Source organism: Canis lupus, chromosome 31 (assembly GCF_011100685.1).
Source record: "Canis lupus familiaris isolate Mischka breed German Shepherd chromosome 31, alternate assembly UU_Cfam_GSD_1.0, whole genome shotgun sequence".
NCBI classification, from domain to species: Eukaryota; Metazoa; Chordata; class Mammalia; order Carnivora; family Canidae; genus Canis; species Canis lupus.
This window is the reverse complement of record NC_049252.1, coordinates 5,977,793-6,049,881: the sequence shown is the minus strand read 5'-3', so window position 1 is coordinate 6,049,881 and position 72,089 is coordinate 5,977,793. Positions and strand designations below refer to the sequence as shown.

The 72,089-nt window shown below is 36.3% G+C and overlaps 1 long non-coding RNA gene across 1 annotated transcript; it reads left to right on the top strand.

The window, feature by feature from the left end:
• The first annotated feature begins 28,490 nt into the window (after positions 1–28,490).
• LOC119867004 lies at positions 28,491–45,548 on the top strand. Its single transcript, XR_005381950.1, has 3 exons — positions 28,491–28,640; positions 42,220–42,300; positions 45,413–45,548. It is a non-coding gene; the product is annotated as an uncharacterized LOC119867004 (long non-coding RNA).
• The last annotated feature ends 26,541 nt before the right edge of the window (positions 45,549–72,089 follow it).

Below are 72,089 nucleotides of genomic sequence, written 5' to 3'. Positions count from 1 at the left end.
GTTAAAATATGATTTTAAAACTCAGAGAGAGCAGTTGAATAAAAACCTCACCAAGTCCTTCAGCTTTATCTTAAAATGTAATAAGCAAAAAAGTTCACCTATTTATGATCGTACCTAAAAGGCCAATTATTCAATGAAAAACCAATAATTAAAAGACCAATCATAGCAATACATAGTAACTATTTTAAGACTACCTTCATTTACTAGAAATACAGAATTATATCTTAGACCAATGTAAGTTTTTCATTAGAATGGAGACCAGGCCGCCACTATCTAATGGTTCAAATAGAAGATATACCATATTGTGGAAGGCTGGCTGGCTGCCTCCCTTGACAAAGGCTTCCAGGGTCTCTATTTGCCTGAATCTTAAATGCAGACATTAGTAGGTAGACATCATCTATTCGTGGAAACCTAAATATTTACTAGTGCTGCCATGTTGCTTTGGTTGTAAACTTGAAATCAACTGAAATTTCTCTGCCATGATCCGTCAAACATCAACTTTTTTCTGACTCAAATAGATTTCGTTTATTGGAATCAGTTTGGGCAGTAACACACTTTGATTCTATTAATTAGCTGCCTTGCCTCAGCAGAAAACTGAGTTTCTAGTTTTTTGCTTTAGAGATCAAAGCCTCAGACAAAAGACGATGTTATGTTATTGAAATAGTAGCAAAGAGATGGATAAGGCTCGAGCTGCAAAGAACAGTTTCAAAAAAGTGGTTCTGTGCAATCTTTGGTCAGTAAATAACGTCTGTACAAATAGTTACTTATGAAACTTGTATTATTTTGTTTTTTTTTTTTGAAGTTATTTTCAGGATTGATCTAGAGCTTAGAAAAATGACAAGTGAATCTGGTTTTGAATCTGTCAGTTTTTATTCACACTGTAGATCAGATCAGACCTTCCATCTTTCAACTGGAGTTTGACAGTCCCTTCTTTTTCCATCACTTTCTGTACTTCAATGTTGCTTTCCTCTCATGGACCTTCCACTGTGTAGACAGATTTTTAAAAATAGAGTTTATTTACCTATTTTTAGAGAGATAGGGAGTGCAAGAGCACAAGCAGGGGAAGGGCAGAGGCAGAGCAGAGGGAGAGGGAGAATCTCAAGCAGACACCCCCTGAACGTGGAGCCCAACCTCGGGCTCCATCTCACAACCCTGAGGTCATGACCTGAGCTGAAACCAAGAGTCCAACCCCTTAACCAACTGAGCCATGCCAGCATCCTGACAGGTTATCTTTTAATGAAAATCTGTTAACATTTCTTCAGTGTCGAAATAAATAGTTGGTCTCCTATTTCCTCAAGGAGTACTTATCATTTTAAAAAAAATGTCTTAATGTACATATTCATAGGGAAGACAAACTAGCTTGGGAACAATTAGCTTCAGTCTCATTAGCTATTTGCTCTGCTGGTTTTCTTCCCACTCACTCAAAAAAGCGTGTTAAAATGCAAGGGTCTAAAAGGGAAAGTAGAAGGGTAAGCTTTTTTTTTTTTTTTTGAAGAATAATTTGTGACTTTAATTCATTGTTATTATTAACCAATACTGATATAATAGGATGTCAATACACTAAAGTTTAAAAATCAATTGGACTCTAGGATAAGTTCAAATTCCTCAATTTGGTATCCATAGTTCTGGTCAAACTAATTATCTGCTCCTTCCTCAGTCATATCTGTTTCTGACGGGGAAATAATACAAATTACACTGGAGAGGAAAATTTTCTGGGAGGAGGAACATATAAGAATAGGAGAGGCCACTTGGGTGCCTGGGTGGCTCAGCAGTTGAGTGTCTGCCTTCGGCTCAGGGTGTGATCCCAGTCCCAGGTTCAAGTGCCACATCGGGCTCCGTGCAAGGAACCTGCTTCTCCCTCTGCCTCTCTCTGTCTCTCTCTGTGTCTCTCATGAATAAACAAATAAAGTCTTAAAAAAAAAAAGAATAGGAGAGGCTAGAGGCCTGGAGAACAATAACCTCACAGTTTAGCTAAGGTTAGTTCTATCCATGAATCTTCCATACATTTTCAGGAATCTCTTTAACAGGCATTGTTATATTATTGGCAGCCATTCAGTTTATAATTCTGGTAAAAGAATAGAATTTGAAATATGGATCTAGGACATAGTTGCTAAACTTCTTAGGAACTAAGATTAGAACTTCATAATTTAAATTTCATGGTCATGTACATTTTTTACTAACATGTTAACTTTTAGAGTGGCAGAGAGTCACAAGTAACTAGATTTCAGTTATTAAGATTACATTTGAATACCTTATATATTTTAAATAAAATATTAATAATTCTATTCCTATGAGATTTACAAAAATAAGATTAATTATTGCATCTGGAGGTAGAGTAATTTATCAGATCTGATAGTTGGTGAATTCCTGTCTCTAAGATCAATTTGTCTTTTAATGTTCTGTTCTAAACTGAATGAGTGAAAATTTCCCTTTTGATATCAGAAAACACTCCTCTTAGCTAAGGACTCAGTGAAACTAAAATATCCCATGTGCAAATTTCTAAGTTATAAAAAGAAAAAGTCCATATTCTTAAATTCCACATATATCTTTTTAATACAAATTTTCCTTTTTAGGTTTAATTTTCTTTTTAAGCCCTCACTTCACAATTAGATTTTACTGTGAGTCTACTTTTTTATGAAGTTTTCCATCTTCCTAACTAAATTATGTTTTCTTTAGAGAAAGAAATATGTATTCTATCTCTTTGTGTTCCAAATATATAGTGCAGTGCTTTGGGGATACTAAGGCAAATTTGGTTGAGAGGAAACTAATTTTGAGAGGAAAATTTGTGAGATTTTTTTTTTCAATGTGACTCAACATCATTATCAGCAAATGTTTGGATGTAAGAACTATCCTGTATATGGGGTGTTTTGTGGCACTTTCCCTCAAAGCATTTACAGTCTGTTTATAGAGACAAGCTGCATAGCTGCGTACCCAAAGCTCATTCATTATATGTTTTCATTAAAGCATGGGGACAGGACCCATGGGAAGAGCTGCCCTGGGATTGTGAGGAGCAATTGATTATCATTTTAAGGCTCATTCACAAAAGAATATAGACATTAAGAGCTGGAAAAATTCCAAAAAAGGATGTGACCAACCTAAATAGTATTATCAAGGAAATTCTTAGATATCTGGGTGGAATTAAATAATATTCCTTGCAATTTTAACATTTTGAACTCATTTAATTCTCTGAGATAGTGCTTCCCTTGGCACATGTATATGTGAACATATCACCAATACTAGTTTGAGAATAAGACTGCCCCTTTATTTCTTCATTGCACAACCATACTTTCTAATAAGAAGTCATGCTCATTTTGTTATGTGAAGTTTTAAAGTTACAAAGAGCTCCAATTAGGGATATGGGAGTATTGCAGTCAAATTTACTGCTACCTTTGCTTTGGCAGTTAAAAAGTCCAAAGGCCAGCAATTGGAGAAAAATAGTGGTAAAGGCCTTCATTTATAAAATTTAATGAAAAGTAAATTATTTCTATGGAAATGGGCAATATTTCAAGAGTCTTGCATTGTCCTGGATAAGCCCTATAATTGAGACAAGAACAAAAGCCTCTGATTTCCAATTTTGGTTTCATTAAATTCCAAGATAAAACGAGTTCTGAGAGCTCTCTCATTCAAGGTATATCACCTGGACTCCAGCTCCCATTCTATTTGACTTCAAAGCCCATATTCTTTTCCAGTTTACCATTTTAAAATTAACCTGTCATTTATGCATGCATGCACATGTACACACACATACACTTACACAGACATGTGCACACACAAGTGTGAGAGAGGCTTAGTTTTTCTAACAGGTTTGGGAAACTTTTTAAGCACAAAGTATTTCTCTTAGTTGATTAATACCATGTTAAGAATTACATATCGAGGATTCCTATCTTAATTGTTCCTGTCGTGTCTTTGGATTTCTGTAGTCAGAAATAATATTTGTTCATTTATTCATCACTCATACATTCTGCGAGGTGCTGATGATGAATGAGGAAGTCTCTGTGTCTAGCAAGTGGGAATTGGGAAAAATAAATGTATAAACAAATATATGCTACAAGTAATTAAGATGAAAGTAGTTTCTAGATTCAGTGAAGAGATAAAGGAAAGTGGACGATCATTAGATGTGGGTTATAGTAAACTGGAGTCTCTATTTTGTGTGTTGGCTGTACAGATAAGACAGTCTTGTTACAAGGTCCTTTTCACAACCATGGTTTAGGTTTACAAAGGTCTTGGATGGTGTCCAGCACAGACCTGTCAAATGGTAAATTTAGTTTTTTCTCTTGTGCCTTTCTTTAGTCTATACATAATTCTGTCATAGATCTTGAAACATTTTGGTCTTTCTTATTTGTTTAAATGTTCTAACTTAACTAGAATAGTAGTATCTCCTAAAGCTAGAGTTTTTATTCTCTGTGTAGGTAAAGCCTAACACAGAATCAGACTTTAAATAAGGCATCCAATGAACTTTTGTAGAGTAAATGAAATAAATCTCTTCATAAAACACATAGGTATTCATGTATATATATAAATCTTTTCAAAAAATACATTGATCATATTTGTACACATATAATGTATATGTACACATATGCATACAAACATACAAATCTATATGTATGTATGTCTATTTATATGTGTGTATATAATACAAAAGTATATAATAGGGAGAAAATTACATAATTAAACAAAATTTAATCTGAATTATTCCCTAAAAGTGATAATTATAAGATAGATCAGGGACTAATAAATTCACTTCATATATTAAGAAACTAATGCTCAGAGAGATTATTAGGACAAGTTCAGATATAGGACACAGGCTATAGGACCTAGCCAGACCTAGGACACAGGCTTACTGATTCCCAATCAATGTCCTTCCATTTTACCATACTAGTAAGTGCATTAACACAGGAAATAAGAATAATGGCACCTATTTTTTTTCCTTTCACCCAAGGTTCTCAGTATGCCTTGCTAATTGTATATACAGTTAGAGAAAAGAAAGCTCATATACCATCAGAATTTTGTCTAATTCATTCTGCAGCCAATGGCTGAGCCCAAAATACAGCTCTTCCTTCATTTTGATCAAAAGATCATATTGGCTGTGCCAACCTATTAGTGTCTAGAGAAGCTGTGAGTTAAATTTTTGTGCTTCAAAGGATAAAAAGCATCATTTCTGTTTTGAGATGTTATTAAAAAAAATCTGCTTGTAGGAGGTTCATTCAGCACACACTTCTAACATACTTTTAAATCCATCTTAAAATAGAAGTCTGTCTAGTTCCTCTGGATCTCTTATAAATTGCTAATGCCAATACTAAGAATATATTATTTAGTTGGAACTTTTAAAAGCAGTACAGTTTATAAGTTAAGAATTATTGTTATACAAGACCTCATTTAGGTTAATGTAATGTTTAAGCACTTATATTTTCCACCCTCATATTAGTCTTGAGAGGTAGTATCTATAAACGATACTTGGTGTTCTATAGCCATTCTTTAATTTAGTCCTTTAGAGGAGGTGATGATTGCAATCAAGTATTTATAGATAACATTTCTGGCAATAAGTGTATACATGATAAAGTAATAATGTATCTAATTAGAAATAACAATTATAAGTCTAAAATTATAATTGTCAGAAAATTATGGGGAAAAGTTTTACTTCCTTAAAAGTTTATGCAACATGTATATTTAAATAAATTTAAAATTTTGCCCTTTGAGTCTTTGACTCAAATCATCTATCATATCTGAATTAATTCAACTGTTACTTTTTCATTGTATAGATCCTTTGGGGTAGGCAGACATGAGATAGATTTTCTCTTTTCAGAAATTATCATTAGTGATCAAACACTTAATTGAATCACCAAGTAGTCTAATTTGGTTATAATGGCAAAAATAATGAGGTGGTTTTCTGGTTCAAATATTGACACTATTATGTTGTCTCAACTATTAAACTGTGATACTTTTGGGGAGTCTCCTGTTGGTAAATTGGGATTTACTGATCAAACTTCAATAACTTGTGGTAACTTTCAGCACTAATTGCCCCCGTGATGCAATCCTTTATCCTCTATGGAGAGCATCCATCTCAATGGCAACCCCTACTTTGGAATATTTTTGCAATGTGAGCACAATTGGCTAATCAATTTAAAGACCTTAATTATCAAGTACCTTAATATAATGGCATTGTGTTAATTGTGAGAATACAAAAATAAACATCATATGCCATGTTCTCAAGGGACTTAATATCAGAATAGAACATGTCTTTAGTTCAACTATTGTATAAGAAAGTTCATGGCAAATAAATTGAAGGTCATGTAAATATAAGACTAGCAATGCATAAAAAATATCAGATGTAGGATTGAGAGCCACTATAATGTATTAATTTTGAATATTGCCTCTGTCTATACTGCATTAGTTTACATCTCAACTTGTTAAAAGTTGAGTGACTTTGGGCAAATTACTAGAACTTTCTATCAGGTATATAATATATATTACTTATATATATTACTTATAGTGATATAACTAGTGATGATAATAACATATATGTACTTCAAAGTCTTCTTATCAGAATTAAGTAAGTTAATATATGTAACAGTGACTGGAACATAGAAATGGTGTATGAGCATCCACTATTGTAGTAGTAGTAGTAGCATGGTAAAGAATAAGATCACAATGTATGTGAAGTGCTTAGCAGAGTGCATGTTTCATAGTTATTAATTGGAATTTTTAGCTTATCATCATCATTATGATACGTGGTGGGTTGCTATGCTATGTTTCGAGGAAAGTAAAACCAAACCATACTGAAAACACACACACACACACACACACACACACACACACACAAGCAATCCTTCCAACTACAACCCTCTGAAATAGGTACTACCGCCATCCCAATTTTACAGATGATGAATCTGTGACAAAGAAAGGTCACTGACTGTGATCAAGGTCACACAGCTGGAAAGGATTAAACAAGGAAAAAAGCCATTATGGTCTCAGAGGCCACATCATTACTTACTATAGAGTTGGTGTATAGTTGTACAGAGTATCACTCATAAAACTCTAATAAGCCTTAGGTGTAACTTCTCAAAATGGATTACAATTGTTTGCTTTTGTTTGTTTTAATAGATGAAAACAATTAGCCTATATTTAAATATGTGATCTTTGCCTTATTACCATGCTTCTCTAACTCCAGTCTTAATGAATAGTAAAGCTGAATATAAAGTATTGTCATTTATCCTTCTTCATTAGTCACAATGATTGTTAGTCTTTTTAAAAATTTCTTTAAATTTTTTTTCAAAAATAAAAAAGTTATTTATTTATTTATTTATTTATTTATTTATTTATTTATTTATTTATTTTTAAATAAACTTGGGACACCTAGGTGGCTGTCAGTTAAGTGTTGGACTCTTGATTTCAGCTCAGGTCATGATCTCAGGGTCGTGGGGTCAAGCCCCACTCCATGCTCAGTGGGGAATCCGCTTTAGAGTCTCTCTCCCTCTGCCCCTCCCCCTACTCTCTTTCTCAAAAAATAAATAAATCTTTTTAAAAAACTCTATTAAGACAACTTACATATAACAACATTTATCAATTTTGAGTGATCTGATGAGTTTTGAAAAATGAATGTACATACTGAAAAATATAGTCATATATCATAAATAGAATATTTTTATTACCTCAATAATTTAACTCAGCCTCTTATCACTAAATTATCCCTGTGATCTCTTGCTTCTGATGACTACTGATAGGCTTTGTCTCTATAGTTTCTTTCCTTTTCTAGAATTTCATATAATTATGCTTTCACTTGGCATAATGCTTTAGCTATTTATGTTGTGTGCATCAGTAGTTTATTTATACAAAAGTATACAATAATTTATTTATCCATTCACATGTTGATGGACTTTTGGGCTGTTTCCAATATTTGGCTATTATGAATAAAGCTGCTTTGAACTTTTGTGTACCAGTTTAATCTCTCTCTCCTTTTTATTCTAAAGTTCATAACTTATTTTGAAAGTTATGGTTAATTTAAAATTTTACCATTACTGTGAGGTTGTGATTTTTGGTTGATTTATTTCCAATGTTGCCTTCTCTGAATTACAACTTTATTTTAGGTTCAAGTATTTGACTTCATGAACAATTACATTAACACTTTTTATTCTTGATACTTTATGTTGGTACTACTATATTTGTTACAGGCATGTGATCACTGTCTTTTGTTTTTTAATTATTGCATGTTCAACTATTTAAGCCTCTCTCATAAATCCTGTTTTAGTTCTGTCATATAAGATAGCTAGGACTGAGCTAGTCAGTCTCTCTAGATTCCTAGTGGTGATAATTCAGATCTTGTTTGATAGATGTATAAGCTATGCCTTAAGGCCAATGGTCCTGTGTCAGAAAGAAAGAGGACAAATTAGTAAATGAATAAATTATCCTTCTGTTTATAATTGAATTCCATAATCTAATTTTGTTTAAACAAAGCCTTACGCCTTTATCATGAGCATAGCATATTAAAGTGATGACTGATCTTTGGCTCCTCCCGTGACCTGTAAGACCTGTAAGACATGAGATTCTAAAATATTTAGATACTTAGATACAGTTTTATTTATTGCTCACTATAATGGCTGATAATCAAAGCATAACCCTTTTAAATAAACAATTCATTTTTAGAATTAAAGAACATGCAGAAGAATAATTTTTGAGTTTTCTAATTATTGTTCTCTCCTACAGATAATGAGAGTTAAACATTTTCTGTCAGCTATGATTTGTAGGCACAATATTCATTGTATCCTGATTCCTGTGTACTTTACTATAGTCTCTCTACCTTTCTCAAATAGGACATTTCCTGAAGATAGCATTAATAATCATTCTTATTCAGAAACAATAAAAGGGAAAATACCCTGGATTTTATTACTGAGAAATCTTGACCACACTGGTGATTTTTAAAAACATTTTTTAAAAGATTTTATTTATTTATTCACGAGAGACATGGAGACAGAGAGGCAGAGACATAGGCAGAGGGAGAAGCAGGCTTCTTGTGGGGAGCCTGATGTAGGACTCAATCCTGGGACTCCAGGATCATGTCCTGAGCTGAAGGCAGACACTCAACTGCTGGGCCACTCAGGAGCCCCTCTTTTTTTTTTTTAAGATTTTATTTATTTATGAGAGAGAGAGAGAGGTAGATTTTTAAAAACATTTAACATTCTGGTGATAATTAAGGATTTTCTTTCTGTACAATCACATCTCTCTTAGCATTTCTCTTTATGTAACTATATTTGGTATTTTAAGCTAAAAATACAACACAGTTCATCCATATTATGTCATCATTTATTATTAAATGATTCAAATTTTAACTGCACTTTTAACATCGGAAACCAAACATATACTGCAGAAATCTAAGGTCATCTATAAAGTTCAGGAGGCTTTCTGGAATGGTAAAATTAATATAAACTTTAAGGGAAATGTCAATTTTATTCTAAGCAATCACAGTAAAAAATGAAATACTTTAAAGATGCACATTTTGAAAATTGAAAGAAGAAGAAAACAAGATACCACTTTTTGGTGTGATGTTGACATTGGAATAGTCCTAAGAAGTTGGTTGTATGTTAAAGTTTTTCCTTCTTTCTTCTTCTTTTTTTAATTAAAAAAGAATAGATAATATTATAATATTTAAAACCACTTGCTTCTCCCACAACTAAATAGTCAATTAATCCTTGATAAAACAGGAAAGATTACCCAATGGGAAAAAAGAATAGCTCTTCAACAAATGGCTTTGGGAAAACTGGACAGCTATATACAAGAGAATGAACCTGGACCACTTTTCTTACACCATATACAAAAATAAATTCAAAATGGATGAAAGACCTAAATGTGAGATAGGAAACCACTAAGATTAGAGGAAAACACAGGCAGTGATCTCTTTGACATTGGCCATAGCAACTTCTTTCTAGATATGTCTCCTGAGGCCAGGCAAACAAAAGCACAAACTATTGGGACTACATCAAAATAAAAAGCTTTTGCACAGCAAAGGAAACAGTGAACAAAACAGAAAGACAACCTACGGAATGGGAGAAGATACTTGCAAATGACATATCTGATAAAGAGTTAGTGTTCAAAATATACAAAGAATTTATAAAACTCAACACTCAAAAAATGAATAATCTAATTAAAAATGGGCAGAAGACATGAGTAGATATTTTTTCCAAAGAAGACATACAGATGGCCAACAGAAATATGTAAAGATGCTCAACATCACTTACCATCAGGGAACTGCAAGTCAAAATTACAATGAGATATCACCTCACACTTGTCAGAATGGCTAAAATGCACAACACAAGAAACAACAGGTGCTGGCGAGGATGTGGAGAAATGGGAAACCTCTTGCCCTGTTGATGGGAATGCAAACCAGTGGAGTGAAAATACAACTACCCTAGGATCCAGCAGTTGCACTACTAGGTATTTACCCTAAGAATACAAAAATATGGATTAAAAGGGATACATGCACCCAGATGTTTATGGCAGTATTATTTACAATAGCCAAGCTATGGAAACAGCCTGTGTTCATCATATGCCAAATGGATAAAGAAGAGGTGGTATATATAATGGAATCTTACTCAGACATAAAAATGAATGAAATCTTGCCATTTCCAATGACTTGGATATAGATAGAGAGTATTACTCTAAGTGGAATAAGTCAGGGCAAGAAAAAAGCATGTGATTTCACTCATATGTGGAATTCAAAAAAACAAAACAGAGGAGCACAGGGGGAAACAAAAGAGAGTGGAAGGCAACCAGAAAGGAGGTGGGGGAGGGTTAAATAGGTGATGGGGATTAAGGAGGGCACTTGTGATGAGCACCAGGTGTTGTATGGAAGCGCTGAATCACTATATTGTACACCTGAAACTAATATCACACCGTGTGTTAACTAATGGGAATTTATATAAAAACTTAAAAAAAAAATGAAACAAAACACCAGTTGCTTCATTTCGGAATCTTTTGTGTATCATGGCTGAGCAAGAGATAGTTTTCTTGAATGCAATAAAATGTGACTTAGTATTGTAAGTGTGGTCTTTAAAACAAGGTGATCTCGTAGAGCAAAAAGTGTTTTAGGTAGACAAGACTTACCTGAAAACATTTAAATTGATGAATAAAGCCAAATTTAGGTACCAAGTTCATTAAAAAAAGAAAAGAAAAAAGAAACAAAACAAACATTCCAATTTCCATAGGCAGTTTGTGGTTTGGGGGATAATTGCTTAGAGCATGTAACGTATAGTTTAGCTTCTTATTAAAAAGTAAAGAATCAGGCGCACCTGGCGGCTCAGTCCATTAAATGTCTGCTTTCAACTCAGGTCATGATCTCGGGGTCCTGGGATGGAGCCAGCCCCGCGTGGGGCTCCCTGCTCCTCCCTCTGCCTCTCCCCTGCTTGTGCGCGCTCCCTCTCTCTCTGTCTCTCTCTCTCAAGTTAAGAAATAGAATCTTAAAAAAAGAGAGACAGTAAAGAATTGAATGTTTTATGGCAGAGAGTTTAGAAGAGCAAATGAATTTGGCATTGACTTTGCTGGCACTTGGGAGGTTTTCCATTTCATGGTTCCTGACTTACCTCAACTATTCATTTTTTGTTTGCTTTTCAATTTTTTTTTCTCTACATTCCTTTGGATCCAGTGACTATCTTCCCATACACCTAAATTATTTAGCATGTGCTTTTGGGATAGTTGATATAGGTGTAAGGTACACAGAGGTAGACGTGGAAAAGGCACTCGAGAGTGACGGGGACCTTGGAGAAGAGCGAGAATGCGTGGGAGCAGGTTGGCAGTTAAGTCCACGTTCCCAGGTTTGACATTATGCTGCATCCTTATGAGCAACTGGGGACAATCCATTAGCCTCTTTCACGGTTCACTCTTTTCATCAGTCCACAGGAAAAAGACGGGGCCTGGAGAAATATCCTTGAGAGGGCTGCTTCGCGGTCTCATTACGAGAATGAGATCAGATATGGTGCGATGGTACATTGTGACTCGATATGCACTATTTGGGCACTAGTGGGTGTCAGAAAACTAGTGCTACGAATTTTGGGATTCCTGATAAATATTCCAAGATGTCTAATGGCTTCTCTGCAACATAAACATTGACTGGAAAACAATTCTTATGAAACCGCAGGTACTATTTGGATGACTCAGTTTTAACAAAGTATCAGTTATTTTCATTATAATTTCCCAAATATGAGTTGATTGCAGGGTGAAGAGACCTACTTTTCCTCCTAGAGCCTGATAAGAAACTCTCAACGTTCCTGATTCTTCACTGAGTAATCACACGTCTTTCTTTTCCTTTCATAAAGCATATCTGAGCAGAGAGCAATCTGGAAACAAACCCTGTTTGACCAAAATAGTGCAAAACAACAAATACAAAAATAAGTGTGAAGTTTTATTTAGGATGAGACAACAAATGAAAACAAATCAGATCCCTCTCTTCTCAGATCTTTTTAGACTATTTATTAGAAATGCTTTATGATTGCAGCTTGACTTCCCCTCCTCAGCTGAATCTTTATAATTCCCAGCAGCTCCTAATAGCTGTAGAAACCTGTGCAAGGAAGGGACCCTGACTGTGGGGGGGGGGGGGGGGAAACAAATTGCATTTGTTGTTTCTCTTCACTAAGTTTATCAGGGCAACCTACACAACTCTTGAAAAAGCACACTAAGTCTCTCTTCCAAGGATTATCACCTCGATCAATCCCCTTCAGTGTAACTGCTAAGTGCTATCAGGCAAGGGCCCTCAGAAAATCCCTCTTATAGGTAGTTTTCTAGGAATTTAAATAAAACTTCCCAGAGGTTAGATCTGGAGGTTACTTTGAATGACCATCTGTTTGTACCTCATCGGTGATTTTTACTTGTTTTGTTTTCCTATTGCCCTCTCCCTCAAAGCAGGGTATCCCTCATTTTCTGAGTATCTTTGTTTCACTGCATAAAGCAGTACTTGGTACTTGGCTGCACACCACCCGGGGAACTTTTAAAGCTACACAAATGGGGTAGGGTATTATTATTTATTATTATTATTATTATTATTATTTAATTATCTGGGGTGATTTTACTATATAAGTTGAGAACCATTGTCTAAGATCCCCACACTCTGTATTTTTTAAAATTTTTACTGGTATTTGTTTTTAAGGGAACAGAATGGCTGAAAATGCTGAGGTGAATATGAATATGACCCCACTAATTTGTACTCTTTTTTTGTTGAAAAATAAAAGGGCTGCTGAACTATTTTCACAGTCTTGAAGATAATTGACAACTTACTGAGTAATTCTTAAAACCAGTTTGGATATTGTATATGTCCTCTTAACCATTGGAAAGATGCAGAATCTGGTCTCTGAATATATTACCTTTTCTAATTTTATTCAAACTAGATGACTGGATTTATCAAGCCAGAAGTTTTTTGTCTGTTGCTTCGTTTTGTAAAGATTTCTTAAAATTGTATCTTTGATAATTCTCCTATTTGGGGAGAGTCAGTGCCTAGAAGATGAGGCAGGCTGAATGGGAAAGTTGGTGTGTGGTCCTGAATCTAAAATCCAAGGCAAATACTAGCCCACCTGGAGGATGGAAACTGGCTTTTGTGATCTATAGAGTCTGGAGGGGAAATGAGTATACGGAATTACCTTCTGGCACAAACCTGGTATTACAGTGAAAGGACCAAGATAAAGAGATATCTTGGTAGGTGGTCCCAATAGCCCTTAAAGACCTGAGATGTGATGCTGAACTCTGTTTTTATCAGACTTGTTTCTGTGAGTGGATTTGTAGGCTAGAGGGCCAGAGGGCATGCTCCTCCCTAGGGGGAGGCAATGAGTTCTATAGGATCTTCTACAGGAGCTGAAACTGAAGTAAAGGGTTACATCTTTTCATGAGTAATGTGATCAGTTTAGGATGTTGTGACCAACGTTGTAAAGAATGAAATTGAGTAGAATTGGTAGGAAATGTGTGGGTACCTGTAGCTTCCCAGAACTTAAACAGATGAACCTAAAGTCAATTTATACATGATGTTTCTTTCCAGTTAAGTGTAGTTAAGAGAGAAGGGACATATAATGAAAGGAATTCTGATAATATTTGGTACCTTTAGTTTTAGAATATCTCAGCAAAACCTAAGAATTGTCGGTAGAGTAGTGGAAGACTAGGAAATTATTTCAAGGGTTTCATCTGGGGGTAAGGGAGAAAATGGGAGAAATACAGTATTTTAAAACTTTCCCATGGAGAGTACTGTGGAAGTTGGCGGATGAAAATAGAGTGTTTTGGGAAAGAACAAAGTATATCTTTTTGGGAAAATGAATTTTCCTATTTTGAAATGTTAGTGAAGTGTGAAGTCTTGGTGAGTCAAGAGTGAGCAGGAAGAGTGAAAGATAGCCAGTAATGGAAGGAGAAGCATGATAGAACTTGCATAGTCCCAACAGGAAAAGGAATGATAAGTGGCGACTTGGTCAAACTAGAAAAAGTTAAACAGGAGGTAAAAGCCATGTATAATAAATAATAAACCCGAACTAAAATGAAAAAGTAAAATTGTTTAAGGGTCCCTGGATGGCTTAGTCAGTTGAGTGACTGACTCTTGGTTTTGATCTTGGATCATGATCTTGGGGATATGGGTGGAATCCAGAGTCTGGCTCCACGCTCAGCAGGGAGTCTGCTTAAGATTATTTCCCTCTGCCCAGGCATGCGTGTGCTCTCTCTCTTAAAATAAATAAGTACTTAAAAAAACAAAATTATTTAAATCATTATATAACAAATGTAATATTTGTTACAAATTATCACAAATTGTAATAAATCCAATACTTCTATTGAAAGAAATATCGAGGATAGACTTTAAAAAAAAAATCCCAAATCTCAGTCAAACACAGCTTATAAAAATCATTATGCCAATGTAAAATGTATATCTGGCTATGTGTCATGTAAAATAAGTTGAAAGCCACTGTTTTAGAAAGTTGTATATTTCTAACCTGAGAGTTACCCGCTTGGGTAGTTTGTTCGTTGACTCATTTATTCTTACATTTGCCCAACAAATACATATTAAATTGTCAACATTCTCCAAGAATGGGGAAAAGTGTTTGAGTTACAAGAAAAAAAAAGAAAAATGTGGTCTCTCATTTTAGGGAACTTATGTTCTAATGGAAAAAATCAATAACAAAGAAGTTTAGGAAGCCAAAAATAATTTTATATTATGATACAGGTTGTATGGGAAAGAGTCAGTGTGCTTGCTGTATAATAAATGGAGGTGACATAATACAGGTCTGATCAGAGAAGGTGACTGTGTGAGTGATATTTAGTTGAGTTCACTTCAACTTCTGTTAGACACAAGATTCAGAATTTTTACATTGATATTTTATAGCGTGTTTCCTATTTCTTAGTCATGAATTTAATAAAATTTATAAAGAGAGTTATTTCATTTCCTTCTATAAAATGAGGGTCTAATCTTTTCAGGCTCATAATAGGCTCATCCACTTAATTATAATATTTGGAATTAAATCAGACTTTTTATTTGCCTTTAAGTTTAAAATACATCTGACTGAAAGTAAATTGAAGGAAAAGAACCTCTAAAAAATTCTCTCTAAACCAGTCTTCTAAAAATAACATCAAAAAAAATCAAGTAATTAGCTAAATAGGCTTCATATTCAAAGAGAAATTACCAATTAACCTTCCTCTGGCCCCCTATCAAGCAAGACAGCTAGAGTTGAAAAGTGAGGAATTCCTACAGAGGGAGGATCTGATCCATTTTGAGGGATGCCCTTGCTGGAGGCAATACTTACTTGAAAGAAAATCCCAGTCATTGATTCCACTTAAGTTTAGGAACCTCTTAAGGGCTGAAAGAGAGAGTTCTGTTTGCTGAGAGTAAAACAAATAATCACAAGGAAGAGGGTTGGTTGACAAAGTCTGCCCAGAGCCAGATCAGTTTTATGTCAGTGGGTTTAGGTTTGGCACTGGATATAACCACGAAGATTGTATTTTATTTTGGGCTCAACATTAGTGAGATGTAATATGCAAACATTTTCTAAGCTGCATAACCTTAATTTGCTGATAAGAGAGGATGTACTATTTGTGTTAGAATCAGAAGCCTTTCAGGAATTCAGATACTGTGTGCCAGCCATGCTACTGGTTCCCCTTGGTAGGGTATGCTGTCTTTTGTCACCTACAGAAACAGCTCATGTTAAGAAATCCTTATGTGAAAAGAAAGAAAAGAAAGAAAGAAAGAAAGAAAGAAAGAAAGAAAGAAAGAAAGAAAGAAAGAAAGAAAGAAAAAAGCTGGTGTTCGCATTTCATCGCTCTCTTAACAATGTATTTATCCCTCTATTTCTGTATTTAATGAAGAGATTTAAAACTGTTTACTTATAAATGTTTTTCTCTAGATTATGAACTCTTTGAGAGATTTTGTTTATTGTTGTAATATCTAACAATGTCTGACCTATTTAGAAAGCAAAATTGAGAATGCAACTTTATTTAAAATATATAAACCCACTCCAGCTTGGTCTTTTGCCCCCACCTCTCTGACAAAAGTACTTATATTTTTCGGTAACCTCCATGATGCTAAGTCCAGTGGTCAATACTTTACCTCTTGGCAGTGTTTGGTATCATTGACTATTTCTTCCTCCTGAAAACATTTTCTTTGTTTGGCTTCTAGGACAACATATACCTTTGCCTTCTTTCCTCAAGCACCGGAATGACTCAGAGCTGAGTTCTAGGATTCCTTTCTCCTCACCACTTGCACAGGATCTCATCTGTGTCCTACAGGCTTCCACGTTCACTCTGGAGCCTTTACCTTGAATACCATGCCACTTAGGCAGTAGCTTTTATGTAGTAACTTAATTGGCATCTCAATTTACTCTATTGAACATCAAAGTCTGATTTTTTTCCCTCAAGCCTGTTTCTCTGCAAATCTTTCCCACCTTAATAAATGACAACCCTATTATTCAGGGGCCCAGACCCCAAATCTTAAGAGTCCTTCTTTGTCCTCTAGACCACATATTTCATTGACTAGAAAATTCTTTGTCTCTACCTTCAACATCTATTCAGAAACCGACTGTTTCTCATCATTTCCATCACAACTTCCCAAGTCAGTGTAATCTCTCATTTGGATTATCAGTAAAATGTCCTGGCTACCCTGCTTCTGCACTTGGCTTCCTGTTATCTTTCTTCATGTGCTGGCAGGCATGATTCTGTTAACTAAATCCTGTTTATGTCACTTCTCTGACCAAGCTCTCCCCTAGCTTTCCATGTCACAGTAAAAGTGGACCTGCTTAAAATAGCTCCTGACTCTGTGACCTAAAACCCAACTTTCTCTTTGACCTTATAAATACTTCTTTTTACCAAATGTCCTCTTCAGTAAAGAGTAGTATCACTTCCAAAGGCTCCTCCAACCGGCCAAACATACTTTTTGCTTCTGCCTGGGATGTTCCCCAGCCCAAAGAGCAGCCTCAGGGCTTGTTACTTAGTTTCCTCTGGTCTTTACTTCCAGGTCACTTTATCAGTTAGGACTTTCTTGAGAGTCCTGTTTAAAAAAAAAAAAAAAAAAAAAAAAAAAGTAGTAACCATTCCTTCTTTCTTGCTTTATCTCTACTACTTTTCTCAGTAGTACTTTTCATATTCTATAAATTTTACATGTTTTATTCTTATTATTTGTGTTTCTCTGCTAGAGTGTAAACTCCATGGGGAAAGGATTCTTTCTTTCTTTCTTTCTTTCTTTCTTTCTTTCTTTCTTTCTTTCTTTCTTTCTTTCTTTCTTTCTTTCTTTCTTTCTTTCTTTCTTTCTTTCTTTCTTTCTTTCTTTCTTTCTTCTTTCTTTCTTTCTTCTTTCTTTTATACCTGTTTTCTACATTATTTCTTCAGCACATGGAGAATGTTTCATGTGCAATGCAGGCATTCAATGAATGGTCACTGAATGAGTATATTTAGGTGTTGCAACATTTTATTTATTTAAATTACTAAAAACTTTGTTTTGTCTATCAATATACTATGTAACTCTAGCCTGTAGAGTAGTCAAGTTCATCATTGATGATGAGTAGGATAATTAATATCATTAATTGAAATGCTGGAATCCCAGGAATGACAGGGAGAAAAATGAGTCAGAATTTAGATGAATCTTTTTCCTTAGAGTGTGGCAGAGGCTAGCAAAACCAGCTCAAGTAGGCCCAAGAGGCTGACATTGGCTCTCTAAGCATAGGGTCCAGTGAGTGTAATATTCCAAGTTTTAATTCTCAAAGATATTGACCCTTGCAGTTGATGCAAGGAGGCAGAGGGAGCATTGCTAACATGAATCAGGAGTTAGGTGGGACTCTGATTTGTGGGGGAAGAAGGATAGAATTTAGCATACTGTAGTGTTTTCACCTTCCCAGTGGTCCATAAGGATACCGAGGCTTCCTGAGGAAGATTGGCAAGAGCTAGTCATGGTACCATGGGTTGAGCTTTAGAGTGGTGTGCTTAAGAACCAAGAAGGGAGATGGATTAGAACAAAAGAGAGAGGGCTTAGTGCTATCCTGTTTTATAGTCTGGGACCACAGAGGATAAAGTGAGCAGAAGGGGTTAGAAGTGCCAGAAAAACTCTGAGGATATGAAGTTGATCATTTGTGCTCTGGAATTTAGGTCACACTGATAAGAAAAATGGGAAAAAATATATCGAAGTCCTGATATCCAGTCAAGGCCATTTACCCCTGTGCCAGGGAACAAGGCTTCATTCTAAGTCTCACCAGATGAAATGGGAGTTTGGAAGAGGAAATAACCCAGGTAAATTTGACTTATTTCCATTGTAATTAACCTGGTAGTACCAAAATACTTATCAAGCATTTCCTCTATACCATATGCAGTATATTCATTTTCACTTAATCTTTACAATATTATTACCATTTAATTGGCATCCAGATTTAATAGATAGCTGTCAATCTTATTCCCAAGGTCATGATGTGGAAGTGCATGAGTTTGAAATTTGAATTCAAAGATTAAATTACAAAGTTTGTGCTCCTTTCAGTATTTCTAAGTTGTCCTCAATCCTAGTTATGCATCAGAATCTCCTGGGTAGCTTTAAAAAATAACATATCCAGACATTATCCCCAGATATCCTTTTGTAATTTGTCTAGTAAGGGGCCCAGGTGTGAGTATGTTTCTTATTTTGGTAATCCTCCCCCATAATTCAAAGGTATAGCTGGGATTAAGGACTATTTTTTTTCTTTTTAAAAGATATTAATTAATTAATTTAGAGACTGCACATATGCATGATGGTGGGGGGCAGAGGGAGAGGGAGAGAGAGAATCTCAAGCAGACTTCATGCTCAGCATAAAGTGTGTTGCAGGGCTCATCTCACAGTCCTGAGATCATGACTGGAACCAAAATCAAGAGTTGGTCATTTAACAGTCTGAGCCACCCAAGTACCTGAGGACTAGTGTTGTGTGCGTGGTCAGAGGAAGGATAAAATTTAGTATACTGTAATAGTTTTAAAATGTGGTCTAGGATCAATAGCATCAGTCTCATCTGATGACATATTAAAAATGTAAAAACACTGAATTAGAAGCTTTAGGGGAGGGGCTCAACAATCTGTGTTTTAAGAATGTATGTTAAAATTTGAGAACAGTTGGCATAGAGATTAAGGGTCGTGGGTTTGAGCCCAAGAACAGCTAGGTTATTAGTGGCTTTCAACATTTAACAGCTATGCACATTAAATCAAGTAACTTAATATCTCTAGGTCTCAATTTCTGCAGATGTAAAAATAAAAAGATAATGTTATTTATTCCTCTGACATGTAACAGGATATTTATGTAGGTCACCTGGCCCATACAATTGTTCAATAAATAGTAACTAATACTAAGGAGTAATTATTTCAGAAAGAGTAATGTGTCAGAAACTGATCCTATAAATGGAAGATTAAATGAGTCCATCTTTAAAGATATGGGGAAGACAGTGATGAGAATATAAAGCAGGTAATCGAGAGTTGCATGAGTGCATTATGCCTTAAAAGATTCTCAATCAGTAATATTGAAAAATGGACAAAAATGTCCAGCTTACTGAAGACCTAAAGAGTTGTCTTTTTTAACAGGACTGAAAATACCCGTTATGCATAATGTTGGATATGCGATGGTTATATAATAGTCACTAACATTTCCAATTTTTTCATGTGGTTAGATAGAGATATTGCTGATTTGCTTTTAGTTTTACTTGTTTAAATACTCTGAATGTTTAGATAATAGATTTAGTCACGCAAAGTACTGATGACAAATGGGTTAGATTTGAACTTTGGGCTTAAATACACTTCCTTTTTTGAGCCAAAGCTTATTTCCTCCCTAGTCTCTCTTAGAGACCCAGAGTCCAAAAGCAAGTACCTTATCAGAAAGAAATCATGTACTGAAAAAATGAAAGAATTCCTGATATCTTAAATTAGATCTACCTGTTTACTTCTGAATTTTTTTAAAAGATTTTATTTATTTAGGGGATCCCTGGGTGGCGCAGCAGGTTTGGTGCCTGCCTTTGGCCCAGGGCGCGATCCTGGAGACCCGGGATCGAATCCCACGTCTGGCTCCCGGTGCATGGAGCCTGCTTCTCCCTCTGCCTGTGTCTCTGGCTCTGGCTCTCCTTCTCTCTCAAGAATAAATAAATAAAATCTAAAAAAAAAAGATTTTATTTATTTATGAGAGAGAGAGAAAGCATGAGAGAGATAGAGAGAGAAAGAGAGAGCAAGTATGAGTGAGGGGCAGATGGAGAGAGAGAAGCAGACTCCCAGCTGAGCCCCAATGTGGGGTTGGATCCCAGAACCCTGGGATCATGACCTGGGTTGAAGGCAGTTGTTTAATCAACTGAGCCACCCAGGTACCCCACTCCCGAAATTTTTTTTATAGTTCATTAGTTCATTGAAAAAAAAAAAAAAAACCTGTGTGTGTGTGTGTGTGTGTGTGTGTGTATGTGTGTTTAAGATATCATTAAAAAGTTACCAAAGATCATTATGAACAAATCATCTGGGCAGGCATGCATTTGAATGATCAGAAAGGGAAAGAGTCACAATTTTGCATTTAAGCAGTTTTCAATAATAAATCACTGTGATATTTATAATATCTTGAGTTCTAAATCAGTACTTTAAATAAATCACACCTTTATGTAAGTTCTTGTACCTTTCTTCTGAAAAGTATTGGTCACTACTTTTCTCTTTTATATTTGTAAAAAAGAGATATTTATAGTTTAATTCTATTATGGTTAACCTTAACTTGTTAATAGATTATTCAAGATTTGTAATACTATTTACTAATTAAAAAGCGAGGTTGCCATAGTAACTAGGATATCTTAATACTCTGTAACCTCTGAGATTTAGAGTAGTTTTTCATCTGAATTCTTTTGTAGCTACACTGATTTCACATGCTCTTTTGTACTTTGGACTATAAAAGAAAATACTTTCTTTACTGATTAATCAAATTGGAGTATTTTTAGACAATGTGTAATATAGAGCAAGTGCTTCTGATGTTTGTGAGGTTTTAAAGGTGGAAATAATTTAAAAGTGCTTTCAAAAAGACTGGGAATAGTAGAGAGGTGGTGTTAGAATATTTGTTTAAGTAACTGTGGACTTAGAATTTCAGTTTCAGAAAATGCCTTGAAGTAAAAAGGATCAGTCATTTGATGACTATGTTGTTCTGAGGAATTCTTCTACAGGAGAGATCACATCTTGTTATTGGGAAACTATCTTATTAACTCAAACATGTAAAGAAAAAGAAATCTTGCTTAACTCCTAATAAGGTTTTCTGCAAATAATATATGTGATTTTTTGCACTGAATGAGTGGACTTGGAGTTCTGGAAATTTAGCACACTCTTCAGATGGCTTGTTTTCTTTTAGGTTTTTCAATATGCTGTTGCTTCTGCTTGGAATGGTTTCATCATTTCTGCATATCTCCACCCCTACCTTGTCCCTAATATTTCTTGGTCTACTCTATCTGTTCTTTTAAAAATATTTTATTTATTTATTTGAGAGTGGGAGAGAGAGACAGAGACAGAGAGACAGAGACAGAGAGACAGAGAGAGGGAGAACAAACAGGGAAAGCCACAGGCAGAGGGAGAGGGAGAAGCAGGCATTCTGCTGAGTGGGGAGTCCAATGTGGGCTCCATGCCAGGCCCTGGAGATCATGACCTGAGCTGAAGGCAGACGCTTGACTGACTGAGCCACCCAGGCTCCCTATTCTATCTGTTCTTTAGATCATAGCTAAAATGTCATATTCTTTGGAACTATGGGTCTGAGTCACCAAGACTAAGGTTCTTTCTACGTGCTCAGGTAACACCTTTTAAAGATAGTTCCATGCCTAATGGTAATGGTTGGTTCACTTCTTTGTCATCCACTCCCTGAAGTTCCCTTGAGGAAAAGATTAAGGTCCTATTATGTGCTGTGGGCTCAAAGACCCACTTAGTGCCTGGCCTATATATTAATACATAGATACACATTATATTAAGTAGCTGCATTAGTTTTCTAAGGCTGCTATAACAGAATACCACAAACCAGATGGCTTAAAGCAGCAGAAGTGTATAGTCACCAGTTCTGGAATCAAGAAGCCCAAAAACAAGATGTTGGCAGAGTTGATTGCTCTTGCAGGTTCTGGGGGTGAGTTGGTTATATACTTTCGCACTAGCATTTGGCAGTTTCTGGAAATCATTGATATTCCATGGTTTGGAGACATATTACTTCAGTCTCTGCCTTGTCTTGACATGGTGTTCTCCCTTGTGTATGTTTCTGTGTTTCTTTTCTTCTTCTCATAAGGACACTGGTAATACTGGCTTAGGCAGGACCTGCCTTAATTCACCATGATGTTACCTTAACTGGATTGTAGCTGCAAAGACCTAGGTCCAAATAGGGTCACAGTCATAGGTACCAGGAATTAGGACTTTATTATATCTTTTAGGGGACACAATTCAACCTACAACAGTAGCCATAAGCACAGTTACTAAATGGCTAACAAGCTTAGTATTTAGCCACTTTACTCATCAGGGTAACATTCTCAGAACAGCAAGTACTTTATTCCATTATGTCAATGGTCTCAACATCCAGACTTGATAAGCCCTTCAAAGGATTTTGTTTTTTGATAATAGACCCTTTGATTCATTTGCCAAATGTAGGAACTAGTTTGCTGTATAGGCACAGCTTAGACAATTCTAGAAAGGAAGAATTCATATGTAGTGATTTTAGAAAGAATTAGGCCCAAATAACTGCTCTATTCAGAGCTGTTACTTCTTATGTTTAACTCAAAATCTTGCATTTCTAATTTGGGTCATCTTTATTTTATACCCACTGTGAGGCAGGGGAGGGAGAGGAGGCAAGAGGAAGAGTTATTTCTTGGCATTTAGCAATTAGTTGATTAATATGCAAATTTTATTCAGAGTAATATAAAATATGCATCTATTATTTTTGGTTCATCAGATTGGGTTATTTTTAATTTTAATAAGATGCAACAATAATTAAGCGATTTAAAATATATAATTTAATACTGAACTAGTTTCTTAGTAGTGTTGCACATGAGGTTCCAGGGACACGCTCAGCTACAAGGTCCAACAGAAAGACAGCAGGCGAAGATGGAGCCTGGAAAGCAGCCCATGTTGGCGAGGACTAGAGAGGATTGCAGAATTCCAGGGAGGAGATAGCAAAAACCCAAACTGGCACTAGGGAAAAGAGGGATTTTGGCGTGTGTCTGTGCATGTAAGTGTTATGTGCCCGTGTGTATGTTGTATATAGTCTTGGGTTAATGAGTTAATATGTTTTTGGATCCAACAGAAATGAATGTGCACAGCTGGAAATGTGTATGAATGCTAGGGGTCTGTACATTCGGTGCGTAAAAGAATGTTGCTGCTACTAGATATGTCGCCTAGATTCTCTAAGTTACTAGGATTTTACTGTCTTAAATTCTCAGAGGGGTCTTCTTATTTTTATTATTCTGCTAAACCAGCAGGGGGAAGTCACACATTATACTTTTTAGTGGGATTTTGAAACATTTCTTCAGACTTTTTTTTTTAAAGGTCTATCCTCTTGTTAAAAATAAATAAATAATTAAGATAGAGTGCTTATTGTTATGATTCTCATAAGTACACTGGTATCTTCTTAAAGAGCAGTCTTACACTTAAAGTTTCTTGTTTTTTCTAATTAAAAAAATGAAGCACCCCAATATTCCTGGAAAAAATAATTGTATTATTGATGATACTCATAATGCTCTCAATTGCAAATTCCATTTTTTTAAAGATTTTATTTATTTATTCATGAGAGACACAAAGAGAGAGAGAGGCAGAGACACAGGCAGAGGGAGAAGCAGGCTCCATGCAGGGAACCTGATGTGGGACTCAATCCCGGGTCTCCAGGATCGGGCCCTGGGATGAATGCAGCACTAAACCACTGAACCACCAGGACTGCCCTGCAAATTCCATTGTGCCATAAAAAACTTAATTACTAAATTTGCATGACACTTAAAAAGTAAAGGGGAATCTATTAGTCAACTTTTAGTTCCAAAAGTAAATGATTTAACATTTGCTACTGTAGGGACGCCTGGGTGGCTCAGCGGTTGAGCATCTGCCTTCAGCGCCCGGTGTGATCCTGGAATTCTGGGATTAAGTCCCACATTGGACTCCCTGCATGGAGCCTGCTTTTCCCCCAGCCTGTGCCTCTGCCTCTCATTCTCTTTCTCTCTCTGTCTCTCATGAATAAATAAATAACATTTAAAAAATATTTGCTACTGTATTCATCTACTTTTTTGTAGTTTAAAAATAATCTGAGGAAGAAGGGAAACATTTTAAATTTCAAGACATAAACAAGAATAGCTCTTTGTCAACATGAAACAATATAGAGGCTGTATGGCTAGTGTTTCTGAGAAGAGCTGATTGCATCATATTGTCTGCATTCTGTAGGAGAAACACTGTAATGCTTCCATGACTAGTAATGGTATGGTCTAAGTCAATTTATTGTGCAGTTTTGAGTGACATGGAAGTATAACACCATTATTCTTTGTATTTTAGTCCCTGTATTTAGTTAATCATGTTCACTGTTCCATCATCAATTGTCACTCACTCATTATGTAAAATTTGAGAATCTTCATTTACTGTTATTGTATTGTTTTTGTTTACTACAGCTGGTTGCAATAAACTCAAGTGATAATTTCACAGTTACACATAAAAGGTCACAAAAATAAACATTCAAAATAGAAACATCTTACTTTGCAGCAAGAATTTAAATATGAGTAAGATGTCTAAAGTTATGAAAATTGGAATGAGTTTATCTCCTTATATGTAAACTCATCTATTTGAAAATATACCATATATATTTTTAAAAATAAATGGTTACGGTAACATTTATCTTTGAAATAATAAATTCTCAATTGTTATCATTCTATATTGTTAATTGCATATGAATGCTTAAATTATTACAGAGAGAGGTAAGAAAATAATGACTATATATTTAACAAATATGAAAAAATACCCAAAAAGGTAATTATGAAATAATATTCAGATCAAGAAATATAACTCAAAATAGTAAAATAGCTCTTACCAGAAGAACAAAACTATACAATTTGTGTATTTCCTATTTTGGAGACTTTTAATTTTTCTACACACACGCATACACACACAAGCTAAAGTGCAGCGGAAAAACTTTGCAATGGAAGGGCAAGCAGAATGAAAAGATGACAAGGTAGCTATACCTACAAATCTGTATCTTATCACTGGGACTTCTTTGAAAGTATTAATGCAATAGCACACCTCGCAACTAGCTCTCAGAAGGATATTCTTTACTGCTATTGAATTAAAATCACAAATGGCTAATAAAATAGGAATGAAATAATTATTTTCTTTCATTGATAGAAATAATACTGAGTTGTGAGGGTTTCTTCTCATTCCTGGTATTAAAATTTTAGCCATTCTATTTTAGAAAGAGTGTATTATTACTAAAGGTTTATGAATTTTAAAACTATGAGAACAAAGCATTATATGTTAAGTCTAGTGCAAACCAGATCTAGATTATTTTCATTTATTAAAAATAATGAAGAAATATCAATAGCCTGTAGAGATTGGCAAAAAGACCTAGAATAAATGGTAATCTTAAGAAACAAATGAGGCGTCTAAATATACTGACAAATCTAGGTCAGAATAATTAGAGGGAATTTAGTTTAGTTAGATTATATTTTCTTTAACAGTAAAGTTTATAACTATCATATCTATTTCCTGATCAGCTCTTCCAAGCATAACTGCCATATAATAGGTACTAAATAAATGTTTTTGAATGAATGGGTTTCCTTTCAATTTATGTAGTACTTTAATTTGGAAAAGTAATAATAGAAAATCACCTGTTTTTAGCTCTGCTGATTGGAGATTAGAATTGGTATTATAGTAAACATGATATAATATGTAGTAGACCCAAATGCATTGATTATATATTACCCAAGATTTATTTAAATTTCCTGCATTTTCTGCTGTTATTTGCAATATCTTTATGTCAACATGCTTCATGATAATTTAGGAGCAGTTACATAGTCTCCTCCCCTAATACTAAAGCTCTTGGCTTTAAAACGTTCACTTGCACTTAATATTATGGAAATTTACATGTTGGGTTTAAGTGGCCCGAAGTTCAAGTATGTAAGATAAAATGGAAATAATGCAACCTACTGCAATCATATTGTGCCAATATTCAGGCAGGGCACAGAGGAAAGACACAACAGGTTTTGAAACCAATCAAATTAATCACAGCCTAAGCTGGGAAATAGAGAGGGAAAGATTGCTGCTCATCAGGTCATGCTGTGCTGATGAAGGAAACAGATCTGGTCATTTGATTACAGGGTTATGGATACAAAATTGTGGAAACCTTTCCCAAGTAACTAACTTCTAGTAATGTGAGAGTATTTCTGCAGCCTGAGAGCATGCGTTGAATCCCTCTTATAACTCATGATACATTTTTAGGTAAGGGCCCTAAATACAGCCAAAACCACTTCAGTCTCAGATCAAGCAACAATTTATGATACACAGAAAACAATACAGGGAAGAGAGCCAAATAGTGTGAAATTGAAAAACAGAGGACTAGAGTAGAAGCTCTTGAGGTATATGAATCAGAGACCTATAAATACAAGGCCTTTGCCTTTTGTTATAGTGTCATGTTGACCTCTTAAAAACGTTTTTTTGGTATTCGATACTCAACTCTACTTCAGGGAGATAATTTAAGTGTCTGGAATGCTGGCTGACGAAACATGTTGGAAGTTGAATAAGGCCAGCATTCTTCTCCTGTCAGCTCCAATATGTTTTCTCCTTGAATTCCGTGGTGCCATTTAAAGAAATCTCTGAATGACACAATGTATTTTTAATACTAAGTATTTACCTATATAATGAAGTGATGGTGGGTAATAGCAGTCTCTAAGAATTTTTAAACCCAGGTGACTTTGAGTAAAATTTCCAACCTAATAATCTCTAACTGTGTGACTTTGGGCACGTTGCTTATTCTTTCTCCTCAGTTTCTTTATTTATATAATAGAGATGTTCGCATAAACTTCATATGGTTGCTATATAGATAATGAAATGATATATGTTAACTGCTTACTGGACCATGTCACAGGTAGAAGACCTTAACTGGCTAACAGCTATTTAGTCCACAGATCTCTTTACTATTTGAATCTTCATCTTTTGGAAGTGGATGATCTCTTCAAACTTAGGTGACATTAAATACATTTTCATGCTTTCTGTCCTTAAAATACGATAGAAAATAAGCTACCACTAGAGAAATATTGGCAATTCACAAACCTTTCAAATAGTCTTCAAAGGCTATTTTGGGGCACCAAATTATATAAGCCAAGACAAGTACTTGTTCTGTATTTTAATGAGTGAAGCTGATATCATAACTTTTTAATGTGCTGCATTTCCATGGCTCCTGTCACTGTGAAAACCAAGTGTTCAAAGAAATACATTTAAAAAAGAAATGGATATGTGAATGCTTTTGGTCCCCCCTCTCCTTAGCCATGACAGACAAAGTGAGTGATGAAAGGAGAGCTCATTATTTTGAAGAAATGACACCTTAAATTAAAATGGCAGTGTTCTCTTCCTTTATTAGAAGTCCCTTTTAGAGTAAGAGCCAAACACCTGTTATGAGTTCAGTTGTGTCCCCTCTAATTTATATGTTGAAATTGTAACTTCCAGTTCCACAGAATATGATCTTATTTAGAAATATCATCATTGCAGATGTAATTAGTTAACATGATCTCATACTAGAGTAGAGTGGGTCTCTAATCTAATATGACTAGTGTCCTTATTAAAAGGGGAAATTTGGACACAGACATGCACAGAGGTAAAAGACTACAGAACCTGATAGCAGAGATTGGGATGATGCTTCTACAAGCCAAGAATGCCAAAAATTTCCAGCAAGCCATAAGAAGCTAGAAGAGGCATATGGAACAGATCATCCCCATAGCCTTCAGAAGGAACCCTGCTGACACCTTGATCTTGGACTTCTAGACTCAGAACAATGAGCCAATAAAATTCTATTCTTTAAGTCATACAGTTTGTGGTGCTTTGTTATGGTAGCTCCAGCCAACTAATACAACTCCAGACCATTTATTGAGTTATGAGTTCTGGAGAATTGTGTATAAATCTATTTTCAATTTCTCTCAATTTATGATTGACTATATTACCATTTCTCATACTTAAACACTTCTGGAGTGCACCTGAAGTAAAGGTAAAATGTTTAGAATTATATGGGGCAGAAAAATAAAAATATTTTTAAATTATAAGAATGAAAAGAAGGGAAAATAAAACTGACCAGAAATATTGACGTATTTTTATTTAGTTCATTCACTGAGAGATACAACTAAATGTAATTATGAAAGGGTCAAGGATGCTATTGTAGATGAATTTGGGGAATTTTAATTAAATACAGTTGGTAAAATATTTTCAAAGTCTTAGATTTATTTATTCTGAAAAATATTAGCTATTGTGATTCAGTTATAATTTGGACATATTGTACAACTTAAATTGCATTCCAGTTAATATATTTTTCTAGGTACACGTTCAATAGATAAAAGGGAAAATATTTCGGAATTTAACTCAATTATATGTGATTTGATTCTATGATAAGATGAAGAACTATATTCTCTCACCTTTGTATCTTTAAATTTGCAAAGCTCTTTCTGAAGTTATATAAATTGATTAGATTAAATAAACATTTCTGCAGGGTAAAATAAAAGTATACATATCATATAAAAGGGTTAGTTAACAGAGATTGGTTTCTAAATTTTATGTCCCCAGACAGCCATGAGGCAGCCAGCAGAAAAATGCATTTTGAAGCCATCGAGTCTTCAATTTTTATCTCTGACATTACGTTGAGATTCGACAGATGGAAGCCCAGCAGCAGACATGCAAAATGGATGCCAAATGAGGCACATATACATAGCAGAGTGGTGCCCTACCCAGGTGGTCATCTTCTCCTTTCCAAACCTTTAACATGGCTGACTCCAAACTTGACTATGCTGTAGCGATATTGACACATTCTTCAGTCATTGGTGAATGTCAGTGGGCTCTTGGCTCTCTGCATTAGGAACTTTAGCACGCTCTCTGCTCTGTACATATGTCCAAGTTGGCAGCCAGTTGGCATGGCTGCTGATGCGTCTCTATCTGTCAGATCTCCTCATCACCTCTGGGACAGAGATAGACGATTTGAGTATGTCAGCAAGAATGTTACCATTGGCTGTGGAAATATGTCCAGGGAAATAAAAATTAGAAATTATCTTTACCATCTAAACCAAAGGTCTACTTATATTTTAGAATACAGGAAAAATCCAATTAAAATAGTAAAAAAAAAAAATCATGATAATTTTAGCCAAGACTTTAAGTAGTCTTGAACAGTTAATGGATAAAATACACCTTGTGCAATTGAGCCTAAGAAAGTTTATATCAAGCTTGTGAAAGACCAGAATAGTTTTCCTAACACAGTATCAGGCAGGGTGTTAAAAAAAACCAACCTTGGTAACCGACATTTTTAATTGATTAAAATTACAATAATAGATTACATGAAACAGAATTTTGCAGATGTCCTAAATGCTCTGGGTAATAAATTTTCAGACATTCTTAGAATGATGTGTCTATTTCTACACTCACATGCACATATGTCTGTGTTTTGCATTTGCCCTACCCATTGCCCAGCTAATAAACAGCACCAAAATCATTTGCTTCAAATTTGTCAGGTAACCTTGAAATAATTGGTTGAACTGGTTCCATTTTAAATTAACTTCTCTATAATCTTTTCATCTCAGTGATGTTATCTTTAATTCATCTATCCATTTATACCAACAAATATTTACTGAATTCACTATCACTTGTCTAACCTTTTAAGCAGTTCCTCTGATTATGTTCTCTAGTTAATTTTATGAAATCAGTATCCACTCATTTATTAATTTGAGACAAAAACTTGAGAATCATCCTTGAATTTTTCTCTCCACTGACCTCTCACATGCAATCTGCTCTTAGTCTTCTTAATTCTATTTCGTACATATCACAGATGAGTCATCCAATTTCCACTGCCAGCAGTAGTATTCTCTGTGTATTCAAATGCTCATGAATAGGACTCTATAATCCGGACTCTGGAAAATATACCTATGTCACCCTGTTTCATGATAGTAAGGATGCATTTTTCACAAAGGGGATAAATATTATAACTTTTAATCATCCTGGGATAGATTAATTATGGAATAGCAATAGAAATAGAGCCTGGAACAAATGTGGGAAGGAGTTTTCCCTCTTGCATCTGAATGGAGGTGGTGAACAATCATGTTTCATTTTTAAATGTGGAAAAGCTGTCAAAAAGTTTTTTTTAAAAGTAAACATCTTATCTTACTGACACCCCTAGATTATGGATGGAAACCTTAACCTTGGCTTTTTGTAGTGATCTTGACAGCATAGAAATAACAGAAGAGAACAGCGTGAATCCTGGACAATATCTCTGCTCTCCTGCAGGTCAAGGGGATTTATTTGAGTTCCAGTTTGATGAGTGTGAGGGGTAAAAAAAACCAAGAAAACAAATAAAGAATACTAAATAATAGTATAATAATCCTTTGGGGATTCTAGGGCACAGCAGATGAAGGAAGGATTGGACTTCATATTTACCTAGACAAGTGCTGGCTGGGGAGCCTGACATCAGTTCAGTGGCTTGAGTCCTACATAGTTGTAGCATAATTTAGTGGTTACAAACATGGGATCTGGTCATAGATTCTGTGGGTTTGAATTTGAATCCTTCTGATCTTTACCAAGTAGTTTAACTTCTTGAGGTCTCAGTTTCCTCATGTAAAATGACAGGTAATGATAATGATAATACCCATCTTGTGATGGCGTGGTGAAGTTTAAACTTCACACAGAAGCTTTTAGAGTAAACATCTTTGCCATGGAGCAAGTGATAAATTGATTGAAAAGATGTGTTATCTATGACCGTAATCTAGATCAAATAACTGAAAATGCATACTGACTTTACTTCCACATTCTATCTGGCCTTCAGGTTGCCCTCTTTGACTCATCCTTCACCAATGGTAACAGAATTGCCAGAATGTGCTCTTTAAAACCAGAATTGATTATGTCATTCCCCAGGTTAGCTTTCTTCAGGCACTCTTCATAGTTTTCAAGGTAGACCAACATTTCTTACCAGAGAGTGTAAGTAGGGTGACTATACAATTTATCATTTAAGCATAGGAGTAAAATATACACTACTAGTATTTACTTTGGGGCAGTAAACATAACTCAGGTTTATTGCAGGTAAACAGACACGTTTGGTTATTAGGAGAAGCCTTTTTTGTGATTTTGTTTCCTACCTCACCGATAGTTCCTGATCTTCTGCTGTAGCCTCCCAGACCCACCAGCAGTCCCTAAGGTATCATGCTTCTCTGTGCCTTTGAATATGTGGCTGTTACAATTCTCATTTTCTTCTCTCCATTCCCTTACAAGATTTATACTTGTCATTTTAAGCCACTGCTGAATTTGGGAAACCTCTTTAGATTCATACATTCTGAGTCATTTGTGTGTCTGTATGTAATATGTGGGTTTATCTTCATCATAATAATATAATAATAATAATAAAAATAGTTGCCAGACACACCAGTACCAGGATAAGTGCTTTGTATGTGTGTTTCTCTAAACAATCTTTTGACAGAGAGAGTGAGAGAAAGATCAGAGAGAGAGGACAAGCAGGGGAAAGAAGCTGAGAGGGGGAAGGAGAAGGGAGAGGGAGAAGCAGACTCCACACTGGGGAGGGAGCCTGACATGGGGCTCCATCCCAGGGCCCTGAGATCATGACCCGAGCTGAAGGCAGAAGTTTAACTGACTAAGCCACCCAAACACCTCTCTTTCTTTCTCTCTCTCTCTCTCTCTCTCTCTCTTTAATTATCTGTACTTTGTATAGTGCTGGCACATGGTAAGCACATAACACATGTTTGATAGATGAATGGATTACTAAATCTTGACCAATTCAGTGGCTCTGAACAGTAGCCACTTTCTTTCCATTCAAAGGCATCCTTTCTGAGTTCAGACACATTCCTCAAACTTGGGGCTCTGGTTCCCATATCTTGGTTGTCCACCTAACAAGGTTTTGAAGCTAGATTAAAGTACATGCAAAAAAAATGGATGCCTGGGTGGCTCAGCAGTTGAGCATCTGCCTTCAGCTCAGGGTGTGATCCTGAGTCTGGGGATCGAGTCCCACACCAGGCTCCCAGTGGGGAGCCTGCTTCTCCCTCTCCCTATGCCTCTGCCTCTCTCCCTGTGTCTCTCATGAATAAATAAATAAAAATCTTTTAAAAAAAAGTACATGTAAAAGAATCCAGACAAATCTACACGTACAGCAAGGCACAAAGGCTGTACAGGGGGCTGGTGGATCAGGGAAATAAAACATTTACTATATAATACAAGAGGGATTTATGTAGATTGACTCCATTGTTTTGTCTCAGAATTAACCAGAAATATTCTTTTTCAAAAACTTGCTGAGATCATTAAGGAAATGGCAATTGTGATAAGAATAGGAAGAGGAAGAATGAGAGGTTATTTTGGAACATAAGGTTACTGTGGAGGAGGCCAGGTCTTAATGGGATTTTAAAGCAGGGGACTTTGGCTAGCTAGATGACAGTATGGCAAGACTGACAGTATGGTGGCACTGGGGGCCTGGTAATTTAAGGAAAGGAGTGTTAGGTTATGAAAGAGGCAGTGGCACAGAAAGGTGTTTAGTAAGGAGTGTCATACATAACCCTCACTGTTCAATCTTGCCTTCAGACTAGTCCTTACCTCCTGTGAAAACTCAGGGGCAAAGCGAATCTGCCATTTGACTCCTACTCCTGTCAACTTCAGGGTGACTGCTGCAGACACAGATGGGATGTCTCACTACAGAAAGAAAATGGTGCAAGGTACTTTATGACACAAGTAGCTGTGCCTGCGCACAGTCTGGAAGAGCCAGTACAAATCAGTCACCTTTAATGTTTTGGGTTTAAAAATGTTGAAATCTTCCTTTCCTTTCTCAATATAGTAGAGGAATCCTCCCAGTTTTGATGTCTACTTCAGGTTTATCTATATTTACCTGTATGTAGAGAAAGACATGCAAAAATCAATGGGATGCAGTCCAATAGTGAGAGCATCACAATTTAGATGGCTCAGAGGTGGCTTCAGTAAATGAATGGTCAGGGTCCTGAAACCTGGATTTGATTCTTGACTCTGCCATTAATGAATAAATCTCTTGGCCTTCTTAGGTTTCTAGTTCCTTATGTCTTAAGGACACCATGAAAGATAACCCCAAAGGTACTTTGCAATTTTTAAAAGAATTGTTTTGGAATGCCTGGGTGGCTCAGTGGTTGAGGGCCTGCCTTCAGCCCAGGGCCTGATCCTGGAGTCCCGGGATTGAGTCCCATGTCGGGCTCCCTGCATGGAGCCTGCTTCTCCCTCTGCCTGTGTCTCTGCTTCTCTCTCTCTCTTCTTTGTGTCTCTCATGAATAAATAAATAAAATCTTAAAAAAATAAAAAGAATTGTTTTATTCTTAACAAAGTTAGAAATGCTGAAAGAACATGGAATTTTGGTGTCAGATAAATCTGAGTTAAATCCTTGAACCACAACTAGATGACCTTGGGAAAGTTTTGTATCCTCTCCATGGCTAATTTTTCATCCGGAAAATGGGAGTATTATTGCTGACCTCATGACCATTAAATGAGATTCAATGTGGAGCTGAGAGCGTATCGCCTGGTGCATAGGAGGTATTGATGAATGGAGGTCGTTATCAGAGAACTTTTATAGGCAGAGGGAAGTCTCATTTCTTACGAGAGGTGTACCAAATGGGACACTCAACTTACTGGTTTGCATTCCTCACCCGTGAAGGTGTCCATGAATTGAAATTAGCACTGTGTGTGAGCCTCATGGGATTCAAGTGTTGCTAAGGCAACCACTAATTTCCAAATCAGGGTAAATAGTTTCACAGAATGTACAGTTTCCTTTAACAAATTGGCTTCCAGTGAAGGGCACACCTTTTCTTCCCCTGCTGCTCTGTATCCAAGTTAGGGCTGGAGCACCTGCAGCTCTATGTGCCAGGGGCTGCTTTCATCTTCTGCCAATGACACTTGGAAGGGGAACAGCCAGTAACAGAGATCCCTGAGGTCTGTCAGCTTTACCCAGTCTTTACCTTTTGTACTTTGTCAAGTTATAGTCACATTTCTTGACTCACACAGTAGGGCACTGAAACAGCTCCTTGGCACATTCATGTAATAGACTTCTAAGCAAAGATGCCATGCGGTTTGCAGCCATCTCGGTGTGCCTTCTCTTCCCCACTCTGCAACCATCCTCATTTCCCCTACTCACTCGTATGAATTCCTGCCAAGAATGAACCTATTATTAAGCCGGCATTGCCTCTCCTGCTACATTCTTGTGTTAAATTAGTCCTCTTCATTGTTGCAAATAATAGGCAACCACTTATATATCAATGAAAATTCGCTGCACTGCTGTGGGATTATTTCAGTCCTCGATAAACGACACATTCCTGCCATTGTTTATGGGGAGTGATTTTAAGTCTCTATTGCTTCATTTTAAATTTTTTCTTTTGGGTGGGGTGGCCAATTTTCCCCAAGCACTTGGCATATTTTCTCCTTTAACCCCTTGGAATAATGGGTACTGTAGCACTGACATCTTTTTTTTTGAAATAATTCATAGTCTTGGCTTCTGCTTTTGAATATGCCAGTAGCAAAGCATGAATACAATAATAAAAATTCATGGAAGTATGTTAATTGCCTTCCTTAAGAATATGAGAGGAAATTCATGATTATTTCATTTTTTCTGGTCAAGTCTTAAATTCAGAAAAAGCCTCACCTGTTTTTTTCCACGGCTTTATGAGGAAAAGACTTGACACTTTCACTGAAGTTGTCTTCATGCATATCTCTCATGCATACTGTCTCCTTGAGAACTTGAAACACCTCCAGAAAGTAGCTATTATTATGTCCATTTCACCAATATGGAAACTGATTGGAATTTTAAAGAATCTTACATTAAAAAAAATATTCAATTTGGAAAGCCATGTATCAAAATTACTGATACAACCACAAAGCAAAACATTTCTCTCCGTGGTAGGAAAAGCAGAAATAAGAAAAAAAGTATATTGTACAGAAAAGAAAAAAAAAACTGTTTATATTTAGTCTAAAGAATGATGATAAAATGGACACACACCATTCTCTTAAGAGAAAGCACCTACCATCCTGAGGTGCCTGTCCTGGGCTTATTGGCCCTTAGATCTATGCTCTGTGTCACTAGAGGGAAGCACTTTCAGGTTGCATTATGCCAGTTCCCTTCCACCTGTGGTAGATCATTGTGAACCATGGCAGATGGTAGGAGGACAGGAGGAAGGAAGAATCCAGGGCATTTTCTGCCCCTGGCCTTTCCTTACACATACACCTGGGGTGAATATACAGCCACTCTGACATAGGCCGTTGTGGTTCCTGTCTGGGCTCTGGTAATACCATCTCCTCTTTGTTTCTCTGGCTTAGACATGATAGTGGATTCTTGCTTTCCCTAGTTTCTGGTTTACCTCACTCTCTATTTGGTTTCTCAGCTCTTCCATCATCTAGGTCAGTAATTTCTTATTAAATTTCCTATAATAAATATTCTTGAAATGGTTTTATTTTTTAATATTTATTAAATATTAAAAATATTTATTAAATAAAAATATTAAATAAAAATATTAAATTTATTTAATATCCTGACTAATGGACCTTAAAAGCCCTGTGTGCTCCTCTTTGATCACACCTCTTACCCAGTGGTTACCCAGAAGTAACCACTATTCTGATTTTTAATTTTAGCATTCTCTCGATTTTCATTCTAGGTTTTATAACTATGTATCCTTAAGCACTATATACTTTTCTACTTTTTTGGTTTTTCTCTCTATATAAATGGAATCACACAGTATGTTCTCTTGTATGACTTGCTTTTTTCCTTCAACAATATGTTTTTGAGACCCATGTGTATTACATATGTATGAGTTCATTAATTTCCTCTGTAGCATAGTATTCTATGATATTAAATAGCACAATTTATGCATTCTACTGTTGAAAGACATTTGTCTGTTTCCAGTTTGCACTCTTATGGACATGTTACTTTGAGCATTTTGCCTGTGTGTCTCCTGGTGACTACGTGTGAGAATTTTTCCAGTACAGACAGCCTTTGGGGCTATAGACCACATAAATGTTCAGAATTACGTGATAATACCAAACTATTTCCCAAAGCGATTGCACCAATTTACAAATCTACCAGCAGTGAACAAGTATCCCAGTTATTCCAAGTCCTAGCTAGCTCTCAGTTTTCTTGAGTATCAAAGATTCAAATGAAGACAAATTCTATGTAACATATCTAAATAAGCTATTTTCTTTCTTTTTTTAAAAAAAAGATTTTATTTATTTATTCATGAAAGATACACAGAGAGAGGCAGAGACACAGGCAGAGGGAGAAGCAGGCTCCCTGCAAGGAGCCCCATGTGGGACTTGGTCCCGGGACTGGGATCACGCCCCGAGCCAAAGGCAGACAGACGCTCAACCACTGAGCCACCCAGGAGTCCCTAAATAAGCTATTTTCTATACTTTCTTACAGTGGGATATTCCTGTGTTAATACTTTTTGCCAGTCATGAAAGTAAATGTAAGCATTTCCATAGTGTCTATGTATAAAACTCTTGTTGATTTGTAGATTAGAAGACTCTCATAGGTCATTACAATCAACTTTTCATCTTATGGAGGTTAGGTGATTTGTTAAAGGGCGCTTTTTAGAGGAAAAGAAGATGTAAATTTGTAACTCTCTGTATCTCATATTTCACTGAGGCCCCAAGAGGAAGAGATACAAGGGGCAAAGCATTCCAAACAGGTTCTAGACCACTTACTCATCATTTGCTGAGGAGAGACTCCAAATAGGTTTTGTAACTTTTAGCCCAACATTAATTTAAGGGAACAAAGTATTGAATTTGGAGAGATAAAGAAAAATAGTCCTTTGGAGAAATGTGTTGCATTCTGATAGTATTCACACCACCCTCAGGAGAAAGGAATAAAGTGCTTTTGCCACCTTGTGCTGAATCTGAGGAGCTTCAGCTGAATGCCTTGGAGAGCTCTACCTGGGTTACCTGCCTTTTTAGGCACAATGGATGACACCAGCTCCATTCCTGAAAATCATAAAGGCAAAGGTTGTGGCTGGGTAGCTGCTCTGATCAGAGTGAAGGGATATGCTGCATTGGAAGTCAACCGCACTCCAAATGTTTGTCAAGTCAGTAATCTATGGACTGAAAGTGGGCTTGAGAGAGAACTTTGTGCTAGAAGGTTTAACTTAAAGGACTGAGAAGGGTGGATTGCCAGAGGTTGAGGAGGGAGATGGAAGCAATACCATAGAGAGTCATTGCTGTGTCAGGTGAACATTTGGTGTGTGTGCATAAGGAATGGAATAGTGTTTTCCAAAGCATCTACAAAAGAAGTCCACAAAGGAAAGATTCATCTTTGAACATACACCAAGACTAGAGAGCACCAACTCCAGATCTTTTACATACCAGTGAATGAGTAAAGTAAGACCTGTCTTGCTCTGTCTTGTCTCTGCTCCTTCCCCTTCCCAGTTTCTAGAGGAGCTAAGGGATGGATGGTGGGAAGAGAAAGAAGAGCACAAAATGGGGAAATAGAAGAAAAGTCAATTGCGTGTACTGTGGGGTTCAGCATGAAGAATGCTGGTGCTGAGTCAGAGCACAGCTTCAAAATTAAATGAATTTCTGAGTTTAGCTATTACAGGTACTAGATAACTTAATTACTTGAATGAAAATGTTTTGTGAATAAGAATGACAGAACCTTTGAAAGTGATGAGAAAAATCATAGGGGAAAAATGGCAGTTTGAGTATAAATAGATATCTCTTTTCTATCTGAAATTCCCCCCAAAACTTTAGTGTATATATATTTATAATAAATATATAATAAAATATAAGCAAATAAATACAAATATGTATGTGTATATTTATACAGTTTTTAAGGCATAAACCCACTGGGACAAAGGGAGTTAGAGTGGAAGCAATAGCAGATCCAACAGTAAAAGTTTTTGAGGCTGGAAACCAGCAGGACAAGTGGTAACCAACAAGGCGGAGCCAAGAAAGCTGAGTAACGCAGTGGGAGGACTGACGATCAATTTGATTTAATTAAAGAAGTACTAAAAGGCTCAGAAGTTTGATTAACACTAGTGACACACAGAAGTGTAGGTGAGGTTGGATGGAGTAGAATTGTTTGATGTCTGTTTAAAAACCATTAGAATTTCTAGATTCCCTCCAGATTGTTCCATGCCCTTCCTCTGTTCTTCCATAGCCCTTGTATATTATTCTGTATTTCCAAAGAATGTACTTATATTGTCCTTTGTGACTTTTCACTTTTATGTAGTATGTTTTGACTTTTAGCCATTTACTTCCCCATACATTTTTCTATCCTTGACAGTTTTACTGTCATTTTGGATGATTAATATATCATGTTTAGATTATGACTATGTAAATGCTATTTACTGATAAGCCATATAGGTTACTTAATTATTTCTCTTGAAAACATTGTCGTTTTCCATGACGTTAATAAATGACTTTCCTTTTAACATTTTTATTACTTTTACATACATCGCAATATCCAGAGGAATAAAATAATGAGTCATAGAGGATGTTCAGTTGGATAAGAACATCCATATTCACAGGACCAAAGCTTTTAGGAAAATCTGAGTTTGAGGTAGGGCAAGAGAGTCCAGAATTAAAACCACTAGGCAAATCATACTGACTGGGGAGGTTGGATGTCATTTAAGTTCAATTAATCTAATATAGTATATTCTTAGCACTTTGTTAGGCACCTAGAACACAAACATACTCATTTTCAATATGGTCCATGCCTCCTCATCTGTCATATTAAAGTGCTGACAGAAAGACAAATAACCACATGTTATATCACAATGTATCTGAATAATGGTGTGGCAGTTGAAGTGATGATAAATCCCAAAAAGCTTTTCAGGTTCATGAGGCTTGCTGACTCTCATGAGACAGGTAGGAATTCAGTAGACGGAGTTAGAGGGGAGTGAAGTTTCAGACAAAGAGTAAATATTTAATGAGTCATTTGGTATAATATTTTAGAGAAAAATTTTTCAGTGTTGTTGAAGATTAATTTGGAGGGAATTAGATCAGTTTGGAGCTACTGAAATAGTCTAGGCAGAAGTCATGAGGGCTTAAAGTAATACTGTGTTCAGAAAACAAGGAAGGAACTGATTTGAAAGCTAGTATAACATTTGAATTAATAGGATTGTGTTATTACCTGGATTTTGGGGGATGTAGTTGATTCTTGGGTATCACAGACCCTATGTTTGGAGTTACTTGATGGATAAACATGGCATTCACTGAGATACGCACATAGGAAGCAAATGGATTTGGTTGGGAGATAATGACTTTTTGCCCTATTGAGTGTATATTGTTTGTGGAAGATATGTATGAAGAGAATGATGAGATAGGATGGCATTTTGAGGTGTCAATGATATTTTAATTCCTTTTCTTGGAACCTGTTGGTCTTTCTCTAGCCCAGGGAGTTTAGAGTATTCCTTCTACACTACCACAAGACAAGAGATGATTACTATAAAGCAGATCAAGAGTTAATTCTTAGGTTTGATTTTCATAAGCTTAAGCTTTACCATAAATAAAAGACTTCCAAATTCATCATGAAGAAAAAAGATGAATATATTTCTTTTCTGCAAATCTCCTTTCCTTCCTAGAAAAATATCATGGCTCCAGAAAGGGACCTCTCTTATTCAACTCCAGAATATGGAGATTTGGCAAATTATAGAGTTCATTCACAACATGCAAGAACAAGGGCAGGAAAAAATCTTCTCCTGGTATACCTAAGCAGATTGGCTAGAGAGGGCTTCACAGACTTTCCCACAGCCCTGAGAGTACTTTCCATGGGCCCTAGAATGGCTTATACATCATTGCTGGAAATGGGCTGAATTTAGTGAGTTTGGGGGGGGAGGGCGGAGGAGGTTGCAACACTGATTTTTTGTGGATTAATGAACAAAGTACAAACTGAGAATATGGACATCTCAGCAAATGATAGATGAGTATGTAAACAGATTGTCGTCAAACCCTACTGTGTCCCCAGAATTTAAAAGAATTCTAGAGAGAAAGCAGATTGCTCCTTCAACTGACTGAAATTAAGTTTCCATTTTCAGGTGAAATGGGCTCTTAAAATACAAGTCAATTATTGAAAAATGAAGAAAATCCATTTATTTAGCATGTAGTTTTGTAGACTGGGATTTATACCTTTTATATACAGTAGGCAATTGGATATGTTTTCCTGGGATACGATTGATAAACCTCTTCTGGAGGTATTGACTTGTAAGTCATCAATATATCTGTAATGGTTGAAAGCCAATCAATAATCAGATTATCTTGGTAACACGCAGAGCAGGAGGAAAACAGGTTAAGGGCAAAACTGTCTGAAGTACACCCAGATTAAAACAGGTGGAAGAGGCTGGCCTTTAAGGAACACTGAAGAAACATTTTTAGAGTGGCCTTTTGAAGGAGTAGCCTATGTCTGACGGCCTAACATTGCTGGCTGTGAATTTCAATTCAAAGATTTATCATCTAACATGTCTAGGTTTCATGAGAAATATTATATATGGCTTTCTTGCCTTTCATCATTCACATAATTAAGCTAAATGACTCCTGCAATTTCTTTGTTTTATATTAATTTTGACTTCGGCCAGAAAAGGGAATGTGAGTGTTGATATAAACATATCAGTGAGCTTTTATTAAAACGAACAAACAACAATGTTTATCCCACCCCTCAAAAAAAAAAAAAAAACCTGAACAAACAGACACAAAGAAATTGCCTTCAAATATCGCATGTCAAATTATGGGCAAACCACGATCCATTATACATAGGTATATTACAGAGTATTCTGAAAAGTTAGAGCTTAGTGTCTTGGTAATTCTTGAATCTTCATTAGAGTTTCAATTGTTTTCAAGTAACCTGTAGTAATAAATTTCCTCTGGTATCCATGCAGGTACTTTTGAGTACTTTAGAGATATAGACTCTTATTTAGGATGAAACTGAAGAGGCTGCCAACACTTCATGTGTCAGCCTTGGTGGAAACTGATGTTCATGTGTTTCTGTCAGTTGTCACCTGGGATGGATTTCAGTTGCCATTGTGAATATAAAAAGCTCACTATCCCATTACAAATTCCCATGAGTTGTTTAGTCCTGTCTTTCTTTTTCTAAAGGTTAAACTCTTATCTTTCTGCTAAAAAGTTAGATAATTAACATTCTCCCTTACAATGCTTCTATAACATCTGCAGATTATGCACCATTAATCAAGTTCCTCTGCAGGCATGATTGACTTTCCCAAAGAAACTTAGGGAATAAATCCTTTCTCTTTAGTAATAACTTTGTTGTTATTATGGTTTAAAAATTCCCTTTCTGAGAAACTCAATTTGGAGTAACAGTCTCTTGCTACTTAAAATAGGTATTATAAAACCATATAACAGAAATAAGAGTAAATGATGTACTTTAGAATCTTTAAGAGTGCTGACATCCATGCATTAAGAACTTTAAAATCTGTGATTTCCAAAGTATTGCATATTTATAAAATCATTTGTATTGACATTTAAATTATCCATTTTCAAACGACAGAAGCAAATATTAAGCATATATACTTTATTAGCATTTTATTTTTTTATTATTTTTTAAAGATAGATTTATTTATTAATTTATTTGTTTGTTTGTTTGTTTATAGGCAGAAACACAAGCAGGCTCCATGCAGGAAGCCCGACGTAGACTCAGTCCTGGGTCTCCAGGATCACACCCCGGGCTGCAGGTGCCAATAAATCTCTGCACCACCGGGGTTGCCCTTTATTAGTATTTTAACTTTAATTTAGATTTCATTTGTATGGAAAAGATATATTAAAGAAATCAGATTTTTAACATTTTAGAATTTCTGTGCCTGAATTATTTGTCAAGAGCACCTGCACATGCCAAGTGCTGGACGTTTATAGAATATATGTCCTAGAAACGATTTGTTCATGGAAAAAATCTGTTTTATATCTGTGATGTTTCCTTGACATTTTGTTTCTGCTATAGGTTTCTTATAATACTTCCTTGATCTGTCTGAGTAGATAGATTGTGAGAATTTTTTGGAAGCTTTAGAGATCTTTTAAACATAGAAATAAAACTTCTTTTCCATCATGAGATTTTGTTTTCCATTCTCTCCCTCATGTTTCCTTCTTTCTTTTACTTCTCCTAAGTAAGCAATAGAGAAAAACCAACGTTTTTGAAGAAAATAGCATAAGAATTTGTTGTTGGATAACAGAAAGCACACATAAACTGAGTCAATAAAACTAAATGTTAGTGTATTATGTCAAAAATATTAATGAAATATCTTGACCTAAATGGCTCTTCCTCTAAACTTTAAATATAATACAAATTTTCACAGAAAAAGATTGACAACCTTGACACAGAGACATATATATGTTTTTTTAATCTCAGAAGTAGTCAGCTAATTTTTTAGGCAGCAATCCAGAATTTTGGGAGAGAGAGGTTATAATTAAAAAAAAGAAAACAAGGAGATGCCTATAAATTATGATTAGGTATACAGATATTTATCTCCTAAAAATTAAGAATTAACCTGATCTTTGGTATTAGACTAAGTTCTCTAAAAGGTAATAGGTAGAATATTTAGCCATCAAGTAACTTGGCTCTATAAAAAAATGCTTGTGAAAATCATGACATTTAGTGTTCACTCCAAGTTCAATCTTTAATCATACTGAATCATTTGCAATTACCTATATTTTTAAAAATCTTCATGAATTAGCTTAATTGACCTCTACTTCTCTTCCTGGTGACACTTCTACTCATCCTTAAATAGCCAAGGAAAGTGTTTTCTCTGTGAATGTTTTGTAACCCTCTTATACTGAAATAACCCTTTTTCTTGCTACTGTCATTATTTGGAGCAGAGCTTAATTAATCATATTGCATTTGCATCTTAACTTTTTGTTTGTGTGTTTTGTTTCTGCATATTAAATGAGATCTCAGCAAGGGCAAGGGCCATATTTCAGCCATCATATTCCCAGCAATGAGCTCAGAGCTCATTTTAAACTGTCACAAGCAGTCATAGTTTAAAAATATATAAGTACAGGAATTTATATTCATAGTCGGTAGAAACAAGAAGGGTCACAGTCAGTATCTTGAGCTTAAGAAATTCTTACTTCTATTTCAGCTATAGACAGCCTCCATGATTTATTATTATTTCTTAATGGAAGAATAAAGAAATAATTGAAAAAGAATAAGAACAGAGATTTAAGTTGCAGACTGATGAAACTGTACAATTCAAACATTATGAGAAAAAAACCTATGATATAAATATTTTTTAAAATTTTCACTTAAATAAACGATTATTTAGGAAAAAATGTGAGGAAAAGAACAAATTAAGCACTTAGAAAAGGAGAATATATTTCTAGATTTACCTTACTTGACCTCTAACCAATAAACAAACACAGCGATGTTTAGTTGAGGATATCAAGTACCAATTGTACCAGAACAAATGATTGAGTACTCTTAAAGGGTGTTATACTAAGTTCAGCAGACGTAGACACAAATAACTCTACTAGCATATTTTCTTACACATTTGAATATTAAGCATGTGTTCTTTTATTTTTAAGTGTACCAAGAGCAAACTTGACCAAGGGGATGAAAAGAATTTGTTCTTTTAATTAAACTTCTAGTGTAAGCACACACAACTTAGTTCTAATCCTCTTTCTCTCTCGACCCCATCTCTTTGTCTCTCTCTCTGTATATATTCTGTTTGTACAAGGATATTTATTTTTTGGTATATTTTTTTTCACTACTGTATCCCCAATCATTAGAACAGTTGACACATAGTAGGAACTCAATAAATACTTGTGGGTGGATATATATTTCTTTATTACCAAGGTAGGTTGCCCATAGAAGCAGAAGACATGGTCCTTGTTTGGTAGCTGGTAATACCTAGATGACTAGAAAACCTGTAATACATATACTCTCATCAGTTTCTCTAAACAGCCTTTCTGCTAAAATTAGAAATATCTTCATTTTGTTCTTTGTCTTAATAAAGATAAACTAATTATTAGGCCTTGTGAGTAAGGCAGTGTTGGTCTCTATCCTCAAAGTCCAGAAGCCAAATTGTTATGAACATTAGCCTATTTCTTTTAATAAGTCAATTTGAACATTGATTCAAACTGTAATATGATAAAAAATATTTTCTAGAAGATGTAACTATAAATATTGTCAATATATATTGTCAGATATCAAGTGTTTACTGAGTTGTCTACAGACCTTCCACAGCAAAGAGAATGTCTATCTTTAAGAATAATGTATAAAACGTATGGGTATTTAATAATTTTAACATTTTAGAATTGAAATTTTAGAGCTTAGAAAAATCATTGTTTCCAAGATCTTACATTTTAAAGTAATAGAATGAGATGTAGAACATTTAGATGACTGAACTGTGACACAGAGGTCAATGATGAGCCGTCAGAGGAGACTTCATGACTCCTGACAACTCCATTTAATGTTGGTTTCAGTACACTCCTATTGTTCAGCATACTCCATAATTTAATGAAATCCATATATATCCAAATGTAATAACTTAATCATTATTATAAGGTAGACTGAAAAGTCTTAATGTAAAGCAAATCAGAGCAGGCAGCCATGTTTATATTAATTGAGGGAAAACCACAGCCTCGGTATAATACGTATATCGTGGGGAGCTCCATCATATGGAAATTTTGAGAACTTCAATTTAGAAGGACCCATATTTCACAAACTATTGACATTATGATAGGTCATGATCTTCCTTGAGTTGCCCCAATTTCTCTAGCTCTTCGATTGGATTTTTGTTTGTTAATTTTTAAAAAAATGTAATGGAATTTGTTTTTGTTTCTGTTTCTGAACAGAGAATTCTTCAGAATCTGTTTCTGAAAGCTATTTTGTGCCACCTTCAACTGACTGGAAGACTATGTTTGGGAGAATGATGTGAAATGTTATCTTTGGATGTTGGAGATAATTCTTTAAAGCACTGTAGTATTTGGAAAATGGTATTTGAATCAATAAATAATTAAATTAATGATGATCTTTTGGGGAAAGTATTTCAAACTGAATCATTGAGTTAGTCTTTCAACATTTCAAAATACTAACCAGAAAGGCAGACAATGGAACATTTACAAATTAATATCTTGGTCAGGTGGAGAAGTTAAAAAAATCCTTTAATAGAACTGAAAGTGTAGCTATTGATTTCTTAGGAGATAGGATTGCTAAAGGCTGAATTGCTTCTATGATTAAATCACAAGCTTCAGCTCTGGCATCAGTGTTTCCTTCAGTCAAAATCACAGAGGATATCTGCAGATCCCTAGAGCTGTTTCTCTGAGTAAACTAGTAAAACATAAATATTTCCCTGAGGGGTTTTGATCCAGTGCTAGATTAGCTGCCTGAAGTTGATCATTTCAGTTTTTCTTGGAGAGATCTATAGAAGCTAGTTACCTACTTGACTTGCCCTTCTGTATCTGAGAATTAAAATGGATAACAGTTGAAACCTCTGCATTTATTTAGTGCACTGCAGGGCAAGATGGAAATGTAGGTTCCTAAGGTATCAGCTTTTTATGTTGTTTTATTTTATTTTATTTTTTTACCTTCTGGGTTAGATATTATTACTTTTGGTGATTGAAAATATTATATTCTAGAAAAGGAAGGGAGTTCTGTATTTAGAGCTCAGAATTCATTACCAGACACTCTTTAATCTCAGGAGTACAATAAACTAATATTAAAAAAATAATCTTGTGAAACAAATTACACACACACGTACATACAACACACCTCAAATCCCCCAAACCTCAAATAAGCCTTGTAATAATGACATGGTGGAAGACCAGGTAAGTTTTTAATCAGATAAGTTTACTGGACAAGCTAAACTTGGTGATATACAAACCCAAGATAGTTTAATTTTCTCCAATCATTGCTTCAGCCATGCTTCACTGATTATCCTTTTTCCAACCCATAATGACATCTTGGGAAATTCCATCACTTTCCTGTCACTTTCTGTTATTAAAAAGTCTTGTTCAATCTAAAGCTTCAATTTCATCCCCTTCTGTCCTCCTAATGCTGACCAAGGAATGTTTCATTTCCAGGACTTTGCCCCTTTACTCTTCTTTCTGGATTTGATTACCCCATTGACAGTGGTGGGAGGAGGCAAGGCAGAAACCGGCAATAATTTTTTAACCTCACTGGTACATTTTCCCTGCTGTGAATACTTATGAACATAACAATGGTCAGCTGCGGATGCCCTTTAACAGGCATCAAAGGCTGCTCTCCAAAGCGAGAATGCAATTCTTTGGGAGCCATGAGATTTCCTTCCCATCTCACAATCCCAGAGGCAGGAGATTCACTCTAATTCCTCTAACTACTTTTCCATCCCTCCATCTCCAAAAGCTTCAGACCTGTTCTCATCTCACAGCCTTCTGCTTTCTGTATCCAACTTTCAGTGGTGGGGGACCAGGGAGATAGCTCAAACCTGAGTACCTTTTCTCATGTCTATTTGACTCATAGAAATGAGCTGCATTCTCATCACCTCAAACCATGGAAATGCAGGCTGTTCTATTGTTCCCATCTCTTCACATGGTCTTATCTAGGCTATTACTATTATTATTATTATTAATTATTATTATTATTTTGCCTGCTCTTATAGGCCCCAGAAGAAGACTAGTGAGCTTATGGCATAAAATGATTTCCAGGAAACTATGATTCCAGTCTCCCCATCTGGAAAGAGTTACTCCTTACTTGGCTGTTGGGTAGGGTAACCATATGTTTCATTGTCCATACCAAGTTACTTTTAAGAATAAAAGGGGCTAGAGGCATAAACCAGGATTTTCCTGGGCAAACACAGAGATATGTTACCCTATTAATGGGAAGGTAGAGAGCACTTTTGTTTGCAGGACTCCACCTTGTGAGCAGAGTATCCTCCTTGTGAGCTAAGTATACCATAGCACTTTCTTCCTAGGATGAGGTTTCAAAACTAAGGAGATTCACCTCTCTTTACTTCCATAGTATTTGGTTTAATGGAGGTGATGGTGGAGGAAGAGGGAGGGATAGGGGAGTGGACCTTAGTGGTGTGACTAGCAAAGTGAGTTTGGCTACAAGCAAGGCGTTTGGCTCTCAGTTATTTCTGCTTCAGTTTAGAATATTAGTTATTTGATGCCCCTTTGTTTTTAGATTTCAATCCTTCATATTGGTTATAGGCAAGAGGAAACAAAGCATAACATCAACTTAAATATAGAAATTTAATTGTAAAAATCAGATATTTTAGGAATCATGATTTAATATAGGATTAAATGTATCCCAATTATTTTCAATTAACTATATAGTGAGGAATGTGGTTTTCCAGAGAAAGGACCCCAGAACTCCAAGACTCTTACCTTCTCAATAACTTCCACTCCACAAATATATCATCTATCTCATGTATCATTGATTTTCTCCTCTTTAACTAGATAATTTTCCTCAGCCTATATATATATACCATAATACATTATCTCTCACCTTTTCAAAAACTCGGTTTGTTTTGATTCCACCTTCTGTGACTGCTACCATATATTCTCCATGCTCTTTTTTCATTTCAAAACTTTTCAAAATAATTATCCATGTTTTTGAGCTTACTTTTCATTTTCTTCTCAATCTTCCAAGTTCATTTGTTTTTTTTTCTTCTACACTCAAATTTCTCTTGTTACGGTTGCCAGTTGCCAAATCTAGTGGTTACTTCTATGTTCTTTTCTTGATCTCAGCAGAATTAGATAGTGTTGGCCTTTCCTTCTTGAATACATTCCTTTATTTGTGGTCTGAGATATAAACATTAGTGGTTTTATTTTTATCTCAATTGTGGTCTACATCAAACTTCTTTATGAAATTCTATTCCAAGTCTTCAAATTATACAGTGTTTCAGAGATCATCCCTGAACTCTCTTATTAGGTAATCTACTTATATAGCTGAAAATAGAATCTCTATGTAGGTGATTTTCAAATATGTTTCTATCCCTGGTCCTTAGAGACCCATATAGCCATTGTCTTCTCAATATCTGTACTCCTAATCATCTTAAACATTTTGTTCAAGACAGAGTTCATGATTACTTTTCCCTCCTCTCTGTATTCCTCAGATCAAATATATGAAACCACAAACATCCAAGCAAAACTCCTAAGAGTCAGTCTTGATTTTTCTTCTCTTATCTCTCATGTCTGATTCATCAGCATAGTCCAATAATCGTTATTCCAAAGTTTATAATAAACCTGTTCACATAAGCTCTATCTTGAATGCTAACACCATAGTCCAGATAATATGGATTCTCTTCAACTAGATTATATCCTGATATGTCTAATCATCTTAATAGGAGCAGAATCATTTTTATAAGTAGAAAGTTCTAAACCATTCATTTTCTCTGACATCACAATATGGATAATTTAATGCTCTTTAGGATGACTTTTATTTTAACTTCCTATTTGCTACAAATTTCCAAAACATATTTCTTCTTTACTCTGGAGAGGAAGGCAAACAAAGCCTATAAGTACAACTCTAAATCTCCCTAGATCTTCCTAAGTTTAGTCTTGAAATCTTTTAAAAAAGAATAGTTAACTATCATTTATGTTTCATTATGTTACTTGTACTTTATCTTATTCATACCATTAAACATCTCTTGGATGCCAAAAATATTCTGTGTTTACTTAGTAATTTTATTAACATGAGTTTTTACTCTGACTGAACTGGAGAGGAATGGGGTAGGGGACAAAGCCTTCAAAATATAAGCAAATACAAGATGTGAACCAAAGGTGAATATGTATAATGGCCATTGCAGGTCTTTTCTCAAATCTATTCTTTTGTCTCTGGGTAATTCCTTTTACAACTTCTGAGAAGCCTAAGATTTTATGGAGGAAATTGACTTTATCTCTTGATCTGGGGTTAGGTCAAGTGGCTCAAACTTAAGTCCATGAATATAAACCAATCCCTTAGGCATAGACTCAGGAGAGGTTACATGTTTCAAGATGAGCTAATGAGACATGAGAAGCAGTTTGCTGAAAGATCTCTGGAACATAAACTATACCTTCAAGAAAATTTCCAAAAGTAATTGTTTCTATGTGCTTAGATTAGGAAGTATGTAGTCTTGGGAGTTGATGGTAACCAATTTGTGTTAGTAAGCCAACCTTAGTGTAAAGCAGCAATTCAAGGAGGCAAATCCATGATACAGAAACTGGTTCATTCTGCTGTGATATCAAGTCACTTCTGAGGCTCCCCATGCCTCCAACCAGGATAACCAATGGATCTGATTTTATTGTTTAAGCCAATTTCAGCTGTGTTTTCTGTTGGTTCCATCTGAATACTCTCAAGAAGTGTGGTGGTTTAGAAGAAAGAGTGGTCAGCTCTGCTTCTTTTAGTATTTTCCATAATTTGAGAGGTGAAAGTTTAATGGGTTGGGTTAGGGGGTGAGATGTGTCAAGATCCAGTAAAGGCAAGCATTACTACAGCTTTCTTCACCTCAACACTCTCCCCCAGTCCTACTATACTTTTGGATAAGAAAATGAAATCATATTAATATTCATTTTTTTGTCATTATGGCACACATTTTAATCTTTGAGCCAGTCAGAACTCAAAAAAAATTCTCTCAACAAGAAAATTTGATCTTGCAATCAAATTTTTAGGCTTTTAAAAAGATCATCTCTATTTTGACAGTCAAAGATTTAGGATTCAACACTTTGTATTCCTACTCTGACTCTCTTGTAAGGTCCCATTTTAACTGCAGAAGGGCCACAGTAAAAGACATTTCTAAGAATGAAAAATTCCTTTGGGTTACTATTTCCAAATGTTGTTACTGAATTCATATAAACTAAAGGTTTCACACATCCTTCCTTTCCTTTTCAATGAGTGCTTCTCCTATCTGTTAGGTATTTAGAAGTTTAAGCTTATATGTTTCTCCATTTGTTTTATGCAAAATGCTCCTCTCTGGCCAAAGCTCTTCGGGGCTGCTTTTTGGTGCTGTTGATTATCACTTGTTTTGCAGTGATAGTTCCCTTAGTGAATTAATAGCTCTTCTTGATTGGGTCTTGATGCAAATGGATGGAACAGATCTTTTGTATTTATTTCACCCTGTCATTCAGCCTCCAGAAGACTAATACACCAAACTGCAGGTGTATGTAGGCAGGGAAGTTCCATAAGGAAATTACTCAAAGGAGAGAAAAAAAAAAGTTTTAGCCAATTGGAACTTCCTTTTGAATCTGCTATCCAGGTCAAAATATGACCTTTTGAATCTGCTATCCAGGTCAAAAATATCCCTTAAAGTACATCTTAACTAGGAGAGGGACTCCACGCAGTCTCTCCTTTCCAGACCTCAGGTTTGTTATCTTCCAAGTTTCTTTGTCTGAACTTTGATTTATTTCCCTCTGAAAAATGCCAACTCTTCCAACAGTTTGAACCTGTACTGCTTATCTTGGTCTTCAGTCCCACAAATTCAACAGGGCTCCCTTCTTTGGGTAGATGGGCCTGTCTGTCTGCAATTTCCTAGTCTCCCAGGTCCCAGGCCCATGAAAGAGGGTCAAAGTAAATCTTTCAACTTATATTTATTTTCCTCCTTCACACCATTGATCTCACCATTAGACAAACTGTTAGGAAAACTCATCTTAAAATATGAACTTTTTCTCCTTTTAAATTCAGCATAATCTAAACCTATATTGGGGAAAAATATATATTGGGGAAAAATATTTCTTCCATTAGCAAAGCAATGCACTGCCAGTGGGTCTGCAGTACTATACAGTGGAGCACTTGGGGTCTGGCATCAGCACAAAGAACCCCAGTAGCTTTTAATGGTTGCTTTCTCTGTTGGGTAGGGAATGGCCCAAGTCTCAAATTAATTTCTGGGATTTAGATTCCTCTGATATGGAAGGGTGGGGTTGTAAATTCCTGTCACACATCTATGTGGGGGTTCCTTTAAAGTCAAGCCAAAAGTTCAGTAAGTTTTAAAAATTTCTTTGCTTTTGTTTCGACTTTAAAAGGTTTTTGACCTTAGGCAAGATATAATGCCAAGCTTGGCTTTATAATTTAGCAAATTTAGCAAAGTTAGTAACCTCAGATATTAGGAAACTTTTAATATATTGCATTTTGTTTGTACCTCTAACCGAATATTTACCAAACTCTGCCTTGTTTTGTAATTACATAATTAATCATGCATTAAGAGCCTTCTTTAATAAGGCAATGCTCTGCTAAGCAATGCGAAGGAATAGCAGTATGTGCATACATACACATTTTTCTGTCTTCCACCAGGTGGTGATATCCTTGAGAAAAGGGTCTTATTAATTATTGTATTTCCTATAGCATGTAGCACAGTTCTTTGTTCAAAATAATTCAGAGATTAGCCATAAGTACAGAGGATGAGAAAATTATTTTCCCAAATTTTGCTAGGCTATTATTAAAGTATGTATCATAATACACTGACCTTGCTCTCAAATGGATCAGAGGAAAGTTCAGATCTTTGACTCCTGTAGTCTAATCATAGACCTCGACATTTTAACCAGGAACAGAGATTAGCATAGCTTTTTAAAAAAAAAAAAATTAATCTTTTTTTTCATGGCTTGTTGGTTGTAACTGAGTTGCAGGGTCATTACTTGTGATCAATTAGAATTCTCTCTTCCCATAACCTACAGGTAAGGGTCATTTTCTTTAGAAGAAAAGCTCATAATTTTTTAGTGTTTTCTCTTTTTCTTTGTCTGATATGATATTTTCCAGACTGTAATTACTTAATGAATATTAAATGATAATTTCTTATTGACCTGACTGGGTTTTGGGAGCTTTCAAAATTTTCAAAGGTTTTGTGATCTTTAAGACTTTAAAATAGAATTTTGATGATTTGCCCAAAGAGAGAAGGGAGAAAGTTGCTCCAATCTTAAAGCTAAGAAGTTAAAACTGATACAAATGGTCTCTTTTGATAGAGAGATGAACCTTGCATTACATAACTGACGCACTGTTAATTCTGATTTGTATTATGTGCTGGGGATGGTAAAGCACAAAATGGCCTCTGTGGTATAAAGTTGAGTGGAGAGTCAAATAAATGCTGCATAGAGAGCCAAACTAGGTAACTTAGGTTCTTCCCATATTCTCAATGTGAATATTGGTGCCAGTTATGATGCTTATAAACCTATGGCGGCTTCATCACTGCCGAGACGCAGTGGCCCTGTAAATAGCCCTATTCCACTTGTATTTCCTATTGCTATTGTAAAAAATTACCAAAAATGTTTTGGTGAAAAACAGCAAAGATTTATTATCTAACAGTTCTGGAAGCCAGAAGTCCAAAATGGTCCTATTGGGCTAAAATCAGCAAAGCTATATTCCTTCTGGTAGCTCTAGGAAAGAATCTGATTCCTTAGTTTTTCTAGTTTCTAGTGGCTAGCTTATGTTCCATGGCTGATGATCCAATTCCATTATCTTCAAATCAGCAGTGTAGCATCTTAGAATCTCTCTCCTGTTCTGACATTCCTGCTTCACTCTTTTAAGGAAGCTTATGATTGCACTGTACCCACCTGAACAATCCAGAATACTCTTGCAATCTCAAATCCCTTAACATAATCACACCTGCAGAGGCAAAGTTTCTCTCACCATATAAGATAATATTTGATAGATTTTAGAGATTACAATGTAAATATCCTTGGGGGTGGGAATTGTTTTGCTTACCACAAGCTAAAAATAGTCTTGAATTCTTTTAAAAGGTAATTTTATATTATGATGCTGTTTTCAAAGTAGAAGAGCAGAAGATTATTTCAATATCAAAAGAATAAAATTAAAAGTTGAGCAAATATGATGATTCATGTGGTGTAAAAAGTGGGTTTTTGATTGTTTTGGGTTTTAATCATGCCTATGCTGGGTATTTACTGAAGATTTTGTTATCTTTAATTTCATTACCTAGATAATAAGCTTATGATGCTTACCTCATAGGATTTTTTGGAAAGCCTCATGCTTTTTTTTGTTTGTTTGTTTAATCAACTAGCATGGTAATTTCTTGGCTTCTAATTCATTAACTACCTAAACAGGATCAGCTGAAGTTTTAATTATTAAATCTGTCAGTACATTGGTAAGTACATGGGCTGGTCATTAAATGGAACTAAAAATAGCATTTAGAAAGTCCTTGGTGTGGCCCTGCAAAGAAGGATGTGCACATGTCTACTGTGTGCTGCTAACTACTAGGATTACACAGACAGGGGGAAAATAATATTTCATTTGGCTAATTCCACTACTTGCTGGCAAGTTTTGGCTTTAGAGTCTTTATGAGAAATAAATGCAAAGCTGAATGTTTAATATCAGAGTATTAGGTCTATGATCTTATGGGTGGGTGACAGGACATTAGTCAAATTAATGTCTTCAGTTAAATAGATTCTATTGAAAAAGTAAAACAAATGAGAGCTGATAGGTATTTTAGTCAGTTAATAAATAGATAATTGTTACATCCAGAAGAAATGGATAAAAATTGAATTTACACAATAAAATATTTTTAGTTTTAACGTCAGATCAGCAAGTACTTCTGTCAAATTTTTTTACACCTAACTTTTCCCTTTAATTTTGTTATATAAATATATGAATTTCATGTTCTCTGGATTCCATTTGAGTTTATCTGCAGTCCTCATCTAATACTATAATTAAATTGTCATTAGATTTGAAGAGCTATTACAATTTGGAAATATGTACCCGTTAAGTGGCCACCTTAAAAATTCTGGAAATTTTTTTTTTTTGATGTTTTGGCTGGTCATGATTTCTCAAGATAAAATACAGTACAATTGGAGAAACTATAAGTACTGCCATATTTCTAATTTTAGTAGTGCATAAAATCATGTGTTTTAGAATTGATGTGCTTCTTGAGAGGGTTAGTATTAAATGATACATTTTGATTTTGTTACCCCATTGGTTATATAAAATTACTATTTTTTTAACGTTGAATACATTTGTGTAAATGTGCCATCAAATAGCTAATAAGGTATAAAGAAATCATTTAGCCTTTCTTCAGAAAGATATCTAAGCTGGTGAACTATAAAATTTTGAGTTCTTCTGAGTGTCACTTGGAGTTCTGGGGGATGTCTCTCTTTTGAATTCAGAAATCATAAATTGAATATCTTGATATACTTGAGCAAGCGGGAAATGAGCACTGCTTTTGCAATTGACTCATAGATGTGATCCTAAGCAGGAGGGCAAGGATGAAGAGGGTAAGAATGAATAATAAATGTATTTGAAAATGAGATTTAACTTGTAGAGAGTACCAAATTTTTTTCCAGTACTCCTCAGATAGAGCTGCTGCTGCTGCTTCTTCTTCTTCTTCTTTTTTTTTTTTTTTTTTACCAAGCTTCTTAGGGAATAGACTATGTGAGTAATCAGTTATTTCATCCTAATTAATTATTATTCTATCCTAAAATAAAAATAGTCTTTAGAAATATTTCTTGTTGCAATAATGCACTCAAATGGCTCTTCAGTTTACAAATCTCAAGTAGAAAACCATATTTCCCCTAAGGCTTTCTTCCATTAATATTTGCAGTTAATACATTTAAAAAATTTTTGCAGAAATTTACTTCGTTTACTTGACATTAGGGTTAAGTTATCACAATTGCAAACAAATGAAAGTGGAATCAGAAGTGTGCTTTATGGGGTGGAAAATTTCCTCACAACTTCAGCTTCTTTTTTTAGGCTTAAATTTTCCTTTCATTTTTTTTTCTTTAAGAATTCTGAAGAATTCCAGCCTCCCTACTGTTGCTTCTTACATAGATTCATGTTGAATATGTATTTCCCAGCATCTAGAGATGCTGATTCAGTGTAGTTGGTGACAGGTGTCTCAATGACAAAGGCAGGAGGCCTTTCAAATCTTCAGTTTGGGAGTGTCAGGATGGGTATGACATAGGCCCATGCTGACAATCTAAAATGAAGGCTCTTGGCATAATTGCTTTTCATTCAAAAGTTAAGAAATGCAGCTGCGTCCTCTTCACCTCCAATTCTCGCAATCTCTATGCATGGAATAGAGAATTGCCTCCTTCATTTCTGAATTTCCATCCCCCCCTTCTTTAAAGCAACTAAAGATCAATGAACTTAGTGCTATTCTGGTTCTTACTAAACTTAGCCGAGCCAAAATAACCCATTTAGCTGCAAAATAATCTAATATAAAGTCTGTGTTCTCATTTATAAAAGAGCGAATATCTCTTTTCCTTTCAGTGACAGGGGCAAACAAGCGTGCAGCACAACCTTAGGCAAAATAGAAAAAGAAAGGAGAAAGTAGTGCCTTTCTCCAGGAATGACTCACAGTATTTATTCAGATGACAGGAGGCATAAAGTAGCTGAAGTTTTATAGGAATCTATTAACTCTTGTGCATGAATTGTAGGTTAATTGAACTCTGAGTATATGCTCATCCATGAATTGTTCTTAGCTGTGCATGGCAAGCTGTGTGGATAAACACACATGTGTTAATCATTTTTAGAAATAAACCTGACTTAAGAAAAACAATAGTCTGCAATAGGTTGAAAATGAAGGTATAATCAAATGGAATCCTATATTTCTTCACATTGATTAATTACTCACATATTTTCTGCCTGACTTTATCCATACATACAACTCTTCATAATTTAGTAAGGAAGCTTTTGTCTCAGTGACTTCCTATACAGTGTTTTGAGTTGCTGAATAGAGGCTCTCCATAAATGAACATCATTATAACCTCAGGGCTTCTATATAATTTGAATCAGTTTTTCAATCTACGGTTAGGTAGTGTAAAAGGAGCCACTGATGGTCATAGGAATGGCCTTGACAATTGTCAGCCTACCATACACCTAGTGCAGTACTTCTAAATTTGATCACTGTCAAGAACAAAACATAGGTAAATGGATACCAATTCTGATAATGAAGCAAACTGAAATGGCCCAAGACTTTCTTACTAAATTTAAAAGAAGGCAGCATCAGAGCCAAATAGCTGTTGCCCAGTCAATGTTTTTCTTTTTGATTACACTATATAGTAAGGTGGAGAGACAGGGAGTCTTAGGAATGTGTTGAAGGTAGGGGTGAGGTTAGCGTACAAATTCATTACAAAGCAAAAAATATCCTCATGTGGGAATTTGAAGAATAAAACATGAGATAATTAGAGGTATATAACTATTTAAGTCACCATTATCATCAACTACTCATGGGTGGGTTCAAATTATGAGCTGTTACCTTTGAGCAACACATTATATTTTGTGTTATATGAAGCAAAAACTCCAGTGTAATTCTTGAATGTTATTTTCAGATGGTTTGTTTCCTTCCCTCCTTTCCTCCTTCCCACCTTCCCCTTCCCTTCCCTTTCCTTTCCTTCTGTTTTTTAAATTATTTTATTTGCGGTTGGTAGAATGATATCTTAAATATTAAGACATGTGATTATGAAAAACCTGCAGATGAAATTATTTAAGTAGCATATTTGATAAAGTAGGTCCAGAAAAAAGTAACATGCTGACCTCTGCGATTGTGACCTAACAAGACTCTTGAAAAGGCCCTTAAAGATTTAGTACAAGCTCTTCTCTTGGTAAATATATTATCCCGCTTAAAAATAGTGATAATTATTATGTTCATTTAAATGTGATAATATTCAAAAGCTTCTGTGTGTTTCAGAAGGAAGTCTACAGGTTCTCCTTTTTCCTGTGTTTTTCACGTATGCTTCAATGTGTGGATCCCTCTGGACTATGACATTTGAGGAATGCTTTTGTACCCCGTGTTTTTTCAGTGTACCAGCTGTGGAGTGATTAGTGGATCATTTAGGACATTACATACTAATTGCTAAAATGATTAAGGCTCTTCCCTCTCCTGCACTCAATCCCTTAACCCATCATTTTCCACTTTCATAATTTAAATGCAGAGTATAGAGATTGTGAGTCACTAACATGCTCATTTAGCTGAAGATCAAATTTTGCTTCTGAGATATCTGCATCAGTTTTCCCTGATCTCTTGGTACTGAAATGGCAAATCATCATTCTTGGCCAAATGAATGGAAAGAGAATGGGGAAGGGGAGGTAGACGGGGAGGGGAGGCAAGGGAGGAAATTGGCTTATTGTAGGACTGACTTTGGAGCTCGTCTATCTCACCAAGAACTGCACTGAAATCTAAACACGTGAAGGGAGGGCGAGGCAAGCCCGGGAGGAGCAGGGTCCTCCCCTCACCCGGCCCCGCCCACTCACCCAGATAACTTCCAAACCATCCTGAACACCTAGGAATCCGGTCTGAGATTTAAAGAGAGGATACCAGACGCTAGAGGGAAGGGTTTTTGCTTCTAACAAGGTAGGATGGCAGAAAAAAATAAAAAAATAAAAAAGAATCGAGTGGAGGAGGGGCCCATGAGGAGCAGGCTAAGGGGGGCGGGGGGAGCCTCGGGACAGGAGAGCCTCAACCTGGAGTTGCTGGAACTTTAAAAATCCCCTCGGATTCTTCCCCAATGGAAAGTGCTCAGCAGGAGAACGGGCAGAAGCGCAGGAGGGGCGGGGACCCTCCAGTCTCCCGGGGTCACTGGGAGAGGAGGGCTCCGGGGAGAGCGCACCCACACCGGGGACCTCGGTCAGGGCTGCAGCGCACCTGGCGGGGCCTCGGGAGAAGCCGGTGGGTCAGGCGGGGGCTCGGGGGGGGGGCTGCACCCCAGGAGCGCGATTCCAGCAGTGCAGGCCCCGGATCCCACAGCGCCGGGGGACACAGCCCCCACCCTGCGGTCCCCCCGGACAGGCGGAGGCGGGGAGGGCACGGGACAGCGAGGACGCTCCTGCCGCCGGGCGCCCCCAGCTGTGCAGGTCAGTGCGGACTGGGAGCTACAGGTGGTTACTGGGGGAGCTGACCCCTGGGCTGGAGACCTGGCCGCCGACAGTGGTGTTGTTCCTCTTGTGTCACCCTGTGCCTGGGAGCGGGGGGAGTCCAGGGGACAGAGGCCTCACAGGGTCAACAGCTCTCACTGAACCCAATATGGGTTGGGGGCAGCTCCCCAGGTGCACACACCTGAGAGTCCGCACAGCAGGGTCCTCCCCCAGAAGACCAGCTGGAAGGACAGGGGAAGGGCAAGTTCTGAACCCAGCAGTGCTGGAAAGGTCCAGGGGAAGTCGAGGGATTTACAGTATATAGAACCAGAAGGTACTCCCCTTTCTCCCCCCTTTTTCCAGTACAACTCGTTTTTATATCAGACTATAAATTTTTCTCTTTTCCCACCTTAACTACAATATTTTACCACCTCTTCATTTTTAAGATTCTTCTTTTTGACTTTCATATTTCTACAATTACATGTCTTAGATATATATTCCACTTCTAGATTCCCTTCAACACACTCAATTTAATTTTGGGAGATATATGAGATGTGTTTTTTTGTTTTCTGTCTTTTGTTATCTCTGCTTCCTTTTGTTATACAATGGTGGAAGTTAATACCTTCTAAAACATGACCAGCATGCACCCAGAACCAAGTGGGATACCATGGTGGTTCATTCTGTGAGATTAAATTCTCTCTGCCTTCCCATTCTGCCCCCTTCTTTTATCTCATTGAGTTTTGGTGGTCAATGGTGGGGTCCTCTACAAGTATTGCTGGTTTATATAAATTTGGGACTGAGCATCTTCTAACATACAGAACTTAATACACTCATAACCAAGAGGATCACCCTCTAGGACCCCTCAGGTACACTACATTCTCCGTCCACTACCACTTCTTCACCACCACCATCTCCCAGTCTCCCTTTTCATCTTTTTTTTCTCTCTTTTTACTCTTTACTTTTGCTTTTTCCCTTCTTTTTTTCTTTTTTCTTTGAGGTTCTTTGCCTTTTATTTTTTTACTACACTGTTTTAAAATTTGTTTTTCACAAATTTGGTCCTTTTATTTTGTTCTATCTTTGTTTTCATTTTCTGGTCTCTGACCTCTTCAGAATCATCTAGGGTGAAATTGACTTAGGTCGTGGTTTACATTCTTGACTTAGCCCACTCATACAGTCACTCTGCACTGAGCAAAATGACTAGAGGAAGAACTCACCACAAAAGAAAGAACTAGAAACAGTATTCTCAGCCACAGAGTTACAGAATATGGATAATAATTCAATGTCAGAAAGCCAATTCAGAAGCACAATTATAAAGCTACTGGTGGCTCTGGAAAAAAGCATAAAGGATTCTAGAGACTTCATGACTGCAGAATTTAGGTCTAATCAGGCTGAAATTAAACATCAATTAAATGAGATGCAATCCAAACTGGAGGTCCTAATGATGAGGGTAAATGTGGTGGAAGAAAGAGTGAGCAATGTAGAAGACAAGTTGATGGCAAGGAAGGAAGCTGAGGAAAAAAGATAAAAACAAAAGACCACTAGGAAAGGTTAAGGGAAATAAATTACAGCCTTAGAAGAAAAAAAAAACTGCATATAATGGGGGTTCCAGAAAGCACCTAGAGGGCCAGAGGGCCAGAAAGCATATTTGAACAAATCGTAGCTGAGAACTTCCCTAATTTGGGGAGGGAAACAGGCATTCAGATCCAGGAGGTAGAGAGATCCCCCCTAAAATCAATAAAAACTGTTCAACACATCGGCATTTAATAGTGAAACTTGTAAATTCCAAAGACAAAGAGAAAATCCTTAAAGCAGCAAGAGACAAGAAATTCCTAGCTTATATGGGGAGAAATATCAGATTAACAGCAGACCTCTCCACAGAGACCTGGCAGGCCAGAAAGGGCTGGCAGGATATATTCAGGGTCCTAAATGAGAAGAAATGCAGCCAAGAATACTATATCCAGCAAGGCTCTCATTCAGAATAGATGGAGAGATAAAGAGTTTCCAGGATAGGCAGAAACTGAAAGAATATGTGACCACCAAACCAGCTCGGCAAGAAATTTCAAGGGAGACCCTGTAAGAGAAAGGGGGAGCTCAAAGAAATAATCCACAAAAACAGGGACTGAATAGGTATTATGATGACACTAAATTCATATCTTTCAATAGTTTACTCTGAACTTGAATGGGCTTAATGATCCCATCAAAAGACACAGGGTTCGGACTGGATAAAAAAGCAAGACCCATCTATTTAGTGTCTACAAGAGACTCATTTTAGACCTAAGGACACCTACAGCCTGAAAATAAAAGGTTGGGGAACCATTTACCATTCAAATGGTCCTCAAAAGAAAGCAAGGGTAGCAATCCTCATATCAGATAAATTAAAGTTTATCCCAAAGACTGTAGTAAGAGATGAAGAGGGACACTATATCATACTTAAAGGATCTATTGAACAAGAAGACCTAACAAGCATGAATATTTATGCACCGAATGTGGAAGCTGCCAAGTATACCAATCAATTAATAACCAAAGTAAAGACATACTTAGATAATATAACACTAATACTGGGAGACTTCAACACAGCACTTTCTACAAATGACAGATCTTCTAAGCACAACTTCACCAAAGAAACAAGGGCTTTAAATGATGCACTGGACCAGATGGATTTCATAGGTATATACAGAACTTTCCTTCTGAATGCAACTGAATACACATTCTTCTCAAGTGCACATGGAACTTTCTCCAGAATATACCACATACTGGGTCACCAATCAGGTGTCAACTGATACCAAAAGATGGGGATTATCCCCTGCATATTTTCAGACCACAATGCTTTGAAACTAGAACTCAATCACAAGAAGAAATTTGGAAGAAACTCAAACACGTGGAGGTTAAAGAGCATCTTACTAAAAGATGAATGGGACAACCAGGTAGTTAGAGAAGAATTCAAAAGATTCATGTAAACTAATGAAAATGAAGATACAACCCTTCAAAATCTTTGGGATACAACAAAAGTCCTGGGAAGGAAATACATCGCAATACAAGCATCCCTCAAAACATTGGAAAAAACGCAAATACACAAGCTAACCTTGCACCTAAAGGAACTGGAGAAAGAACAGCAAATAAAATGTACACCAAACAGAAGAAGAGAGATAATAAATATTCAAGCAGAACTCGATGAAATAGAGACCAGAAGAACTGTAGAACAGATCAAAAAAGCCAGTAGCTTGTTCTTTGAAAGAATTAATAAGATAGATAAACTCCTAGCCAGCTTTATTAAAAAGAAAAGAGAAAAGACTCAAATTAAGAAAATCACAAAGGAAAGAGGAGAGATCACAACCAATACCAAGGAAATACAAACGTATTTCCTGCTCATAATACAATTTTAAAAACATATTATGAGCAGCTATACACCAAAAAATTAGGCGATCTAGACGAAATGGATGCATTTCTGGAAAACCACAAACTACCAAAACTGGAACAGGAAGAAATAGAAAATCTGAACAGGGGCAGCTTGGGTAGCTCAGTGGTTTAGCGTGGATTTCAGTCCAGGGCATGATCCTGGAAACCCGGGATTGAATCCCACATCGGGCTCCCTGCATGGAGCCTGCTTCTCCCTCTGCCTGTGTCTCTGCCTCTCTGTCTCTCTCTCTATATGCCTCTCATGAATAAATAAAAATCTTAAAAAAAGAAAAAGAAAAAGAAAACTTGAACAGGCCAATAACCAGGGAGGAAATTGAAGGAGTCATCAAAAACCTCCCAAGACACAAAAGTCCAGGGCCAAGATGGCTTCCCAGGGGAATTCTATCAAACTTTTAAAGAAGAAATAGTACCGATTCTACTAAAGCTGTTCTGAAAAATAGAAAGGAATGGAGTACTTCCAAACTTGTTTTATGAGGCCAGCATCACCTTAATTCCAAAACCAGCAAAGACTTCACCAAAAAGGAGAATTATAGACCAATATCCCTGATGAACACAGACACAAAGGTTCTCACCAAGGTACTAGCCAACAGGATCCATCAGTGCATTAAGATTATTCACCATGACCAAGTGGGATTTATCCCTGGGATGGAAGGCTGGTTCAACACTAGTAAAACAATCAACCTTATAGATCACATCAACAAGAGAAAAAGCAAGAACCATATGATCCTCTCAATAGATGCAGAGAAAACATTTGACAAGATACAGCATCCATTCCTGATCAAAACTCTTAGAATGTAGGGATAGAGGGAACATTCCTCAGCATATTAAAAGCCATTTATGAGAAGCCCACAGAAATATCATTCTCCATGGGGAAAAACTGAGAGCCTTTCCCCAATATCAGGAACACGATAGGGATGTCCACTCTCACCACTGCTATTCAACATAGAACCAGAAGTCCTAGCCTCAGCAATCAGGCAACAAAAGGACTAAAAGACATTCAATTGGCAAAGAAGTCAAACTCTCCCTTTTCGCAGAGACATGATGCTGTACATAGAAAACCCAAAGCACTCCACCCCAAGATTTCTAGAACTCATTTAGCAATTCAGCAATGGAGCAGGATACAAAATCATTGCCCAGAAATCAGTGCCATTTCTATACACTAACAATGAGACTGAAGAAAGGGAAATTAAGGAGTCAATCCCATTTACAATTGCACCCAAAAGCAGAAGATACCTAGGAATAAACCAAACCAAAGAGGTAAAGGGTCTATACCCTAAAAAGTACAGAACACTTCTGAAGGAAATTGAGGAAGACACAAAGAGATGGAAAAATATTCCATGCTCATGGATTGTAAGTATTAATATCGTGAAAATGTCAATGCTACCCAGGGAAATTTACACATTTAATGCAATCCCTATCAAAATAGGGATTTCTTCAGAGAGTTGGAACAAATAATCTTAAGATTTGTGTGGAATCAGAAAAGATCCCGAATAGCCAGGGGAATATTGAAAAAGAAAACCAGAGCCGGGGGCATCACAATGCCAGATTTCAGGTTGTACTACAAAGCTGTGGTCATCAAGACAGTGTGGTACTGGCACAAAAACAGACACATAGATCCATGGAAAGAATAGAGAGCTCAGAAGTGGGCCCTCAACTCTATGGTCAACTAATATTCGACAAAGCAGGAAAGACTATCCACTGGAAGAAAGTCTCTTCAATAAATGGTGCTGGGAAAATTGGACAGCCACGTGCAGAAGAATGAAACTTAACCATTCTCTTACACCATTCACAAAGATAAACTCAAAATGGATGAAAGATCTAATTGTGGGACAAGAATCCATCAAAATCCTAGAGGAGAACACAGGCAGCATCCTTTTTGAATTTGGCCACAGCAACTTCTTGCAAGATAGATCTATGAAGACAAAGGAAACAGAAGGAAAAATGAACTATTGGGACTCAGTCAAGATAAGAAGCCTTTGCACAGCAAAAGAAACAGTCAACAAAACTGAAAGACAACCTACAGAATGGGAGAAGATATTTGCAAATGACCTATCAGATAAAGGGCTAGTATCCAAGATCTATAAAGAACTTATTAAACTCAACAGCAAAGAAACAAACAATCCAATCATGAAATGGGCAGAAGACATGAACAGACATTTCACCAAAGGGGACATAGACACAGCCAGCCAGCATATAAGAAAATGTTCCACATTAATTGCCATCAGGGAAATACAAATCAAAGCCACAATGAGGTACCCCCTCACACCAGTGAGAATAGTGAAAATGAACAAGACAGGAAATACAAATGTTGGAGAGGATGTGGAGAAAGGAAAACCCTCTTGCACTGTTGGTGGGAATGTGAACTGGTTCAGCCACTCTGGAAAACTGTGTGGAGGTTCGTCAAAGAGTTAAAAATAGACCTGCCCTACGACCCAGCAATTGCACTGCTGGGGATTTACTTCAAATATACAGATGCAGTGAAACGGCAGGACACCTGCACCCCAATAGCAGCAATGTCCACAATAGCCAAACTGTGGAAGGAGCCTTGGTGTCCATCAAAAGGTGAATGGATAAAGAACATGTGGTCTATGTACACAATGGGATATTACTCAGCCATCAGAAAGGACAAGTACCCACTATTTGCTTCAATGTGGATGGAACTGGAGGGTATTATGCTGAGTGAAGTAAGTCAATTGGAGAAAGACAATCATCATATGGTTTCACTCATATGAGGAGTATAAGAAATAGTGAAAGGGATTATAGGGGAAAGGAGAGGAAGTGAGTGGGAAAAATCAGAGAGAGAGACAAACCATGAGAGACCCCTAACTCTGGGAAACAAACAAGGGGTAGTGGAAGGGCAGGTGGGCGGAGTATTGGGGTGACTGGGTGACGGACACTGAGGGAGGCACTTGGCGGGATGAGCACCGGGTATTATACTGTATTTTGGCAAATAGAACTCCAATAAAAAATATACATATTTAAAAAAGTCATAAACACCAAAATAAATAAATAAATAAACAAACAAACAAATAAATAAATAATAAGCACATGAGGACGTTGTTGGCTTTCTCCTCCATAAAGGATAAACCTCATGGCATTTGAACACTGAGTAACATTCCAGACAGATGGAGTCAATAACATATTTTATTTTTTTTGTTAAGTTTTTATTTATTTATTCATGAGAGACAGAGAGAGAGAGAGAGAGAAGGAGAGAGAGAGAGAGAGAGAGAAGGAGAGAGAGAGAGAGACAGAGACACAGGCAGAGGGAGAAGCAGGCTCTGTGCGAGGATCCTGCCATGGGACTCGATTCTGGTACTCCAGGATCTTTCCCTGAGCAAAAGGCAGGCACTAAACCATTGAGCCACCCAGTGATCCCCAATAACATATTTTCAAAAAACTATATGAGGGACCATTTAGTTGCAAACAGTTTTTTTTGCACAAAACATTCTCAGCATCTGAATACCAGTGTGTAACACCCGCCCCCCCCCCCCCCCAAATATCATATTCATCTCCGGAGATAAGAAAATGCTACCACATTCTTGAGAGCAAAGAGAAAATTCTGACTGATAAAATGGTTAAATAGGGCTTGATAACAATTTATTTCTGACCTTTTAATGCCTTCTGTTCTTAATGATTTTCTGTCGTTTCTGTCTAGTCCAGACTTGAAACTCAGTCTCAGAGGTGCTTAGCTTTATGTTGCCACTTAGCTTTCAACTTCCATTTTCAGTACAGAAAGGTAAATCAGTAATTGTCACTTTGGCTTCTCAAGGTTTGTCAGGCACCCAAATGGGATTATGACTTAGATCTGAAGGGTGTTTCATATGACTTTGACTTTAATTTGGATGTAATCATAGAAATGTCTTCGAACTTGAGGAACTGAGTCATCCTGTTAGCCTTACCTCTTTGTTTGCTTGGGTGTTTGGTGACTCCTCCCTGTCCCCCTGACCTTTGCAGAGGTGACTTAAAGAAGAGGAACAAATTCAGGGACATCTTCAGTGAGATGTCTTCTTAAGTGACAATCTTCTCTTTCTCAATGCATTCCTTTCCTTTTTTTTTTCTTTTCTTTTTCTTTGGTCATTTGTTTCTAAGAAGATAGAATTTCTCCGGTTTGGCTCTCAGCAGAACAGTTGTAGACTTGGAGGACCCACCCTCCTGAGAAGTTGGTGCATTGTCCTTTGTTTCAAAATATTTTGAGTCTGATTCTTATTTTCTCAACTGGAGCCCAGAGTAAGACTGTAATCCATCTAGAGGCCTTCTTAGGAAGAGGGAAGAAATGGGAAAAAGGAATCTCAAAGAAATGTGTGAAGAACTTCTGTCTTGAGAAGAGAAAAACTTATGTTCTTAATATATTTATTAAGATAGACTTGTCTACATATCTGTGGATTTAGATTGTTGCATATGCATATTAATAAAAACTTCTTCACCTACAAGTGAAAGAAACTGAACTCAAACTGGCTTAAGCCAGGAAATCCTTAAGGAGGACAGGACTCAGGAACCCCAGCAATTTGCTAATTATTTCTTGTTCTCTCCCCTTCGCCCCTTCCCCCCTTTTTTGTCCTCTTGCTTGTTTCTGTATCTTTCTGCCTGTTGCCCTTATTTCTCCCGCCAAAGATTATCTCTCTTTGTGTGATGTGAGAGGTGGCTAATGGAAGCCCCAACACAAGAAAAAAGAGATACTTTTCCCCCCTCCTAGAATTCACAGAATATCTCATGAGGAAGTATTCTGATTGGGCCTACGAGGATTCCATGACCACTCCTTGGCTCGTTCACGGTGGAAAGGGGCCTGGGATTCTGGATCAAGTGCTCATCTCTGCTGGTAGGTGGTATCCCAAACCTGTGACTGATGGTCCTGCTCCATTGGCTGGGAAAAGGACAGCTCAGCAAAGGGAGATGGTGTCCTACTACCAGAAGTAGGAGTACAAGAAAGCATGTTAGGAAAACATATTTACTAAAATACAGATCTATGTATATTGCTACATGTATAGCAAGCCAAACATTTTAGCATACCTAGAGGGATATTTTATTTTTTTTATTTTTAAGCCTTTTTATAATGTGCATGTATGATATTATCTGGCTTTTTGCCTGTAATGTATTTCGTGGTTACATTTTGTAGCCTAGGTATGGGAAAATTGAACTAGCTCTAAAAATAACTATTATTATTTTTACTCATACAGAAAACACATTTATTAAATACCTACTATAGATAGCAAATGGTTCCAAGAGCTACTATCTACTTTTTTATCCTGACATATAATAAGTGCACTTTGCATTTTCATGGTGGCTTCATATCTGTTGTCTTAGGAATTCTCCGATATTGTTATTCTGTTTTTTTTAAATAGACAAAAAACAAAAGGATGTGTTTTTTTTGGTCACCCATGCTAAGTTTTGCCACATTTTTAAACAGTTGTTTATAAAAACAATTCCTATAGGATTTCACAAGTATATATATTTAACATCATATTATAAATAATGGAAAAGTACCTTAAAATTACTGTCCTGAGCAGTTATTGCCCTTGAGTCTTATTTCTAGACCTCATCGATACATTGTTAACACTTAGATCAATAAACAATTATTGTTCTTTGTGAGATGCTGAGAGTAGATTTGGGAGAGTCTGCAGGTAAAAAGCGTACTTTACCAAGGCTGTCAAATGTCAAACGAACAACTAAAATCTATCTATCTATCTATCTATCTATCTATCTATCTATCTATCTATCTATCTATCATCTATCTATCATCATCTATCTATCATCATCTATCTGTATCTCTGAGTCCAGAAAGATCCGTATGTATCTATCAACCAAGTCATATAAAATATATTTGAATTTTTTTTCTTTCTATAGATTTCCACAGGGAGCAGAGCTGATATTACTGGCTCAGAGCCTCATGGTGAGTTACAGTAATAATGGGGACAGCAGGCTTCTATAACTCTGTTTAATAGAAAGCAGGGTACCAGCAGAGATTTTCTAACTCTGCATTTAAAATCCCCCCCAATAGCTATTATTACTTCTTAAAACCATTTGAGAATTAGCACCAAATCAAGTGGAATAGTTTCATTTAAATAATTTAAGGGGCTGACTGATGCTCTCACATTGGCCATAATAAATAATATTATTAATTGAGAGAGAGAGAGAGAGAGAGAGGAGGATCAGAATATTGTGATTTTGGTTTTCTTTCAACTGAAAAGTATTTTGAAAAGGATTAAAGGAACAGATTTTCCTCCTCTGAGTTTGACTCTCTGTGTATCCCACCTCTGGTCCTTTCATAGAAACCCCACCCATTGTGTTTCGCCCCATTTCCCTGCCCCTGCAGGGCGGTATCCTGTGGAGAGAAGTTTTAGTCTTCTGTGGAACAAGCTTATTGATCAGCAGGGTTTGCTCAGTCAAGTGTAAGGACATTCTGATTCTTTCCCTTGGGTTTTCTTTTCCTTCCTGAGAAGACTCTTATGAAGAATTCTTTCACCCCTCTTATTGTGTTTCCAATCAATCTTTCATTTGATATGATGTGAAAAAACATGAGGAAAAAAAAACCACGTCTTAAGACTTATGTCCAAACAAAACACTGTCTACCTACGTAGCTTTGCTTACGCTACCTGTATTTTTTCTACATCATCAGGTAGTCATCATAACTCTATTTTTAAAGGTGAACTTTTGAGGGTTTTTAAAAATCTTTTCTGTGTTGCCAATATTCAAGTGCCACTATGTTTCTCAATGTTGTGATTATAAAAATATTTGAAAATACACATTCCCAGTTTTCTCCTTGAAATTTGGATTTAGGGTGTCTAGGGTAGGGCTTGGAATCAGTAATTTTAATATTTCTGGATGATTTAAGTATGGGAAATACGGAATTATCTCCTATAATTTGAAAAGTTAATGACAATTGCATCATTTGATATCACAAAATGATTATCAGCACTTGTTATTTCACTTTCTTCTTTCTAGTATTTCGTGCTTCATATTTCATGGAACTACTACTGTGATTTCCATTGAATCCTTTCATTTTAGAACTGAAGTTGCCTCTGCTCAGCTATGGTCTCCTTTGAGGTGAAATTTGAGGGTATTTGGTTACTTGTTATGGACTAGAGGAGAGGAGAGGAGAGGAGAGGAAAAGAACTAAAAGGACAATTGCCATAATATGGCTGATCTAGCACTAAGGATGAGGACCAACCAGGAAGTAACGCGCTTTGATAAATGTATAATGAAAAATTTACTTGCAGAGAAAACAAGGCTGGAGATGGCTGGGAGCCAAGAACATCTGTGTTCCTGGTATCCCAAATGTGTGGAGACAGCAGATGTAACTGAATATATAATAGAAACCCTGGCACAATTCCTAATAATGTGGAAGAGAGCTATGGATATTACAGAAAGTTTTCCAAAACTACCCCCTCCACATGAAAAAAGGGGGAACTCCTAAGTAGTATTATTAGCTATCTTGAGATAGCATATTGAAATGGCTCAAGACAATAAAGATGGTGTATTTACATAAGAGAAAGGGAAGCTACCCATTGCACACAGCTGATAACACAACTCAGGAAATATATTGTGTATAAATACAATAATGCAATTATATTTAAGCACATATATGGGAGGTGAAGTGTTAGATTTTTCACACATAATCCTGACTTTAAATAGTTCTTCAGACTTATGGGCTCAGCCAATACTTTTTCTTCTTCTTCTTTTTTTTTTTTTTTTTTAGATTTTGTTTATTTATTCATAGAGACACATAGATATAGAGAGAGAGGCAGAGACACAGGCAGAGGGAGAAGCAGGCCCCACACAGGAAGCCGGACGTGGGACTAGATCCTGGGTTTCCAGGATCACACCCCAGGCTGCAGGCAGCGCCAAACCGCTGAGCCACCGGGGCTGGCCCTCAGCCAATACTTCTAAGAATGACTGGACTGAGGAGGAATGAGGAATGTGAAATTAGAATAAAATGTAAAATGCAGACTATGAAAAGACAGATAATAACTGTTGCTGTTTTGCTTATTCTGTTACATTGAGAAAATTTATTTTAAAGTTCTTATGAAAAGAGCATCTAAGTAGGCCACAGAAGTTGGCACACTCTTAGCACTGTAGATGTGGTTGGAGTGGATAAACAGCACCTTTTTCTTGACTACCTTCTACATAGGACTGACCATGTGACATAATTCTTATCAATGTGATGGAAGTGGAATTCTGTTGGGTCAGTATTTGTTTTCCTGATAAAAATGGATAGACCAAGTTGGCATGCCCCTTGGCCCTTTCTTCTTCCTGCCTGCAATGTGGACATGATGCTCAAGATACAACCATATTGTGATGATGAAGTAACAGCCATAAGGATGAAAGTAGGCCATTGAAACATGACACAGTAGAAGGACCCGTATCAATTCCCTGATGGCCTCTGTGCCAACAGTAGACTGCTATCTCCAGATTTTTGGTTATGTGAGAAAAAAGGAACTAATTTGTTTAAGCTACACTTGGTCAGGATTTCTGATACCTGCCACTAAATGCATTCCTAATGGATGTAGTAGTTATAAATTATTAGTAATGCCAACACTGTACAAAATTTTAAAGTAAGTTTTCAGTATTCTTAGCCTTGCTTTCCTACATAATTTCCTCAGAGTCAGTACTGTCAGAGCTGTCTTCAATGAACACACCACTTACTTAGGACTTTAGTATTCTCGTCTACTGTGTTATATTTTCTAAATAAGATTTACTAAAAGGGCACTAGGTGGTTCAGTCAGTTAAATGTACGACTCTGGATTTTGGCTCAGATCATAATCTCAGAGTTGTGAAATCGAGCCCCATGTGGAGTCTGTGCTGAACATGGGCTTGCTTGAGATTCTCTCTCTCCCTATGCCCCCCCTTCCTCCCCCTACCACTAGTGCACACACATTCTCTCTCTCAAAAAAAAAAAATTACTAAAAAATACATTGCATTTAACAGTAATATATGTAAAATTGTTAAGAATGTGATCTCAATTCAAAACATCCTGCAAAGTGACTCTGACATGAAAGCTTTCTCAAAAGTGAAAGTGTTAATTGTGGAGTTTTAGTCATAAGCTAGAAATGGGGGGAATTTTAGCAGTGACTGGAGGGTAAGTAGGGAAAAGTCATTAGTAAGTCAAATCACATACAAATTTCTGTTCTTAAGACTAATGCTGAATAAAGATTCTTACCTGGGTTAGATGGATCAGCTATATTAAAGCTTTATTTTATGTGCTTTCCTTTGTCATTAATCCTAAATTTCTTGTCATTATATCGAGGTTCACAATCAAATTTGTTTAAAATGATTATACTGTAATATTTCCTGCATTCAAAGGCTTAGAGAAGTCATCAAATTCCCTATGTAAAACTAGGTTCCAGATATCGGTTGAACTCCCATGGTTACAAGTCCGACTGAGTGAAGGAGGAAAAGAAGGTTGAGTGGAAATGTTATTGACTGCCACACCACTGAAGGAGAATTCTGCAAAGCTGTTGGGGACTCCTTCAGACAAAGTTGGCTGTCAGAAGAGTCTCAGGTATGAGGCTGCCTTGGCATTTCTATCTACTTAGTTACTGCCTTTGAGCACTCTATGGAAAACATTTGCCTCAGGACAAATATAGTGATGGATTTCAGAGCTCAGCGGCTGTGGCTCTTGGTTATTTACACTCCTATAGGTAGAGGCTGGAAAGGTATATTCTCACTACCAAAGTAGGTTGTAAAATGTCAACTTCTAGGGGAAATAACTTAAGTTTTTCTTAGAATTATCAAAAAACAGCCTAAAGTATTTAATTACTAGAGAATAATCTTTCAAAAAAAAAAAAAAAACACCCACTCATGATGATAAACAAGAGTTTTAAGAAAGTGAAAGATCTTTTAAATCAATTGCTTTCTCAACAATACATTTCATTTTCTTCTTTTAGAATCACTTCTGATTTTAGGCAAAGCTATTTTCGAGAAGATAGGAAAGAAAAATATCTCAAGTTGTAATAATTTATTCTAGACAAAGATGTATTCATTTATTAAGTGTTTATTGAATACCTTCTATACATTGGGTATTTTTCCATTTGATAAAGATACAGCACTGAACAGAAAAAACAAAGTATCTCAACTGTGGGAGCTTATTCGTATTCATTCTGGTGATCACAGAATGGCTAGATATTTTTGGTCAGAATAGGTTATGCATGTGATTTTTAAACTTTAGCATGCAACCTACAGTGTAAAAAAATAAACCTCAGATTACTGAGCCCCAACCCCAGAGTTTCTGATCCAGTCAGTAGATATAGAATAGAGCCCTACACTACTGTGGGGTCCCAGAATATGAAAATGGATAAATGGGATATTTGGTAAACATTACTGCTTCTACCACAAGTATTAAAGGTAGAGAATGAGGAATACATTTGAATAATT